General features: G+C 41.1%; 5 protein-coding genes across 8 annotated transcripts; 3 read left to right on the forward strand and 2 right to left on the reverse strand.

Annotated features, from left to right (window-relative positions):
- The first annotated feature begins 9844 nt into the window (after positions 1 to 9844).
- On the forward strand, positions 9845 to 12607 carry LOC139649860 (prothymosin alpha). Its single transcript, XM_071526362.1, has 5 exons — positions 9845 to 10023; positions 10599 to 10685; positions 11128 to 11191; positions 11442 to 11515; positions 11686 to 12607. The coding sequence occupies exons 1-5, from the start codon at positions 9973 to 9975 to the stop codon at positions 11755 to 11757; spliced, it is 348 nt and encodes a 115-aa protein (XP_071382463.1). The 5' UTR covers positions 9845 to 9972; the 3' UTR covers positions 11758 to 12607.
- A 2432-nt stretch (positions 12608 to 15039) lies between these two features.
- slc45a1 (solute carrier family 45 member 1) lies at positions 15040 to 18598 on the reverse strand. The gene is made up of 8 exons (XM_071526376.1): positions 18178 to 18598; positions 17938 to 18030; positions 17591 to 17815; positions 16464 to 17359; positions 16188 to 16341; positions 15837 to 16013; positions 15468 to 15673; positions 15040 to 15312 (listed from the first exon to the last, which is right to left on the reverse strand). The coding sequence occupies exons 1-8, from the start codon at positions 18596 to 18598 to the stop codon at positions 15040 to 15042; spliced, it is 2445 nt and encodes an 814-aa protein (XP_071382477.1).
- A 2450-nt stretch (positions 18599 to 21048) lies between these two features.
- On the forward strand, positions 21049 to 29611 carry prxl2b (peroxiredoxin like 2B). Of its 2 annotated transcripts, XM_071526369.1 has the most exons (8): positions 21049 to 21175; positions 21561 to 21765; positions 21955 to 22011; positions 22905 to 22956; positions 23159 to 23222; positions 23401 to 23476; positions 23908 to 24026; positions 29160 to 29611. In XM_071526369.1, exons 1-8 carry the CDS (start codon positions 21113 to 21115, stop codon positions 29184 to 29186), a joined length of 663 nt encoding a protein of 220 aa, XP_071382470.1. In that variant the 5' UTR covers positions 21049 to 21112; the 3' UTR covers positions 29187 to 29611. The 2 variants fall into 2 exon arrangements, with proteins under 2 accessions (XP_071382470.1, XP_071382471.1); XM_071526370.1 differs by lacking the exon at positions 21955 to 22011 and having other exon boundaries at positions 29160 to 29609.
- A 666-nt stretch (positions 29612 to 30277) lies between these two features.
- mmel1 (membrane metallo-endopeptidase-like 1) lies at positions 30278 to 44925 on the reverse strand. Its single transcript, XM_071526358.1, has 24 exons — positions 44845 to 44925; positions 42509 to 42761; positions 41632 to 41676; positions 41231 to 41290; positions 40944 to 41105; positions 40647 to 40727; positions 40396 to 40491; positions 39700 to 39818; positions 39490 to 39555; positions 39271 to 39405; positions 38909 to 38998; positions 38483 to 38619; positions 38258 to 38351; positions 38033 to 38161; positions 37721 to 37819; positions 37525 to 37608; positions 37308 to 37411; positions 36017 to 36075; positions 35637 to 35756; positions 35298 to 35431; positions 35073 to 35138; positions 34879 to 34974; positions 34103 to 34179; positions 30278 to 33202 (listed from the first exon to the last, which is right to left on the reverse strand). The coding sequence occupies exons 2-24, from the start codon at positions 42663 to 42665 to the stop codon at positions 33103 to 33105; spliced, it is 2310 nt and encodes a 769-aa protein (XP_071382459.1). The 5' UTR covers positions 42666 to 42761; positions 44845 to 44925; the 3' UTR covers positions 30278 to 33102.
- Positions 44926 to 54527: 9602 nt separating this feature from the next.
- miip (migration and invasion inhibitory protein) lies at positions 54528 to 60304 on the forward strand. 3 transcript variants are annotated; one of them, XM_071526372.1, is made up of 9 exons: positions 54528 to 54862; positions 55604 to 55806; positions 56634 to 56739; positions 56865 to 56976; positions 57080 to 57159; positions 57256 to 57382; positions 58389 to 58485; positions 58682 to 58819; positions 59027 to 60304. In XM_071526372.1, exons 1-9 carry the CDS (start codon positions 54631 to 54633, stop codon positions 59159 to 59161), a joined length of 1230 nt encoding a protein of 409 aa, XP_071382473.1. In that variant the 5' UTR covers positions 54528 to 54630; the 3' UTR covers positions 59162 to 60304. The 3 variants fall into 3 exon arrangements, with proteins under 3 accessions (XP_071382473.1, XP_071382474.1, XP_071382475.1); XM_071526373.1 differs by having other exon boundaries at positions 58682 to 58816; XM_071526374.1 differs by lacking the exon at positions 58682 to 58819.
- Positions 60305 to 61242: the final 938 nt, after the last annotated feature.

Raw genomic sequence — 61242 nt, forward strand, 5'->3', positions numbered from 1 at the left:
GTATTCCACAGGATTATTTTGCATCCTTTTGCAGAATTGTAGAGTATTAGGTTAGAAATTAGAAGTACTTATCAAAACAGTTACGTTTACCCCCAGCACACCTACACACCAAACCTGCGAACAAACACACACTTGAGTACACAGGCACAGTTAGCATGTTCACACACACTTATCTGTGCTCTACAAACTTGTCTGGGGCCTGTTCATCTGTTCTTTGTCATATTGTTATATCTTATCAACCGTAACAGCCCATGTCCTGTTATGCTTATTGTAGCGTTTTTATTTCTCCCCTTAACTCACTCTCTCTATAAGCTAATGCTTGTGTCCACAGTTTAACGCTGCATTACAGGCAACTCTAATGCACCATGTAGTTTATTGTATGTGTCCCGAAGGTCTTCTCAACTCAAAACTCAAAATGCCTTCTACTTCCCGTCCCCGGTGTTGGTCATCTTTGGAAACAAAGTGTGTTTCAGCAGCATTAAAACAGTTATAAAAAGGCCCGTCCTCTTAATCTCCAACAACACTGTTATCTCTCTACTGTCTGGACCCAGAAAAGATCTCTCTCTCTCTCTCTCTCTCTTTCTCTCTCTCTCTCTCTCTCTCTCTCTCTGTCTGTATCGCTCTGTCTTTCTCTCTGCCTCCCGTTTGTTTATTTGGGAATTTTGCCAGGTATTTCCCTAGTCTGCCTGCACCCAGCAGAACGCTCCCTCCCCTTGAAGACCCCCCACCCCCACCCCACCCACCAATGTATGTTGCTTAGCAACCACCCGGCCATGAGATCTGGAGCGTTTTTCAACCAATCAAATTACTGAATTTGATTTTCAAACAGTCTTGAGGAAGGATAAAGGATATCTCTTTTTCTTATCAATTTGCCTTCAAATATGAGTTCACCCATCTTTCAAATTTTGCATTTTAGTGCATATTTGCTTTCAGAGGTGAGCCTCTGATTATTCTCAATGCCATTTCACCCCCAGCAGGTACTATCAGTCCACCACTGGTCGGCAGCATGACCAGTTTCTCTGCTACCACACAGGCTGCAAGAATTTTTTACTGCTGTTGCTAAGCAATCCTGACTCTCATCTCTTACCTGTGGAACATTTGTAATTTTTACAGATGTCCCTGACACCATTTTGTCTTTATTTTCACCATTTTGAAATCCACCCTATGGCCTATTGAAAGCAAAAAATTATATTGGTTGAACTGTAGATCCAGAATACGAACCTCAAGAGAAAAACCTTAAGATATTACAATTAGATCAATGCTCTCACTCAGCGCTGCAGACACAAAGCCTGTACTTTCTGCTGGCTGCCTGTCTGAATGAGTGAGATACCAGACTTGTTTGAGGTCCAATGTTGGGTTAAACATTAGCCTTGAACGGCTAGTCTAAGTTTCAGTTGACTTCACCTCATCATGCAGCAGGCAGGAAATGTGCTCTTGAACGATTAGGCCGGTTGCTGTCGGTCTTCCATTTTACCAACAGTGGAGCGATCCATACTGTGTGTCTGTGGGCAGATATGTTGTGCCCCTTTTTGTTTCCTTTGTGTAGGAAGCTCTGAAAGGTTATTGCTTTAAACCGTTGACTGTTTTGATGGTCCATACTCAGACTATACCATTATTCCAGTGATCAAGCCCTGTCATTTACATTTCTTCTTTACCTCTGATTTGTATATCTTTATGCACTCTCCAGGTCCCTATGTGTCCCTCCCCCACCCTATCCCCCAGTGTGTGAGTCCCTCATCTCAGCTTTGGTTGCTGCGCAGATGGCTCTTTGTTGGTGCTTCACAATGGGACTAAGGTCAGTGTGCCTCATACCATCAACACACTCAAAGTTTTCCACTCCAGCTGTCTCAAAGCTTTATCTGTAGTTTATCTAAAATGTTTCCCCATCCAGCACCAGGCCCAGCCATGTGTACATGTTATATTGTAGTCTCATTGATGAGGAAGTCATAAAACCTCATGACATACAGTAGAGATAGCCTGAACCTCTTCGGCTATAAACGTGTGAAGGAAATCATCTTGTTTTCCAATCTGAGCCACATCTAGCCCTCCGTACTCTCCAAAGCTCTTGTCTAATTTCTTGAATCTTGAACGTTAGATGTTTCAGTTGTTTCAGTTTCAGTTAGGCATGGCGTGGTGTGGGTGATATATCTAAACCAAACCAGAAACCAGAATATCAGATCAGCCAGGGAAATGCAAATCTACCATCTGTTCTGTGATCCCATACCAGCCCTTGTTCATCATTCGTTATAAGAGCTAATGTCATTATCCTGAGCTTGCTCCTTACCACTTATTCATTGGTTAACAAGATACTCTATGCTCTATACTTTCAAAATAGTAAACAAAGGAAAGGTTGGTCAGCCTATTTAGAAAGATATAGAGCGTGGATCAAAAGCATGGATGATAAAAGGGAACACTTCTTAATCGCTGACCTGGCTGCCACCCATATGAAATAGTGATTAGGCTTTCTAATCTTCATCAAACATATTTAGTACAAAGTTCATTGCTACCATGACGGTATATGAAAGTTCTCTGTGATCAAGTCTGAAATTAAAAAAAGATGTTGTGTACATGTACATGTGTAACTGCAAAATGAACTACTTGGCATGAGAAGGCTGTGTAGCTGAGGGCCTTGAGGTCTTGCTGAGCTGAGAGTGTTCAGGCCAGTAGGCAGCAGGAAAGAGCAGGTAGAGTGAAAGGCGGGAAACTAGAAGGAGGAGGAGCAATTCTTAAGAAGCACCAGGAATTACTGGAAATTTCCACTTTCCTCTGGCAGGGCAGTGGTGGAGGTGGAGCTAGGAGGTGAAATAAATAAGGTGGTAGAGCTCAAGTCGAGCTGAACTCATGCAGTGCAGAAAGAGGAAAATCCCCTGTTACCCTTGTAACTACAATGTCACAATCTATTTCTATTCTCCCTCTGTGATTTTTCCTTTGGAAAAAAAAGGGTAGACTATAAATGGAGTAGAATATAAATACATTCAATTTGATATTAGTTCTCAGTTATTTTAACTCTATTTAATTGGAATCCCCTTCTCTGTTTTACGTGTATAATTACACAACACAACTGATGTAGAAATTGAAATTTACACCTACTCTCACTTGGTCAGTGCCAACTGTGTTTTCATTATCACCCCTGTGTTTGTTTTCTTTACTTACAAAGTCCAATTATATGCAGAGGAATTGGTAACACTATATGTTCTAATCACATAATTCCAGTATATTAACCTGTGTATTAATATAGTTTGATATAGTTTGTCATAATGAATGCATAGTGTACTTACAAGTGTGTAACAACATAATGTAAGTAAAATGTGCCACGATATCCTGCTGCTTCTTTACAGAAAATATATTATGTTGTGTCTTACCAAGTGCTAAGGTTTTAAGTTATAGGAAGCGAGGTGATACATTACATTATTTGACACCACAAAATCAACTGGACCAAGATTTTCTATCCCATTTTGTTGCCTGAATAATTCTAATATGTTCAAGCTGTGATGAATTTTGGGCGAGGAGGAAATCAGCAGGAAATCTTGGCACATTGCATAGCACACACTTACAGTCCTGTATGTCAGAGTATGGACCTGGATGGATGGATATGGATTCCTGTGTACTTACAATAATCAGGTTAATACACTGGAATAAATCAAAGTCATAAAGTCAAAAAGAGTGCAAGGCATGCAAAACATATGAAAGACATTATGAATTGCATTTTAGATAAAATACGATGAAATTTTAATGACCCTGTGGGGAGATAAGGATGTTGCAGCAGCAAAAGTAATAAAATGCAGCAGAAGAAAATACAACATACATAAGAATATAGCAGATGAAGGTATTTAAATATAAACCCAATTGACAATTTCAACACTAGAAAACGTTAAAGGATAAGGCTGGTGTTTTTTAATGTATTGCTTACCATCGCCAAATCCTATGAAAATAACAAAATCAGCAACGATTTTGTTTGGCCAACAAGTCTCGTCCATGTAGCCGGTGCCCAATGAAGCCATGTCCCAGCAGGGACATGCATTATAAAACACCAGCCTTATCCTTCAAGTAATGATGCATCAATGAACGTATGAAAAAAATATACTATTTCATGGTGTGCAAAATCACAGCAGTAGTTGATACTGAGGCAAATACATACTAAACTGGTGAATTATATGCAGTATAGGTGAAAAAAATAACAAAAAATAAACATATATGCAAAATACACAATATATAATGTATAGATATATGCAGCATTAACACAGTGATAAAACTGAATGATTATGCTCATGTTGCAAGAGTTGCAGTGCAGTTTAAATGATTTTATACCTTTTAAAATCATCTAAATGATTTTAGATGTTTTCAAGTTGAAAATGACTTGTTTACATTCTATTGTTTGTAAGTATTGGATCGAAAATTAACAATGAGAACTCAAATTAGCAAATCCTTTCCCTATTTAAAATGTATATGCACATTGTTATACTGAAAATGAATGAACAAATTAAGGATACATTTGTGGACATTTTGGACCATTTTCATTGCTAATTAGTTCTGACATGATTTACATGCTTGAACAACAATATCCCCCATGGCTACTCAAGGTGCCATCAAAGAGATCACATTCCAAGAGATTTGACTAAGCCATGCAGTTTGTTGTTGGTGAATGGAGGCACTTTGGAATCACATTCACAGTATTGTATGCATGTAGCTTGTATGGGTAATTTGTCCAATCTAGGGTTGTCCTCTCTTAGCTGGATCGTCAAGTTTCTGAGTCAGTGTGTAGTTAATGCTTCCTTGCCAAACAGCCCCAGCCTCAGCCAACCAGGAGGGAGCTGAGGCAGGACGGCTGCAATAGATACGGTAATAATGCACATGCGTTTTTTCATACTGCCTTTTTCGAGTACATTCTGTATATAGACTATTGGCATCTGGACATATTCTGTTCATATGTATGACCTTCTGTAGACTTGTTAATGTGAATACGATGCACATTTGCACATCACATCCATCTGTCCATCCATCCATCTTTTTTCGAGCCGCTTGTCCAGATGAGGGTTGCGGTATAAACAGGGCAAGCAGAGCAGCCCAGACGTTGTTTTCCCCAGCATCTTCCTCCAGCTCCTCCTGTTGGATCTCCAGGCGCTCCCAGGCCCGCTGGGAGGTGAAGTCCCTCCAGCGTGTCCTGGGTCTGCACCAGGTTTCCCTCCCAGGCGGTCGAGCCTTGTGCACCTCCAAAGGGAGGCGCCCGGGGGGTCCTTACCAGGTGCCTGAACCACCTCAACTGGCTCCTCTCAGTGTGGAGCAGCAGTGGCTCGAGTTGGAGGTTTTCCCAGGTTGCTGAGCTCCTCACCCTGTCACAAAGAGCGAGGTCAGACACCCTGCAGAGAAACCTCATTTTGGCCGCTCGTACCTGTAATCTTAACCTTTCGGTCACTACCCAAAACTCAGAATGAAGATCAAAAATCAAGAAGTTTGCTTTGTGGCTCAGCTCTCTCTTCACCAATATGGTCCAATACAAGGCCAAATTAACCGGTCTCATGATCCTTTTTACCCTCACTCCTGAATAAGACCCCAAGCCGTCTGACCACTGAGGAGCTTTCTAATGCATCATGCATACTGCTGTAAATTCAGATACCTGCTTTTTCATACTACTGTTTCTTATTTTATATACACTTATATAATAACTTACTGCTGGTTTTTAATGCTTAGTTTTATATTATATTTGTGTGACTATACTATTTTTCTTTTCCCCTGCTGAATCCTGTTACTTTTGCTGCTGCAACGACCTAATAGCCCCACAGGGATCAATAAAGTTTCCTCATCTTGTTTTAATGATGTCTTGTTTTAAAGTTGAATGTATTACTTCCTGCACAATTATAAAGACATCTCTGTCTTCACAACAGTACAGTACAAAAACACATTGTTGTTTGATGAACAGCAGCTGTGGTCAATTTGCATAACTGCATTAGTTTACAGGAAGGATAATACAGGAAAACCAATTTGTCATTTAAAAAAATGATTTGATTAGTCAGCAGAATGGTGTGGCTGTTGGTCATCTGGCGATTTCTTCAAGTGGGAACATCCCTGCAGTTTTGATTAGAAAATATAAGCTTCATGGAGCTATTATAGTTATATTATAGCAATATAGTTATATATTATAGCATTTTTGGTGTTTATGACATTAAATTGTTTTGATTACAGATAAATAATGTTGAGTACACTTTCTCTCTCACCATGCATTCTCCCCACTAGAAGTCAACTTTATGTTTTCCCTGTACTCTGCTGGATCTGCCTGAGAACCCGAGAAAGCCAGCCAGACCATGCAGGACACCGCTGTTCGAAACAAAAGAGCTCAGTTTGCCCCCACCAATTTCTCCAATTATGGGGACCCTTCCTCCGCCTAATCCTGACCTCTGCTCTTTGAAGGCCCCCGCCCCGCTGCTCTGACATTCCACAAGTCAGGTCAGTCCTTTGTCCTTCAATATTTAAGGTGCTGGTTTGACTTGACTGTCGTTATTGTCACATATTGACCTGAATTGTAAGCACTTAGCAGAGAACACTACATGAAGTTTGATGCTTACAGAAATTTTACCCAAGGCTATGGAAATGGTTGGAAAATATGTCAGTTACTCTCAAGCATGGATCATTCTGAGCACAAAGAGTCTATTCTCTCTTGTACAGTATTGCTTTCTGTGGTACCATAACCTTTATAACATAAAACAGTTTTCCAATTCCTAGTTGTGGAAAGTGTGGAAAATACTCCAATTAGTGGGGTATGAGAGTTTTACAAAATAACTACATAAATTGCATCTCTCTTTTTGACATTTCTCTTGCTTTGCCAAATTTGTGGCAACAGTTCAAATCACTTCTTTTACCTGCACTTCAATGAATACCATAGAGAGGTTTTTTTTTTCTTTGTAAAAGATCCGAGGCACATGGAAACATGTTGAGTTAGTAGGCAAACAAGAAAAAAAGACAGGAAATGATCTCACAAACACTCCCCCTCTCTGATTGCTCCCATTTTCCAGTTACAGAAAAAGAGTGAGTAATGCCGTCTGCTGGTTTTTAGTCTGCTTGACTGTTCCTCCCATGGATCTAGGTTATGCACACACTGAGGCCATTACACTGTGGACGTCTGCTTCCATGCTCTGCAGCCTCCACATGGTCTTCATTTCCCAAATGAAAGGGCAACGCTGTTACTTTATGCAATACCAAGATGAGTCCCTGCCTTCAAGTGTGCGGACATGATGGATGTCTTTCATTTGCTGCTTTATGTCTATTAACATCTATTGCATTCATTTTCAACCACAGTATTTAAAATGAATGTTGAGTAAGTGCGGCACTCTAACCTTGCATTCATTGTTTATCATGACTTGTTTTTGTCTTTTACAAAATGTATCAGAAGATTTGACATACAAAATTAATATCTCTCATAATCTGATAGCAGGTACCATGTCAGTTTGGAATGATAGACTAAACATATTTTTCTTCCTTTATGAAAAACATCAAGCCCAACAGCTGAACGTCTCTGACTACCACACTGACACACAACCCTTTGATCTCTGCATGTAATTACAGTCTTCATAATTATATTTCAGTTTAATGTGAGGTGAATGACTAAATGGAGCCTGGAGGCTTCATCAAATTCAGTGGCTTGAATACTGGTGTGGAAAGAGGAAGATAACTGAAGCAGTTAGGATTAAGTCCTTAGAGGCCCTAAAATTAGAGGCTGAACAAATACTCATGTCACTTATGCTGATATCCTGCTTTGTTATGGGTGTGTATGGCCAAGTTCACGATAAGAACATTTGTAAGACTATCTAGAAATGCTTGAAATCCAGGCTCGAGTCTTGCCATATTTTGTGCACATGTAAAGATGTATTGTTTGCTGGAGTTTAACAAGGATCTTACACTGTAACTTTGACAACTGTCTACTAAATGTTTTATGAAAAAGAGTGATGGCTCTGTGGAGGCCAAAAATGACAGGTATGCCAAACAAGGCTGTTCAAGTGGTTTTGTCCAAACTTGAAGAATTCAAGAGTGTAGGCCAAATCCTGCCCTAAGGGTGTCATGACACAATGCTAAAATCTCCAGTGTATGTTTTACCTGGGGAATAGGACATGAAAATATTCCGCCCTCTATCTAACTGAGAGTTAAGCACTGTCCAGGTGCTGCAGGCTCAAACACAAAGTTCAGGGTTCACAAAGCTGCGTGTATAGCCACTCCTTTTGGTTTAACAGTTGGAGTAGGCAGTGCAACATAAGAGCAGAGATGTCTCACCTTGAATAGCTCCCGAGGGAGAGGAAACACACTGTTTGGCTGTGATATCAAACACCACTTTATCAACCCAACCAACCAGTGCTCCCTAATTAACAGGGAGAGAAGTTTCATTTAATTTGTAAGCACTGCAGAACCTGAAATATGAATCAGCAGCAAAGCTAGAGTAGTATTTGAACAGTAAATAGTATCCATGCTGGTCTGGAAAATCATTTCCATCTGCAATCGAATCAGACACATCATGCTATGGTTAAACACAAAGGCAGTGTTTGCGTATGCTATGTTTGCATGCATTGATTTTTCATTGTGTGTATGTGTGTGAAAACATGCATGCATAAATGTTTAGCAAGGTTACTCATAGTTCCAAACTCAAACATATAATGGATTTACTTAAGCCATTTCAATTAGGGTTGTGTTTTCATGATATCCTTATTTCAGCCCCTCTTCAACTTTTTAGTTTCTCAGATAAAATTCAGTTTTTCATTTAATAAGGTAATGACAGAATGGCTGTAATTTAATGTATGCTGTAAGGGTTTTACGCACAGCCACACAGGCACGTGCACTCACACACACATACACACACCACGCCCCATTGCTGTCTTTGTTAGACTCACAAATCACAAAGCAACACATTAATTGCCTAGCCTATCCCCAGCCAGTGCATGGCACATGAATTATTCTGCTATGAAATATGTAGCCTGAAACAGAGCACTAATGACCAGTCCTTAGCATGTGCATGCATGCTATGCATTGATCTGCCAAAAGAAAGTACTTAATACTTGTCATTGCCTTAAAATCACTTCAGTTGGACATGATTAGAATTTATCAATTCATAAGCATGGGCCACAAATAAATATTTATTGGCCAGTTTAAACATAGTGACAGTAATATCTTAAGTAATTAAATAATATCTGTAAAATTGATTTTTAGTTCTCAAGGTTTGCAGGCCTATTTCCCTTTAGATTATATGTAGTTATATAATAGAATTCTAAATTGCTTAAGTAGTTAATGCGTGTCCTGAATGTATACATATAAGTTGCATTATAATTGCTTTCAGAAAGTGAAAGCTTAAGCACCTACACATTTGAACAGGAACACGTTTTGCTACAGAGGTTAAATATAGAAAGGAGGAGTGGCGGCATGGTTTTCATATCGTCACATTATTCCGTTTTACTTGTAACTTGATACCCCATCTCTTAAGAAAAAGAGCGCTCCTGAGACAAAAGATGCAGCGCGTGGGCGTGTGTTGATAAACTTTTCCAACCCATGAACTCAAGCAAAGCGTAGTTATTAATACAGTTGAGCAGATTAATACAACATCGACCACAAGCTACTTATATCCGTTGTTTTAAATTTAGATGACAATACCAAAGAGGAAACTGATATGTAGCAAAGGAAAACTGTTGGGTAGCGAAGTACAGCGCTTTAAAACAATTGACCAATGAAAGAGGACACAGCTGGTAGGCGGGACGACTTGTTAGGATTGACAACATATTCCTCCAATGGTACATTCTGGTTATTGGCATTGTCCAATCATGTTTGGCATTGACCCGCTGCGTCCAACGAGTGGATTTTCAATGAGCTCGAGAGAAAAGCAGAGACAGACAGTCATCATTTCTCTCTCAGCTTCTTACGACTAATCCACACGGAGGCAAAGAGCCAAATAAACTGAACCGAAGAGAAAACAAATATCTAATTTAATTCACAAAATTAACCATGGCTGATACAGCAGTTGATACGACCGCAACCGCAGAGGTTACAGCAAAGGTGCGTTTCATTCATTTTTTTTCCAGTTGAATAGTCGTGATTAACGTTAAGTCGATGCAACTTAGCAAACTTGTGAAATAATTTGTTAGCGGTAGCCTAGTTGTGACCGGGTAAAATGACAGTCGGTCATTCAGTGATTGCAACAAACGTTATCGTTACTTTGTGTAAGTTACCAGTAACGGGAAAAAATAGTATTATCAGAAACATCGCCTGCCACAACCATAAAACATCAGTGTGACTTATTGATAATATTCAGCATCGTCGACTGATTATTTTTTGCTGAAAAGGCAACTAAACTGATGGTTGTTAGCTTTAAAATGTCCGTTGAGCACACAAAGCGCTCGATATGATACAGCTGGTGGAGCGGTGCTGCTGTGGGCGGGAAGCCACAGTAACGTTACGCGCGGATTGAGATCAAAATGTTAAACATTGCCAATTTGAGAAGAGGATTTTTTTTTTTTTTACGTGGCTTTCATTCATTCAATAACAAACTTAAAAGTAGTAACGTAACGTGTGGTACTCTAGAATAACTGTCTTGAATGGACGTAATATTGAGGACATCTTTTTTTTTCCAGGAGCTGAAAGAGAAGAAAGAAGTCGAAGTGGAGAATAAGGATAAGGATAAGGAGAATGGCAGCGGGGACGCACCTGCCAATGGCACAGTGAGTTGAGGCGCACGCTCCTTGACGAGCCTCATGGCCTTTTGTCTTAGCACCCTCATCATGCAGGTGTCGCTAGACCCGCCCCCCGTTCAGCTGCTCTCCAGACTGTGCTATCCCACCGCGCTTTGTTTGGGTTGTGAAATGGCACAGATGTTGGCTAGCGAGCTTTTGGAGGTCTCGATTGGCTCTCTGACTTGGTTCCCAGAGCTTGGTAGCTAATCCTCCGGGGAGGTAATAAGAGCCCCGCACATGCTTCTTTTTAAGCATCCCCAAAGGAGAAGGCAACTACAAGCAATAACTCTGGGAGGATTATTCCAACAGTGTTTGGGATAGTCCAATTTGATTTCTTGGATTGGCCCTAATCCTATGATACTGTTCACATATTAAACACCAGTGTTGACATTGTGTCTCTGGACTGACATTTCCTCTCCTCTTCATTCAGAATGGTGCTGATCACAGTGACAAAGTGGAGGAGGCTGCAGATGAGGAACACAAGAACGGAGACGGTACGTTCATATTAATCAGTATTACTGTTTATCAGGAATAGACTTTTGGAACCACTATATATATTTATAGAAGGTTTCCAGATTTGCTCATTTCTGTTCTGCACTGATTGCAGTGATGCCTGCTGTTCTCAAAATTCTATGTTGAAGTTGATGCTGGGAAATGTCCATAAGTGATAATATGTTTTTTTTTTTAGAATACTCACAAAGTAAATGGCTGTATTTTCTGAAGTAATGTAAACTGTCATTACAGAGAAAGCAGAGGAGGCTCCCCCTGCTGAGGAGGTTGATGCACAGCCTGTGAAGCGTGCAGCTGAAGAAGAGGAGGTGGGTTTTCTCTTCAAGCTACACCGTCACTGAAACCCCACTTGATCCATATAATTTGTACATTTTAATCACTCTCATGGTTTTAAGTCTATTATGATTAAAATTAACATTTGGTGCACTGAACTTTGATCTTGACAAATTTAAGCTTTAATTTTCTTTTCCTTTTTTAGGAAAAAGTGGAGACAAAAAAGCAGAAGACGGAAGAAAACGGAGATTCAAAAGAAACAGAAGTGGAGGCTTAGAGCTCTGCCCTGCTACTTGTTTGCAGCACTGTCTAAACAGCTTGGTCAACATTGTGTTGTAGAGCTTGTGCTTTCTGTATCTTTGAGAGATTTTTTTGTTTGCTCCCATGTTATCACATTGCACTGGAGTCCTGGAACATAGTGGCCCCACCTCCTTTTTTATGAGATGTTATTTATTGGTCTATAAAATGAACTTTTTTTTGTACTTGTACAAATCGGGCCACACCATGAGATCAGTTAGGGTTTCTTTTTATTTTTTTTATTTTAGGTTTTATATATTAGTATGTTTTAAGCACATTCTCTACTATGTTACTGCTGACCAGCTGATTCATACATACAGGCAGCTGCTCCCCTCCACCAAGGCTCATGTTGACCTCTCAGATTCACTTAAAGGACCAAAGATAAGTTTTAAGCAGGGGCTAATGGACAGTTGTTAGCATTATTAGTTAAGGCATAGTTTTTGTGTTGAGCTGCTAGTAGTTAATCCTTTGCCTGGCTGCCCTGTTAACATAACAGATGGCACAAATGAATGAAGGGGTCTGTCTTGCGCCTCCATGATAAGATTGCTTGACCCTGTTTTATGGAGGCATGCTTTTGCAATGTTAATTAACCCCTCTTAAATCTTAAAGCTTTGGTCATTTGTTCTGTATGCATTCCACGCAAGTTTGTACCATTTATACTCTGTTTTTTTTTTTGTTTTTTTTTCTGGTGTCCAATGAGTTCATTATGTTATGGCTGGGTAGCCCAGTTTTGTGTCCAAGACTGCCTTTCTCAGAACCAGAATGACGTTCGGTTACTTCAGCCACTGCTTTGTATATTCTGATTAACAAATAAATTGTCTTTTTACTTACGTATTGCCTGTACTTTTGTGTGCACATTACCTGCTTATAGATTATCAGTGCTTCTCTTACAGCTGTGGCTGTATAAGTAGATGATGTCACTTGACCTAATTTTCCTTAACATGGAAAATGGTTGGCTTAGATGTTGGAAGGAACAGGAATGATTTTCCCAGTCACTTGGTAATGGAAAAGGATGCATGGAATCAAAGGGTTTTCTGTCTTGTGTCTCCGAGCTCCCCCATGTGGCCTGTTTTGAAGTTGCAGATTATGATAATTCAGGTCAACTGGGGTGAAATCTTAGTTGGGTGTATAACTAAAAATAGTGATTTAAAAAAAAAAAGTGGTGCAATAACCGACACAGGAGTCCAAAATGACAAAATGATCATTTTAGTTTCAACTCAACCCTGAAGTAAAGTAGCTGTTACAGTAACACTGTTAATATTGAGCAATAGGTGGCACCATAAAACACAGAAATACTAAAAATGTGTTTTCTCAAGCAAGCTGCAACAGCATGATCCATACAGTTCCCGTTTCCTAAGAAACATGAGCATGACATTTGTCCAGTCAGTTATGGAGGTTTTAGTGGTAGGCAATGATTGACATTCTGCTGAGGCACCACCAGTTCTAAATGACTGGGATGATAAAGTTGGGGTGCTCAAAGTGGAAACCAGTCAGTGAAACCATCAAAATGAAAGGCAGAAAACAGGTTATACTGATGGTTAACTTTGTAAAAGCTCTGAAATCAGGCTCTGTGCCAGTCGTGTTGAGGATGTTCAGGCAATGCAAAGCAAGCTTGTTTGACATGGCATAACAGATTGAAAAATAAATCATTTGCAGCTTTTCTTTTTATCAGGAACCAGATGAAGATGCAATTTAGGGTGGATGGAGGAATGGATGTTTAATGCTTCCTGTGAGGAAGTTGGATAGCTAACCCAAATGTGAGGGGATTGCACTACAGTGTGAGCCTCAATGGGTTGAGTGTAGTGACAGAAGCCTACAACCTACAGCATGCGCCCTAATGGTGAAGATAAGCACTTGCCGCTGGCAATGTGAACCCCAAAAGTCTTTACTGTCAGTGTTGTCCGACTTCATGGTTACCCATAGTTCACATGAATCTTCTGAGAATTCTTGCCAGTGAAACAACTGTTGTTTGTTTGTTTGTTGTTCTTCTGTTTTGTTCGGTTTCCGACTGAATGCTGAATCACACCCCAGTTTCAACTTCTCCTCTTCCTGATAATGACAAGAATCACTGTCATTACAACGGTATGGCCAGGAGCAGGGTGACAGCTCACAGTGCTGTCCATGGCTTAGTGAGGGCGCAGACATAATTTGCCACCAGTACACAGTTCTCTGTTTTTTTGAGTGTTTGCGTGTGTGAATGTGTGTGTGTGTGTGTGTGTGTGTGTGTGTGTGTCATCCTATTAGTCATGGCTTGATGTCGATAAAGTAATTAATTGGCGTTGTACTCTTACTGGGGACTTGAATAAGAGTCAACCAGCACAAAACTTTGTCAAGTGAGAGTATAGCACATAGGTAAACTAATGGTCATTGGGAGCCCTTTGAGACTGAAACAGTGATTAAGGGCTAAACAAATAAACTTGGATTGAATATTAAGTATGTGTTTGCAACATTACGCCATCAGAGTTCTTGAATGAAAGATTTTACGTGGTTGTGCGTGAGTGCTGTCGTGATGCTCAAGGCTTCAAACAAAGGTCAGTGGCAGCACATTCAGTTAGTCACAAAATCCTGCCTAAAGTGCGATGCTAATGCTAACTCAGAGAAACAGGCAGGTAGACATCCCCTTGGCCATGTGACCAAAACAAAACATTAACATGAGGCATTGAGAGACTATATTGCAGCTCATGCAGACGTTATGCAACTGATAAAAGGAAGAAAAAGAGGGAAAAGCTGTGGTTAGCCTGTATGTAGTGATCAAAATTCTATCGTAAACACCAACAAGCAAGGAAAGATGGTGAAAGGTTCAACTTGCAGCAAAGAAATCAGACACACAACAGCCTATAATATTCTTAGTTCACAAGCATACTCATAGAGGTCACCCATTCAACAATGTCACAATCACACACACACACACATACATACATACACACTCGCACAAATCCAAATCTCCCATACCGCAGTCAAAAAGTCACACGTTTGGAAAAGTTAGGAAAAAATGCATGGGCACACACACTGTATGAAACACACTGGTCATGTACACATATTAGAGCAGTGGCCAATGTCTGTCTGTCTGTCTGTCTGTCTGTCGCGCTCTGAGAAGAGCAGTGCTGAGTGAGGTGAAATAATATATGGAATTGTGTTGTACAGTGTGCGGCATGATGTACAGTAAGTTGTCCTATCAGTGCTGTGAAGGTCAAAAGAGACCGTAAGCGAGAGCGTGAGTGTGTCGTTTGAGTGTGTGAGGTAAAGTAAATTAAGAGGCTTTCTAAATGTGCACCAATAGTGGCTGGGTCTCGCTTTCGGGGGGCTCACCCTCAGGGGGGGGCAGCTGGTACACCACGCAGAGAGAGGAGTACAGACAGCCCACGAATGACATCAGGCTTGCAAAGTACATCACTCCCTGGGCCCCACCCACCAGTGAGGTCAGAGGTCCCATCGCCACGGAGACCAGGATCTGAGCCAGGAAATACTGGCAGCTGAGCAGAGAGATGTCAACTCCCATCCCTCGCCTGGTCCCTTCCTCAGATGAGCCACAAAACTAAAGGACATACACATGTAATTTAGTCATACGATCAATCTGGATAGTTCACCACAAATCACTACAGTGTTACAAAGTCCATCCCTGAAAATGCCATCAAGAAGTGAAAAATGATTCATGGTAAATTAATGCTATGTCTGCATGCAGCGACTGACCTGAGGGCTCTGGTAGTATTCACACAGCAGAGAGTAAGGCAGCGTGCATAGAGAGGAGAAGAGCACCCCGTAGGTGACACAGAGAGAAAGTACCACATAGAGGTTGGTGGAGAGTGTGGCCAGGCCCGTGCCCAAACCAAATGCCAGGTAGGCAAAAAAGTAGAGAGTGCGGAGAGAAAAACGCTCCTCCAGTTTCTCCAATATGGCTAGAAGCAGAAGAGAAACAGAAAGACCAAATGTGAAGCTGTACATACCATGACAGACACATTATTGGACAAATCCAACAGGGTAGAAAGTACTCTTTGCTGGCCAGAGCTGCACTGACACCCAAGAAACAATGTGATTATGAGTGTTGTGCCTGCAGCTTACCTGAGTAGAAAGCAGCACTGAATGCATAGATGCACATGCCCCAGCAGCCCATGCTGACCCCAGCGTTGTAGCGTTGGTAAGCCTCCGAGTCGTGGGGCGCTTTGGGGTCTCCTTCAAACACCACCTCCCCCATGAAGTCAGTGTAGAACAGCAGCATGCCCTCAAAGGACAGCCAGCCTAGAACACAGAAAGACCCCAAAAAAATAAATTACTTAATAACTGTTCAAACTAAATCAAATACAAGACAGCTTTTACTGTGGTGCAGGAATGGTGGCTGATTAGGCTTGGAACACTGTCATGACACATATTTGCAAATTCATTACTGTATACAAATGAAGTGAATTTTCTCACCCAAAAAATGATTAGTGCATAAGCTCCGCAGAGAGGGAGGCATCCTGTAGATGGCCACACACAGCAGCCTCATTGACATCTGGGATTCTGCCGTCTCCACATTCTCACTCAGATCACTCTCATAGCGCACGCCATTCAGCAAAATGTTTGCAACCTTCATTAGATAAAAGCAAAGAGGGACATTGTGTTGAAAAATGCAGCGGTGGCTACTGACTATTTAAACAGTTTGCACATGTAAGTAAAAGATGTTTTTTTTGTTTTTCAAACAGGGCTGACCTGCTGGCTGAAGGTCACTGTCCTTCTGCGTCCATTCTCCAGCCCAATAATCTGGGTTGCCATGGGTTCCTCCATTAGTGCAAGACTCTGGGGGCGCTTCAGGATGCCAGCAGAGGAGCGACGATGTGACCCTGCACCAGGGTGAGCCGCAGCTCCAGTCTGAGGTGCTCCTTGAGTTTGGGCCTCTCCTCCTGGCTGGGGCCCTTCTGCAGGCTGAGCCTCTCCGGCCGGTTGCAAACCGGCTTCGAGCTGGGCCTTTCCTGTAGGATGGGACCCTCCTTGTGTCGACTCCTCAGGAGGAGGAGAGTCCCCCGGAGGCAGAGGCCTGGCTGTGGAGTCAGGCTCCAGGGGTTGTGGTGTCTGCTGACCTGTGTAGCAGTCTATTAGCACACTGTCTATATAGGAGGTTCCCAAGGAGGAGGCAAACTCATTAATGCCGGTGAGAGAACTGTCCCTACTTATAAAGCTGCCATATTTAGGAGTGAGGGGGCTGAGGGGTGATATGGGGCTAGTGAGGCCAGCACAGAGGCGTGCATTGGCACTGCAAGAATGGGCCAAGGGGTCCGGATTGCGTAAGTGAGACTCTGAGAATTTGTAGCTGTAAAGACCTTCCTCCTCTTCCTCATCCAGTCCCAACATGGATCCTGGGGGAACAGGGGGAGAAGGAGGAAGAGGGAGGCTGGGGCTTTTCAGATTGTTCTTGCTGGAGTTTTTGTTGGGCTGGGTCTTTGGTAGAGGTCGTTCAGGGATACTGGTCAGAGTCATCATCGTGGCAACCACCAGGGTGACACTCGTGAACAGGTATATGACCCGCAGCTGACCTCCCATCGACCTTCCGAATTCTGTGTGGTCCCAGTTGATTCCACCCACGATGTAGCCGAATCCACCTCCCAGTCCTGCATGGCATGATTAACAAACATACGATAACATACATGAATCAGATCAGACTAATAAAATATTTTCTTTAACCTCTTTTATTGGCAGATGATATCTTGAAGCTTAAATTTCACCTTTGTCCTCTGCAAATTATGTTGGGGAAATATAGCTTAAAGCTGCCAGCTGCTATGCCACTACTGTAATGACAAAGTAAACTTAGTTTGTAACATGAGTATGTGGTGCTTTCTGACCTGCTAACAGCGCATGGATGTTCAGCCCCCGATCCTGGTCTTCTGGACTGCACACATCCATCATATAGGCATGGCTGGGGTTGTCGGCCGAGTCAGCACTGAAGTCCATCAGAACCACTCCACACACTGTCAGGACAATTCCCCACTTGTGATTTGATGCTGTGTCAGCCAGCGCGCCGCCAATGTCCCGCCCATTCAGCACCAGAGTTAGACCCATCAAAGCCCCTGTGAGGAAAAAGCAGAAGAAGCAAAGTGTATAACTTCAGCACTAAAGTGTCAGTTCTCAACAGACCTCCAGCTAAAGTGAAGTGGAAGAATCAAACGGGTATATCATTAACATTTCGTACCTATGGCCAGAGCAAAAATGAAGGGTCTCCTTCGCCCAAACCGGGATGTACAACGATCACTCCAAGCTCCAAGGAGAGGCTGAACAAGGAATCCTTGAAGCCAAAAAGAGGAGACAGAGTTATAGGCCAAAGAATGAGTGCTGCTTAGGTATAGGTATTCAAAATCACATGTATCAGGTGTCATTGTGCAACTTTGGATATTTTACACCAGTTTGTCATTTCCCCTCGCTTTTCACTTACCCAGTATGGGGCTGATGAACCACACCAGGCTGTAGAATTGGTCAGGCAGACCCATTTGGAGAAGAACGGGGGTCACATATGCTGTTTCCATGGCATAGCTAAATTCAATACCAAACAGGATGCAGCCATTGAAGAGCAACTCAGGGAAGGTCCGTCTTGGAGGAAGCTCACTGAGGTCCAGCTGGTCCAGGGGGCAGGGCGTGTTCGGTGGTGGAGGCGGAGAAGGTCTGATCAGCTTCCGGCGCTTCGGGTGTCTTTGGAAATTGTTGGCGCGATGGCTGAGGTGCCGAGTGGTGGATGTTGGGAAGCTGGCAGTTTTGGGGAGCGAGCTCCTCCAGATACCTTCCTGAGCCACAGCTGACCTCCCCCCCGGACTGGCCAAGAGGGGGTCACTGGGGGTGCCCATGCCTGGAGATGACATCACTCTCAACCCAGCTTACTCTGCAACACACAAAAGAGTGATGACAGCATAAAGTAAAACCTCAATTATTATTAAAATGTGTCTCTGGTGAATAGGCATGGGGGCTATGTTGAATTTTAGAGGGCATTCAAGATCATCACACCATAGCATAACAATCACGTGAATAACTTGGTGCTAATGGTTATGTAGGTAACCAATGCTACCAGGAGGACACTGCAGTCATCACCAGACAGTAATGATGGCACTCCTCGTGGGCACGACGCACTGCAACCAATGCGCATGTTGGTAGTGATGTGCGCAAAGCCCATGTGCTCGGCGTGGCTGAATACAGCAGTGTGGTATGCCGCATCGCTCTCATGAAGCCTGTTTCCATTTTAATTTTTCATGGGGGAAGATCAAATCGGACACAATGGAGCCGCTGGGGCATGACATATTGGCTTTCAAAACAATTACAATGATGGAAATTTAAAATTATCGCACAGATTGAAACTGAAACATGTATTTGTAACAATAGACCCTATGTAGCCAAATAGCCGATCGATTGCTATTTTTTTCTTCTTCTTTTTTTTTTTTTTTTTTAGACCATTTGGATAATGATCCTCGATATTTTCCTCGACTTGACATTTGGTTCTCAAGGTGAAGATCATACAAACGACTTAACTCGTGTGTTAGAAGATGAGGCAGGCGTGCAAATTGAAACGTGAAAGATGATAATTACCTTATCGGGGTGGCTCGTCATTTATTGCGGCATACTGTGTAGGTAAACAGATCAACCATTATTTATGCTTTATAAAAATGTAGGATGAATTACAGGATTCATGTTTTTTTTCCCTTTGATGCAGTCATCCCCCCGCTCTTTCCTCCGTCCCTTCTCCTTCCCCCTCTTCTTTTCTCCCCCTCCGCGTCTTCCTCCCCGGTCTCGCCGTGACGTCACGCCCCTCCCTGCAACATCAGCACCACGGACGGGTCCCATCTACAGATAACAGACAACTATTACATAAACTTGGCTGCTAAATTCAAAATAATTATGGTGCCATGCTTTTTTTTTCTCGCACGATCTCGGTCCGTTCCTCTGATGAAAAAGAACTATAGTAATCCTGGAATACATTTTTAGAAGAATAATATACAAATACCACAGCAAAAACAGAAATCCCTGTAGGAATAAAATGATTGTGATAGTATTGAGATGAGAAAAAATGCCATCAAGTATGATAAGGTCACTTTTATAGCTACCAGACACACTAGTCTAAGTCTAAGTCACTATAAGAAGATTGTGGGAATATTATGGTGATTTTCATTAGGGCCATCTCTTGATACAAGCCAGTCATATCTAACATGACTTGCAGTAATAATCTGACCTGGGCTTTCCAGCTTGATAACGGAGAGGTGGAAACCAAACCTAAGATGCCACTGTATCGAATTCATTGTCATCGAACCTCCTAATATAGGATTGTATCTGGTTATGGAGAACGCATTGGCATATGGCCAACATCACACAGGTCAGTGGTTCACAGAGTGGGGCTCGGGGACACCCAGGGGGTCTTAAGGGGATTCCAGGGGGTCCCTTAGCAAAACGAGGAATAGACTAATTTCACTATAATTAAAATAATCCCAATTAGAGAATGTATGAATGACTATTCTGATTATGGGTTTCATTCTCACCACTATGTCTACACAGTAGAAAATACAATAGTCTACTGAATCAACAAGAATTTTCCTATAAGGGTCTCCCAGACAAAATATTATAGGGGGTCTTGTTGGGGGTCCGTGGCCTAATGTGCATCTATTTGGGGGAGACACACAAGGGACACACCGGAAGACACAGCTCCACTGCGTCATCACGTAGAGATCGTTATTGAACGGAAATGCCAAGCCGACTTGGCTGGGGCTGTGGTTGCCTCTGTGCCTGAGGACCACTTATCAGAAGCACCAGATTTCCTGTGTGAAACAGTTGCCAAATGTAGAACTCAAAAAGTAGGAAACTATAGGCTTTGTTCTTTCGCTGTCTCAATGATTAATAGAATATTGGCACCTACAACACAAGCCCGGGTGACACATGCAACAAATATCATCACCTTTGAGCTCACCTGCTGCATCTTATGCAACCGGCATTTAAAAAAATGTATATTTTCACGAGTCCTGCACAGTTAAATCACTACATTAAGTCCATATCAAGACTGGTGAGGCAATGTTTCATGCCGAGTGTAGCCTACTCACTGGGATTTTCGAAAAAACAAACAAACAAACAAAAAAAAAGCATTAAATAAAAATGCATAGGGGACAAAGCACGTGCTTGCCTTGAGTAAGACCCGCCTCCGTTCAATACACTTTACACTATGATTGGTGGATTTGGAGACGCATCAGAAATGTGATTGGACTTCAGTGTGGAGTGGGCGTATCAGGATGCAGCTGTTTTGCAACTGTGGGGCGGGGCCGTGTGTACTCGGAACTTATTGCTTTAAATGTAAATTCATATCATTCCAGATCGCAATCCGTGTAGTGCAGTCGGAGAAAATGGCAAACATCGACCTTGCTAAAGTTGGAAAGAACCTGTTGAAGAGCGCTGACACTGGAGAGGTATGGAGTTGGCCAAGTAGCCAGCAGGAAACCTATGAATTTCCCTCCCCTCTCGTCTGTCTGATACTTTCTGCTGACCGTGTTGATTGGTTTGCGTTTAAAAAATACCGTCATTTGACATAAACGTCGCACTGCTAGCTTCACTTTGCCTTCCCCTGACAGACATGCTGAGATCTGAAAGCTCATTATCTCACAGCGGTGACGGTGGTGGAGTAAAATAGGGCCTCTTGGGTGCCATAATGATGATCATACTGTAGATCTGAAGGGAATACTTGTGAATAGAAGCATAGTGTGAGGTAGACCATATGATGATGTATAATTTCACAACAGGTAGGCCTATATCTGTTTCTGCCTCTGTTTGACAGCTGCCCTGTCTGTGTTTCAGAGTGTAGAGCTCCAGTCTCTGTGGCAGGAGAAGCCAGCGGTCCTGTTCTTCCTGCGCAGGTTTGGCTGCCAGGTGTGTCGGTGGATGGCATCAGAAATCAGCAAACTAGAGCCGGACCTGAGAGCCAATGGTGTGGCGTTGGTCGGCATTGGACCAGAAGAGACGGGGCTGGAGGAGTTCAGGGAAGGAGGGTTTTTTAAAGGATGTAAGCAGCACTTCATCACTCCTGACCGGGGACTTTTTAAAAAAAAAGTTTAGTTGGAGTAAAATTATAGTGCACTCTAACATGAAAAATATGTGCAGCCTTTATATTTTTGTGGAAAAGGCATTCTAACACACAGGGGGCTTGATTTACCCCTGGCAATCTTCACCTGTCTCCACCCTGTTTACTTAGGCTGTGTTCACACTGCAGGCCTGATTGTGCAATTGATGACAGTTTTTTTTTGCTCAGGTCAGATTTTTTTGTTTGACTGTTCACATTCATTGTTGAAAGTGAACCATATCCAATATCATATCTGAACGGACCTCTATCCTAAATTGACCCACATGTACAAATGAACAACAAAAGACGTTTATCGGCCAAAGTACGGTTAAGTTCATTGTAAGAATCTTTTCGAGTCTTTCGCCTCCTTGAACTTGATTTTGAGCCTCTTGATTTTTCGTTGACACTGCAGCCAAGCTCTGTTGTCGCCCCACTCGGCCATTTCTATTGCAATTGTTTGAACAGTGGTCAATTACGATATGTCCCCTATATTTTTGTTTCAATGTAGGCATCTCCCCAAATTCTAACTAAATTTGTAACCTTGTTGTCTTTCCACTGGCTGCTTGAATCGTCCTCCATGTTTTACCAGTCAAATGGATGTTCATGTGGTTTTACATCACGCAGTTATCTGTCCCATCATGACAGATAACTGTGTGACGTAAAACCACATGAATGGAACGGATCTGTCAGGTCAGACTACAGTCATATGGCCACACATCAGCTATGTATCAGATTTAGGACCACATATGAATGTGGTCCAATTTAGAAATGAAAACATCAGAATCCATGAGTTTTTTTTCTGTTCACACTGCACTATAAACATGAGAAAAATCTGAATTAAGACACTTTCAGCTGCAGTGTGAACATAGTTTCTACTCTGCGGTAACAATCTCTGTCTGTCTGGTCATAATTTTGAAATAACTGCATTGTCACCCTTGCACAACTTAACTTATGTAACATACAGAGTGAGCGTGCCACAAGGTGCCAGACATGCTTATGGCGCCCATCAATCTATACAGCCCATCCTTATGTAGGATTATAAATACATAACCAGTATTCATGGATTTTGCCTTCCCTTGCAGCCCTTTATGTTGACAAAAAAAAGAAAAGCTACAAGGATTTGGGCTTCAAAAGGTGAGTATGACACACCTGTGTTCCCTGCATGTAATAGATAGGCTATTGGTTTGGCAAAGTTTGCCTTGACCTGGAAATAAATTGGTTTCATTCGTCAAAGAAAGTCAGTTGTGAACTTAATTCTGTACTAGGTTTGACCAGTTGTTTCCTTTGCGAAACATTAACTGCTGTCTAATTCAGGGACAATATATTTCCCACTCAGATACACTGCCTTAAGTGTGGTTCCTGCTGCATTGGGGAAGAAAGTACGAGATATAATTTCAAAGGTAGGTGTCTTTCATAACGACACTGTTAAATAATGTTTCAGTATCAAGGTCAGTATTTTTGGAGTGTTCACATTCAGACATGACCAGTGATCTGGGTGCCAGGGGTAAAGTTGCTGAGAAACATGAGAGATTTTAAAGACTGACTTCTGACCGACTGTTATTGTCTGCTGTTGTTCAGGCCAATGCTGAAGGCATCCAGGGAAACTTCACAGGAGATCTGCTGCAGAGTGGAGGCACGCTCATTGTGGCCAAAGGTAGGCCCAGACTTAGTGGAAAGAAAAGGTTAAACTTATCTGATATGCACCAGAGGGAAATATCAGTAGGGTGCATTGGTAGGATCTGTCTTGTTAATGAGTAATACTCTATTACCCATTAATAATACTCTAACTAACCATTTGCACTCTAATGTGCAAATGTGCAGAATGGCATTGATAAAGGTTACGTTTACTCAGCCATTTGACTGCTGGTAAATAAATGCTTAAAAATGTGATTTTTTTTTTTGTCATCTGTGAAGTGGGATTTAATGCCTTCATCTATTTTTGAGATGCATTTTTGTAGTCTCTCCTCTAGAGGGCAGTGCTGTATCACATCATGTCAAACTGGACAGAAAAACGGATCTCAGTGTGGAACATATACAGTAGTTACTTGATGATAATGCCTGCTTAACATTTTGTGCACTGTGAAGGTGGAGAGAAGGTCCTGCTGCACTTTGTCCAGGATTCACCGGGAGACCACTTACCTTTGGAGGACATTGCCAAGGCTCTGGGTGTCTCAGCCAATGCACAAGCAGGACAGAGGCCAGTGGTAAGACGTGCTATGAACACAAAGAACCTCACAGGACTTGAGATATAAGAGATACTTGGGGAAACGCATTAACCTACTGTCAAAGCTATTATCCAATTTGGCTCAAATGTAGCCACCTAAGGTAATTATTTCAACTTTCCACTATTAATTTCTTCACTGCCCCTCTTCAACTTCTAATTTGTATTTTGGTGACCGTGAATTAAGTCGCCTTACGAGTTATACTTAAGTTTTAAATGGAATAAAAGCAAATAGTATCATTGTGTATATTAAAGCAACAGAGATCTGGATTGTTCTATGAGCCAAGTTGTTTCAACAGTCCTCATACGTCAGTAGCAACACTTACGCACATGTGTTAGCACAGAGTAGCCCCGTTATGCACAATTTCACACATTATACACGATATTCATTGGTGGTCCACTTTTTTCCATTTTAGACCTAGTAGAGAAAGGGGTCTGCTACACACAAAGAAGCTTATAAAAGGTGCTGGAGGCCAAGACTGCAACAGCTTGTTAAATAACAGCCAAATGGACTGCTCATTCTCTTTTATATCCTGATGAAGGCAAAAGCTGCTATCAAAGTTTTGCAGTGATAAAGTGTGCAGAAGCTGCCTTCCTTTGACTAACAGACATAGGCCCTAAAACCTTTTAAACTTCAATGATGATCTCTGTTGCTGCCATAATTGTATATGCAAATGGCATACAAAACAGAAAACAGAGAAAGTATAAAACTGCTCTCTGTTTTGGAATTTGGGAGAGCATAGATAAGCTCTCACGTAGTTTAACTTGCAAAAACCAGTGTAGGCAACATTTCTCCAGGATTCATCAAATACTTTAATTCCTCTCATTAATGTAGCTCCAGCAGTGCTCTACAAAATTAAATCTTGGTATGTCATGGAGGGATTATGAGGTGTAACATGTCATGGATCACTAATTAAATCAATGAAAAGTCAGTCTTTGTACATAACACTTGTACATAACAGCCAATATTTCAAATCATTATGTTGGGATCTGAGATCGAATGTGTTGGTGCAAATATTAAATTGGAATGTGAAATAGAGAAGTAGAATTTGAAATGGGGAAAAAAAGTAGGTCTTAGAGTCCCTGTACCATACCATAATGGCTCTTTTGGAAGCAAACTGTTGAAAGCTCATCAACATAATATCATAGGTCCCGAGTGCTAGGGGTTTAAGTGGTGATCCTGTGTTCGTCAGAGCTTTCAACAAGCCTGTGGTACCCAGCATGTGGTCCTAAAACCTAAAGCCCCATGGCACTGCGATGCGCCTCCCACAGAACCCACCATGTCAGAACAATCGCAGCATGTAGTTTTCCCCATGACACGTCTGAAGACAAACAGATGTCGTCTCTGCAGCTGAGGAACACAATAGACCTTGTTTTCTCCAAAGAGTCCAAATGTGGCAGAAACAACTACAGGTCAAATCTAGCAAATGGCAATGACAGTTTCCACTGAAAGGGGCATTGAAACCGTTTGCTGCCACAGTAAACAGGAACTTTGGTGACGGGCTAAGGTCATTCGTTGATCAGGGTAAATCCAGGCTGTTGGAGTAATTCAGCTTTGCATTCAGAAGTAAGGACATGCTATAGTTCAAATAGCTCATAGACAGCACTCCCTCACTCAGAAGCCGTTATCTGTGTCTGGAGGTTGAAATCCCTCAAGCAGGATTCCCTTAGGGATCCCCTCAGACTCAACTCCAGCACAATGCCCCTGACCAGTGGCCCCAGAGGCAAGAGATATTGTTCTCATTGTCCTCTGCAGACAAGGCTGGACATTAGTTGGTGGTCCCTACAGACAGACCACATTGGTTCCTCTATTCTGAAAGAAGAATACCACTCAATTAAAAGGTTTTGTGTATGCTATTATATAGGCTATAGGCTAGGACACTTCACTGAGTATTTGCAAGTAAAAACAACTCTTTCCCAAAGCCAGAATCCAGACAATTGAGCCTCTTTTCTGTGAAGTTCACCCTTCAGCTGCTCTAATGACAATGAATGGGAGACTGAGGTTCTGATTGAAGTGAATGGCTGTCTGACCATTTCCATCCAAACTGAGTTGTATCATTGTAGTGCTAACAGTTCTGAATCAGATTATGGACATCTTTTCTACTGTAGGAGCCCTTAACGTCTTCCACTTTGTTCTTTATGGAGCTGTGCATGATGGGACATCATAAACTAATTCTCCTTTTTGCCACAACGTTGCCACCAAGGTGCTGTGGCATCAACTTCACTCCTCTATACGTGGGCACAATCAAACTTCATCACAGTGTGGAAAAAGTTTTTTATTTGGTCAGTATCTAATGAAAAATGTAACTATGAATCTTCACACCTTATCTGAGTAACTCCTGTAGTCCTCTTATATGCAAATTAATTTTCAAATTTCCATGACATCATTGCTGTGATGTATGGCTCATTCTTTGTGATCGTGAGATGACACATACTCATTTTAAAATAAAACACATTTTTGTATAAGCAGTGCTTCTATGCATGTAAGTAATATAAGCTATGTTTACTAGCGGTTCAGTTACTAACTAGCAAGCCAAGTAGTCTAACATTCACACAAACTGCTAATTAATTAGGTATATACATCATCACAATGAATGCACCATGGGAATGTGCAGAATCTGTACTTGTTCTGGCTATGGAGACAATAGTGAATGTCTGCTATGCACCTAGACTGTCCTAGGGCATTATATATTTCAATGCTGAAATATAGTGATATCCCCCTTAAACTGCCTGAGGAAGTATTACTATGTCTGCTTTTGAATTAGAGCATTGCATTCCGTTAAATGGTATTTGACCTCTTTTTTTAAATCTGTCAATTGTGTGCCTCGGGCATGGGACCCGGTTGTGTAGTTACAGGATTTGCTGTATTTTCAGAAACATAGCCTGTTTGAATGCAAGGATTTTAGCCTGTGCTAAGCTGCCCTACTTGGCTTTAAATATTTCCATGGTAGCATTCCATTTGCCAGCAGAAGAAATAATGTTTGCTCTCATTAAGAGGCCACAGGCAGTATTGTAATTCTGAATTGGCTTGTGAGATGGATTTTAGAGAGAAGAGATGGAGACTAGCTTACCTTTGGCCCTCTTCTTATCAATTGCTCTGTGCCATGCAACAACCATTAGAATACAAATCCAAAAAAAAGGAAATGAAAACAATGTGTTTAAAATAAAACACTGATGCTGTTCTGAGGCACACTTGGCTTTAAAACATCCCAACTATTGCACAGCTCTGTGCAGTTACTGAAACAGGATGTGCTTGTCCTGCATCTGTCTGGGATTGCTGCCCTTTTTCAAAGCTGATATTGTGACACGAGGATTAACAATTTCCTCCTTAATGCATTTAGAATCAAAGAAGCTTTAAAAAGACAGGTGTACGTCTATAGTCTGTAACAGGGTTCTTCAATTCCGGTCCTCGTGGGCTGGTGTCCTGCAGACTTTTGGTCAGGCAGGAACAAAAACCTGTTGGACACCGGCCCATGAAGACCGGAACTGAAGAATCCTGGTCTATAATATCATAAGCCTGCAGAAAGCAGGAGAGCAGAGCGGGACACCCAGGGTGATCATACCAATGCAAAGACGTTTTATCTCATGTGTAGTGACTGAACATGCTTTTTTTGCTTTTCCTACAATTGTATATGATTTCTTTGAATCTAAGAAACACACATTTCTAAGTACCTAATACAATAATAATTAGAATTTTGTGCCCCTCTCCAACCTAAAGGTCTAGAGGCTGTTTTGGCCACAAGGGACTTTTGTTCCCTGAGTGAGTTCCCGACCATGCAGACAGCTAGTAATGTTTAAGTAAGCAGTGAATTGCAGCCTGGCAGGCCTGTTGTTGTTTTCAGCATCGTCACATTTGGAAATTTAGCAGTGGTAGTGTAGAATATCACTGAAGTATGTTTACATCCATAATTACTACAGTGAAGAGTGGGGCGGGCCTGCTGTTGGCAGCCTTGGAGGAGGCGGCTGCCTTCCAGTCGTCACTCGAGGAACAAAAGTCCCTTGTGCCTATTTTTGGGGGTGTTTCTAGCAGCCAGAAAGCGCCATTGCTCTGATTGGCTGGCAGCACTCGAGGGTCTGCCCCCTCCCCCTGCCCCAAACATAAGATGATTGGTTGAGTCCTGTGAAGTCAGCTTCCTGCATAAAGACCCGACGATGTGCTGACTGACCCATTTCAGAGGCAACATTTTTCTTAATACAATTTTGACTAATACGAGTTTAACTATTTTACTGCAAACAAGGAACATCCAAGAGTGAAGATCCATGAAAAATGGTAGATAATCAATTTCTAAAGGCACGGCCCCCCCCAACCTCCAAAGGGACATTAAGCAATCTATGACAAATATCCCTCCCATCCCCTTGAGGTGCAGTGGCCTGTAGTTGACACAATGAAGTCACATTTTCACTTTCACAATAGAGATGATTAAGCTATCTAATTAGAGCAGAGCTCCAACAGAAACATCTAGTGAAGAAGTAATATATCACTGTAGCGCCATCCTCCATCATTGTGCAGTTAAAAATGCGTGGGACAAGATTGGGAGTGTGTTGATATGCCACCAGACAGGGAGTTTCTGTTCCAAAAACAGAGAGTACAGGCTGGAAAGTGTTATTGAGTTATTGGTATTGATCAACAACCCTATCAACCCTCCGCTGATATATTATGGTCATTTCAGAATCTTACTTCTTTGCCCTTTTAACTCTAACGGTGATAGACTCTTCACCCCATGCCCTCCACTACCCCGGTCATTCAATCTACTACTTTTTCCACTGTTTTATTTAATGTGATAATATAGAGTATGTTTCAGTTTTTGTAATTGTATATTGTATTGTATGTCTTGCTTCAAGCCAACTTTCCCCAATCTTGAAATTGAACCTCTACTTGAACCTTTCGCACACTGTAATCTGTATTAAGGTGTTGACATTAATGAAGTTGTCACTGTTTTATCCATTACTTTATTCCACCGCACTGGATTTGTGGGTGAGTAGCTTGACTGCCAGTAACTAGACTTATACTGGAAGTGCAAAAGAACAAAAGTCCCTTGTTCTTCAAAATACCCTGTAAATACATGTGAGTCAAGCTCATTCTTTGCAGTTTTAACCTTTGCACCATCTCCTGCAGTGCAACGATGACGTTTGTACTCTATGATGACTTCACCATCCATGGTCCCTGAACAACACAGACACTTGGGGAAGTGGAAATGGACAAGAAGAAGTGGAACTCTAAAATACACAGAATGTGTTCAGTCAGTCAAGATGCAAGTTATAAAGCCACATTTAACTTCAGTGTGATTATGAACATAAAACAAGCACTATTCTTGATTACTTGGAATTTCTTTGTGATTTATATATTTTATACTATATATGTATATCAAGCTTTCAGTTACAAAAAGGAACATTCCTTTGTTATTTCCCAGAATCTTAACTGTAATAAATGTTGGGAATTCTGAACTTCAATTACCTTAGTTCATCCCATATTGACCGGTGTGTTTGTCTTGTGTTTTAAATTGACTTGTATATCTATTTACGTTTTGTACAGTCAGTTTATAGAGTAAATTAATTCCTTTGGTATGTACAGAATTCTAATAAAAGTTTAAAATCAATAAATGGCTTCAGTCAGTCGGCATTCTCACAACAGACATGAGCACGGCTGCAAAATGGGTGAGGTAACTAACCATTTGACACGAGAAGCAGTTACCCTGCCCATACAGATTCATTTGATTTGATTACTAACATTTACAATACTTGATTAAAAACTCTGATGGCTCTGTCATAGGATCATACCAGCATTATGATGGTTTCCTTTTTCTCATCTCCAACAACTAACAACCGCTTTACATCTATCCATTTCCATCCATCCATTTCTTGGTCTGAGACTTTAAATTGAAATTCATTTTTAGCATCGGTGGCCCCAGTGGGAATCGAACCCCTAACCCACAGTGTTAGTGCTATATGCTCTGCCCATTGAGCTGAAGAGAAAAAAAACAAAACAAGCAAAGGCAAAACGTTTTGTGAAGAATAATTTAGAACATCTTTTAATCCTCTGTATTGAATGAGAAAAGAATCCTACATATTTTTGTATCTCCACAAATTACATATTAAATATGCAATATTATTTGGCATTTTATCACACAACAGTACAGATTCTGAAAATGTGTAATCGTATAAGGTTTTTTATAATTACATAAGATTACAAGGAAACATTTAAAGGAGAGATTTGAGACCATACAAGTAGGGACAGTCACTTTAATGGCAATAATTACAGATTTGAGTCACAAAAATAGCAGTTAGTCTAGATAATTACATAGCAGCATGAACATTCATGGAACATCTTTTACTTTTGTATTTTTGCAACGCAACAATGGTATTTTATAAATATTCATGTAGATAAATAAATTCCTCTGGTTCGGTGGGTATTTGGCTGCTGTGACAATGGCAGAAACAGATGTTCATATATAGCAAAAGATACAAATACTTGTATTTGCACTTGCTACTAATTCAAAATGACACAATTTCACAGCTGAAATGTAAAGCTAGAACTACGGTAAGAAATGTACACCTCATTTCTTACCTGTTTTGAATCCCTTATATCTAAGTACTGCAGTATAGAACATGTATCAATTATCTACAACACCACATTGTCTATTACGTACCTATTGTACTGTGTTCAAAAAGTAATTCTGAACAGTTTCCTCCTTTTGAGGAAAACTAGACAAAATGTACAAAAGGCCAAGCTGTTGCTCTTCAGATATTGTATCCCAACGGTAGCCCAATGTTGCATCTTAGCTTATGCTTAAGTCTCCTGCATTTAAACATCTTGTTTTAGATGGCAACACACTATCACTTCTTCCATCCCTTGTGAAACAGTCTCTAGTTACAAATGTATCTTATTCCCCTGCTCAATGCAACAGTATTTGCCAATATGTGAAGTTAACAAAGAAAGAGTGTAAAGCTTCAATATGCACATTCAATTCAGCAGTCTCTGATGAGACCTAACAGTCATGTTCAGTTTACCAAGGCATCCTGAATGTGACAAATGATGAGCAAACATTCAACACTAGTTTGTTTATTTTTCTGCTGCATTTCAAAGCTCTCCTCAGTGGCTTCCTGCAGCCTGACTGATCATTTAGTCAGGTCAGCTCCTCCATCCTCTCTTATAAGTTCTGCTCTTTCGTTCTGCTGTCATTATTTGTTAATAAATGTAGAAAATAACAGTCCTGGCCCCGGCCATCTCTTTAATGACAAGCCCATTCCTCAGTGTCTACCTGCACACTCTTGGTTTCAGTTCCAGCGGTCACCACGCTCCAGCACACTGCATTTCTTCCTTTCATCTACACGACACTGAACAATGAGAGATCACAAGGCATGCCACTTCATCTGTGGCCTGTCCGAGTATGTGCCTGTGTCTTTTCTTCTTAATTGGCTGTGCCCAGAGGCTAAAAGTCTCATAATTATGTTTGAACTCCAAGATGTAGTAAGCTTTGTTGCCTCTCAGGAGATCAAGCGGTAAAAAAAAAAAAAGACCTCCTCCACACATACATGACCTTTTTATGTACAATGTCAACTTACAGATATTATATGATTAGGCATACCTAATTTTTAATAAATGTGTATATGTGCAGCCTGTCCAACAAATGGCACCTGTTAGGTTTTTTGATATCCATATATCAGCCCATAAAAGAAATTAACTACGAACATGTAGGAGCCCAGATCCCCGCAGAGTCGTGTATAAGGGTTGGAATGTGTGGAGGCAGGGAGGAGAGAGGGAGCAGGCTTAGTTCTCAAAGCAGAGCTGTTCAGGACCCATATAGGTGTGTAAAGTGTCTATTTCAGACTGGTTTCTTTCCCTAATGCAAGGTCAAGATTGTCTAGCCTAGCAGATGGGATCCCAGCTTTAGTCACGACTACACATTCCCTAAATATATAACATAAGAAACACCTCTCTGTCCCCTTATGCACATGACAACACCATAAGCAATGACTACTAATGCAATATAGTGAAATACATATGATTTGTCTTGATCACATCATCCTCTATCTCCATCATATGTTGGCTTTTACTCACTAGCTTCTAATAAAAAGTAGCAAGCCACCAAGTTTTTCTGTATCTGAAATATGTTTTCTCACAGGATGTGAATTAGACCAAACTTAAAGACATACGTATATATTTCTGCAGTGAGTACTGAGCGTCCATGAATGGCAGAACATGGTGAATAAACTTTAAAAAATGAGCTACGTGATCTTCCAAAAAATACTAATAGCTTTGTAAATTTCAAATATGTATCCACTCTAACTGTAAAAATAGTATAAGCCGCCACTTTCTCAGAATGTTAATTTAAGGTTAAAGCTGCAAAGATTTAACAGTCTTAAAGTCTTCAGGTAATTTGTTTCATTTAACAGTGAATGACCAAAGCCTCGGAGTGTGACTAATTCTATTGTCTCTCCTTCAGCAAAGCTAAGAGCTTTCATTTATTTCATACTCGCGCTTCAGTTGGAATAAGATTGTTCACTATTGTTTCTTTTCAAGTGGCACAATGTCTTGAAAACAATACATCAGAGAAAAGATAACAAGGCAACTCAGTGCCAAATGTTAATGGGTAATCACGAAGATCTGCACAAGAGATTTTTAAGGATTAATTCAAGAAAGGCTGGTAAAGCATTTAAAGCCAGCTTTGGCTTTAACCTTTTCATAAGGTCTTAGTTTTCTATGCAGCCTTTTCACTAACGTACCCACATCACCCACAGCGGTACACAGCAAAACCACTTGTAAGCAAGAACAAGTGACCAATTCATCCATGGACAACACTTTAAACTTGAGAAGCTATAGATACTCAAGCAAGTTTCTTTTTCATATCATATGCGCTTCAAGTTCTGAAACTAGGGTGTCGTCCCGGAGGTCATCCATTCCATATACATCTATATGTAAATTTCTGTCATCTTCTGCCATGTAAATAAATCTGAATTAGTCTTAAACAGGATGTCTCTGTGGGTTTAAGATGTTAACCTTCTGAGTTGAGTTGCCCAGGTCAAGAAATAAATATCTCAAGAGTAACATTTTCTATTTTCTACCAGACCCGACATTTCAACTCAGGGTTCATTGGACTACCTTTTTTGCACTGGAATGCTTCCGAAAATGCTTCAAAATTCTGGAGAGAGCCGAGTACCCTAAAGAAAAGAAATAAGCAAATTAACAGCAAATAATAACAATAATAAGCAAATTAACAGGGCTGATAAAAGCTGAAATATATTATGAATGTTAGAGGTGCACCAATTGTATGGGTATCAGTCCTAGTGCATGGCCCAAGCACTGGTATCGGCAAATGAAGCCGTCCCGATACTTTAACAAGCTGCGCTTTGGCACAAGAAATTACTTTTCAGGCGAGAGGAAATATGTCTGCAGTGTGGTGATTCTTTGATCTCGGTGAAGCAGAGTGCCAGCTGTGCCAAGCAGAGGTGTCTGGCAGCGTTGAGAGTGAAGAGGCAAAGCAGCTCCCTCAAGACAGGTAAAATAATACCGGAAGGAGGCGATTCTGCCTTCCAAATTAAAGTATAAAATTTGGGACTGTCAGTTTTGGAAAAGAGAATAAGTTATTTTTTGGGAAAGGAAATTGTTCACTCTTGAATCCCCCTCAAATACACTTAAGTTCTTTGTATCACTCAGAAAATTGCCACACATGTTCAGCAATATGGGTTTCATTCTGAAATTTTGACCAGAAGGCGTTGTTGTTCTGGCTTGACACTGGCAGGCGAACCAACATGAAAATGCTGAACCATCATCATTTGTGAAAAAGAACATTCTGCTCATTTTCTATTTTATTATTAGATTTAATTGAGGGTTGCACAATTTCCAGTGCATATTTTGATCAAATAAATCACTTGTTCCTGTAATTCTTTTGTAATAGGCCAATACAAGGTGGCAGGATTGAATGTTAATTGAGTGCTACTTGGATCAGTACTCATATCAGTCAAACTACTTAATAAAGTAGTTGTAACTGTACTCGGTTCTGAAAAATTGGAATCGGTGCATCTCTAATGTTAACAACAGATCAAACTGAAGGTCCTAACCTGTATTCTAAGGGACTGTGTGAGTCAGTCTTGATGGACTGGCTGGCATACTCAGGCCGATAGGCACCGCACCATACCTAGGAAAAGAAATGGATTAGTTTGGGCTTTGAGAGGAATCTATTTTTAAAAGCAGTCATTAGGAATTACGAAAAAGCTCATATGGACTGTTAACATTAGTAATAAAATAAAAAAATAATAAATATTACACCTCCAAATACATACTTGGCACTGTGCTCTAAAGCTCCTCACGCATTTGCTATAGCATTTCAAACTTACACATTTCTGGTAATTCAACAGCCTTTATATATGATGTAGACGCAATGCAAACCTTTAAATGGCAATTACATACTGTAGCATGTAGTACAAGTTATTTTATGGGTTATTGTACGAGTTATTTTACTGATTGAAGTTCATAATCCCAGTAGGGAGTGAGTGTGGCTTTGATACAGATTTGTTTTTTGTTGATGACTGTTAAACACCCTGTTGTGCTTACGCTTTATTTTCTCTGGCACCACAACGGTCTTTACTTTGGCAGCTCCTCTAAACCCCTAGGTATATAGTTGGACATAGATATGGCCTGGGACTGCTTTAACTTCTCACCCCCTGACCCTCTCCCTTTCTCTCTTTGTCCCATTGTTTACTTCATCAAGCATTCAGTGAAAAAAAACAACTCCCTCCTGAGCTTTTTGTTCTTGGTAACTCCAGATGGAGAAATATATTAAATCCACCCTGTTTCTACTTCAGCAACTACATTTCCCCTAATTTTTGTTACTCACTTGGGCAAAGTTAAGAAAGAAAAGTTGTTTGTGATCCATGTCTAGACCAGGTAAGCGGGGCTCTTCACCCTCCCTCTCTACCCACTTCAGATAAGCCTGTAAGCACATGCACACAAATATGTAAAAAACATTTCAGATGTATAGAAGGTTTATTGACAGCTTTTTTAGAATAAATCATAAGAGTAGCATCCAACCTTATAAGCTTGGCGAACCCCTCCGTTGTCAGCAATATTCTCCCCCAGAGTGCTGATTCCACTGACCTGAAGTAACACGGATAAAACCAAGAACACACAAACATGAAAATACTCATTCGGATGGTCACTTAATACACGGTTTCCATAGTCATGCATTACAGCCAAGACTAACATCTAATTTCACACATGCCATTTATCTATGCATTCCAAACAGAGTATGCTTACATTTTGTCCACCTGCTAGCTTCCAGTTGTAGTTGCCGTACTGTTGCACCATGCACTGTGACTGGTCTTTAAAGTGCTCAGCAGAGTAATTACTCCACCAGTTTAGCATATTACCATCCTTGTCAAAATTACGCCCTGCAACCAAACACAATGCAACAAGTAAAGCACACATCACAAAAGTGATGCAGTATCTTGCATCTACATCAGAAAAGTGGTAACCTTTTATGATAAATTATTGGTCACAGTAAAATGACAATAATTATTATAAAATGCCAAAGAATAATTATGATAAACTGTAATTTGTTTTCCCTATCCCCATGATGAATCACCAGTGCCTCACCATTGTCATCAAATCCATGTGTGATCTCATGTCCAATAACCATGCCTATTCCACCAAAGTTGAGGGCCTGGAGCTGATGCTTACTAAAGAAAGGAGGCTGCAGGATCCCTGCAGGAAAGACTGGACAGACAAAACAAGCAGGATCAGTCAGATCACATGACCATGAACACCAGGTTAACAGCTGATGAGAGTCTAGCATTCAGTGGTATCAGAATGACACCACAGAGTCTGAAAATAGTTTAATTCTTTACACCAGAGAGTGTTACTACCACTCTCAATGAGGTTGCATTATGGCAGAGGAGACTTACACATATCTACCCATATGAAAGGGGAAACCATCAGTCTCTGGTCTGATTTATTCTCGTAAAGAAAGCTCTTACCTATCTGGTTTCTGTTAGGTGAGTAGAATGCATTCACAACAGCTGCACCAATGATCCATCTTAGAAAAGATTGAGAAATGTGTTAGAACATATACAACTAAACTACATAGCCATTATTGATAGTTCTGCCAATCAGCAAAACTCTAGCCTTCTATTTAGTACAGATGTTTGCATTTTAAACTGTGCTCATACTGGTGTTTCTGCTTCTTCTGCTGCTGGCTGTAAACATTTCTTATCCTTTTTTGTTGATAAGGTTGAGGGTATTAGATCCAAGATTACTCCCTCTCCAGCTCATGTTGAAATACTGTGCCCTCACTTGGACTTCCGACTACTGGTTGTGTCCCTGTCTCTTCTGTAGAGACCCAACTTTGATTCAGCTGTCTATGATAATCAGAGGGTCATTTCTAAGTTGCCTTTTATCTCCAAGATTATGGAGAGAGTAGTTTTAAAGCAACTCTTAGTGACTGTGGAAAGAAATAACATTTTTGAAGAATTTCAGTTTTAATCCTGCATCATAGCACTGAAACCATCCTTCTCAAGGTTATTAATGATCTTCTGATGAACGAAGATGCAGGTGAATGTTCTGTACTAGTGCTGCTTGACCTAACACCGCGTTCGACACAGCTGATCAGTCCTGTCTGTCAGTGACACAAAGAGGATCATAAATACTTCCTCTCATCTTGATTACTGTAAGACTTATTTACTTGCCTTAACCAAACAACTGTGGTCCAGCTCCAGACTGTGCAAAATACTGCAGCAAAGCTTTTGAGCAGGACTAGAAGAAGCCACATTACTACATTACATCCATTCTGGCCTTCTTACATTGGTTGCCTATCAGTTTTAGAATTGATTTTAAGATTTTATGAACATCTTTTAAGGCTCTTTCACATGTTTTACACTGAAATTTATTTTATTATTATTAGTAGTAGTAGCTTCATCTTTATTTGTCCACACTATTGCTGTTTTTTTTTATTATTATTGCTTAGTTGTTAAGCAACTGCTATATAAATGTAGTTTATTATTATCATTATTATTATTTTTATTACCATTATTATTAGTAGTATTAGTAGTAGTAGTATTAGTAGGAGTAGTAGTAGAGTATCATTATTAATATGAAAATTTAGACCTCATTTACAAGAGGTGTTCATGCTATGAGTCTGGACTGCATGCAGTGAATAGAACTGTGTCACGCACTTGAACTGAAAGCAGACAGTGCTTTGCGTGATTACAAGAACTTGTGTATTCATGAGGTGGCATATAGCCTGCAGTGTTGGATGTAGCACCAGCTTACAAGTCAGGGTCAACTGGTTCTCTGAGTTTCTTCAAACTCTTGTGGGCCTCAGCCTTGAGGTTCTCAAGGATGTTCTCAAAGTAGTTCTCCTCACTAAAATTTAGCTGAAAGGAGAAACAGACAAAACCTGATTACAGATAATCGCAACATTAATATATGCATCGTTCAGTCTATTACTGCAGAGTCAGGACTGGAGAGAGACTCAGTTCTTACTTACATGGGCGTACTCCTGGTCAAGCTTCTGATTACTTTCCTCCAGAATATGGTCTGGATAGCCAATATGCTCCTTGATTGCCATGGCCTGGAAGAGACGCAGAACAATTAGTATCATTGTGTATAGCGCCTATAGAAGATAAGCCCTTATTTATTTTGTCACAATGGAAAGTATAGTTTTGCTTGGCTGTGTACTGTACCTTCTCTCTTGCCTTCTCCTTCGATGGAGCATCCATCCAACTTAGCTCCTCCAGTGTTTCCACATATGCTTCCTGGATCTTACTGATGAGGTCACTGACCTGCCAACATATACGTACAAAACAGTCAGAGTGTAATCATGACCCCACACATAAAGAAACTTTCATATTGACTCCACTGAGCAGTCTGTGGAGGTCTGACGTCTCATGCGGCGGCTTGATCTAAACTTCTGTTGTGGCAGTAATTGACTTCCATACCCTGAGGGAGATTTATTTCTGTTTTGTGCGGATCTGGACTCCGACTAAAGGACTCACCATTCGTTTACTTTCTCCAGCAAAGGTCTCACGCACATACAGAGCCCCAACTGCGTTCTCCATGCTGCTCTGGACGTAACGGACACAGTCTCGCCACGAAGCCTCTTCCACTGTGGTTCCATATAGTGCCTGATCACACACAAACACACACACACACACAGTAATATTGTGTTTGAGCTAGCTCACTTTAATGTGTGTTGTTCCACTATGTCATCCCCGTCGCACCTTTCTGTAATGAGCTCTGGCATCTTTGAAACGGCGGCTCAAGCTATTAACTCTGTCAATGATGAGCTGCCAGGTGAGGTAGTTCTGCATAGTTCTGAAAGAATAAATTGAAATTAGAATGGATTGTATTTGTGCTGCACTGTAATTCTTCTGTAATAATTTAACCTTTATGCACTCCTCTTTGCACACTGCGTTTACAGTATCAGATAATCATCACAGGCTGACCTGACACTGTGTTTGGAGAGAACGTCATTCATCTTTTCAAGGTAGGGAGAGCTGTAGACCACCACCTCCTCCTCTAGCAGCACCTGAATGGACACGCTGGACAGCACACCTTGTACAAATCGTGTCCAGTTAAAACCCTGGAGAACAAAAGGCAGGAGACATTTTTTTTTTACATGCATTTAGGTTTGCTGAGCATGTATACATTTCAGCAACGCCGTGCTTCACACTCATACAGTTACACACATTCACACCTGGGAGCTACCAAGTATAACCAGCCTTCTACAGTTAGCTAGTGAGCAGCATCACTGGAGCAGTTGGGGGTAAAACTACCTCAACAGTAATTGTATACAAAGAGGAAACCTGCTTGTACTTTGATCAAGTAACATACAAAGAATTAAGCTTCATACAATCATACATCATTCTTACATTAAAACTGAATGTGTCCTGTAGCTCACGAAGTGTCATCTTGTTATAGAGAATGGTGACATCTTGGCGCTCCTCTGCTGGGGATGTGGCCTGTCCAGCAAGAGCAAAGAAAAGCATTCTATAAACTGATGCTTTGCTACGTTCACATTTTGCACTCATTTTATCAGCAAAGTCCTATTCGTCATGCTCTTGACAGGCACAAAGACCTAGAGCTTGGATTATTTCCTGAGTCTACACTAAACTTAGCCTGGTTCTCAAATTTATTGGAAGTAGAGACGAGGTACTCATCTTTCATCTTGTCATTGTTAATTCTCCTCAGCCCCTCTCCCACAATTCCATTTCCTGTTGTGGCCGGCACTCACATTGGCGATGTCTGTCTCCAGCTCCAGCACTTGCATCATTTCCTCCCACACACGGTCATCCTCCTGAGTCAAGTTCCTGTCCTCTCGGGCTATCTTCGCAATAGAAACCATGAAATGTAGGTAGGCCTCTCGCACCTATGGTACAATCATAAAATATAAATTCTGTTTCCGTGACAAAATCGATCTTGTGTCTCGGTAACGGAAATTTGAAGGCATCACCCGTTTGTAGTTTCCATCGTTGAAGTAATAGTCTCTTGATGGCATTCCAAGTCCTGGCTGGTCAATCTGTTGATAACCAGAATATAGCAGAATAGCAATGTGTGTATCAAAATGTTTTTTGCATTTTAATCATCCTTTTATAATGTTTATATTTTGTCTGTATTTGAATAATTAAGCTGTTATTTGTGCTCAGGCAGAAGACACCCTTACATAAATGATATGGCGGCGGGAGTCCCGGTCGTCCGTCCACACGTACATGTCCAGCAGAACCTTCTTGTGGAAACGAGCGGTAAGTGTTGCCAGTGTGTCCTCAAGGCTCCATGCTTCTTCTGCAATAACAGACAGACATTATCCCCTCATTTAGACACAGTGGTCTAAGTTTATGGAGCCATCCAATCTACCAGGCTACAAAAACAGACTGCCTCTCTCAGTGAAATAAACACAGCGCTGCTACACATTTAACGGGATGCTCATAAATCTGTTTGTGCAGATGCAGCTATGCATGGTTAATTCTGTTTGAGCTGCCGTCCTTGATTACATTTAATTAAAGTGGCAGCAGTCAGGAGCTTGGGGAAGAGCAGAGTAGTCTATTTAAAGAATCAGTCACAGTCCTGATTGAGGACCTGCTCCTCTACCCACTCACCACGCTCCCCATCACAACACCTGATTGCTCCACTGAAGAGCCACGACAGCCTTCTGGGTCATGCCAACAAAGGTAAGACCACTTCACATTTCACTATGCACAAATATAGTTTAAATGTTTTTTGTGTAACTGAGTAGGAACATGAGTGAGTGACTATCGAGCAACGCCGTGCTTGTGTGCATAATTTGTATGTTTATGTGTTTGTACAGCACTTATGCTGTGTGTATTGATCACAGAGTGGCTCAGAGGTCTTTCAACGCTACCTGTAGTGGTGTTCCAGTCATCTGAGGCAATGGGCCAGTCTCCAATACTGTCAATGAGCTTCAGGAGGGGCTGGGAGTCACGCTGCTCGATGAGGCCTGCAGGTAAGACACCACAACTCATCAAATACAACAGCATTGCAATCCCTCTAACATGTGACCAGTGAGACATTAAAGCTGTGTGTTCCCCTGCCTCCTTTCAGATCTAAGATACCCATTGTTAAGACCAAGTGTTTGAGTAAGGAGAGCCTTACTCTCATTCATGCAGGAGCTGTACAGGGTTTTGGCCTTCCTGATGGCATCCCTGTCCTGTTTATTCTCCATCTCAAGAACACCTGCAAAAAACAAAAAGCACTCAAGACTTTTCTTCTTTGAATGAAACTCATACCTAGTGCCATGAGACTGGCAACTGATACGTGATACAAGTAGTTCCATAAACTCTCAGCTCACTTGCGAAACGCCATTGAACTTCACATAATACAGCTCGCTGACCACTAAAGATTAAATCTCTGACCCTGATACTGTATGAGTGTGGAAACATGCCAACTGACCTTTGAGGACAATCTCCAGCTTGTCCCTCAGAATGTCAAAGACACTGTGACGGGAGCTGGTCTCTGGGATGACATGGCGCTCCAGCCAGCCCCCGCAGGCATACTGGTAGAAATTGTCACAAGGCTTCACAGACGCATCCATGTTCTGCAAGAGCCGGGCAGCTTTGGGTGCCACAAGCATGAGAGGGAAGACGACGGCAGAAATGATAATGCAGTTAGAGACTTCTGCTGTTGAATAAAATAGAGCGCAGGAGTAAATTTGTTTACAAAATAAAACAAGGCACCACCTGCAGTAACACACTCCGCAGCTGTGCACACATCGTTGAGGTTGGAGTGATACTGCTGCCCTGAAAAAATCAACAGTTAACAGTTATTAGAGGACATGTCGACTGTTTCACAATTAACATCCCTACTGAGACAGAAATTGGGCTTGTTGTTGTGTAAAGTGTTTTAGATGTATTTGGTGTAGCAATTTTTGACTAGCCTAGATCTAGTCTCTGTGTCTGACAGGCAGTAGCTTTGTCAGCAGCGACTCTGTTCTTTCACGTTTGTATGACATTGCTGATTAGGCAGTAAAGGGAATTAAAGGGGCTATCGGAGATGGCCCCCACCAGCTCTAACATGACACAACCCACCATCCCACAATATCTTGTGTACAATTTACAAGCTCACAGGGACCAAGACTCACCCTCACTTGTTGAGCTCCTTAACACACTCGACCTATTAGATTGCTCTGAATTGGTTGGGACACAGATTTCAGACAGCATTAGATTAGAAGACAGTTTAACTTTGTTCAAATGCTCTTGACACCAAGAGAAACTATAATCAAGTCATGCCAAGTGTTGGGTATTTTTGGTATCCACCAAAAATGTAGTTATTTTACTCCTTCTTGTGGAGTGACTTGGGCTGGCCTGGGAAGAATTATTGTTTGTTTAACAAGTAGTTGCCCAAGTTATGCCAATCCTACCATGCTTTAAGGCTAGGCCTGTCTGAATTATATTGCTTAAGAAAACAAGGTTTAATCCTCATTGGGTAAGTAAACACAATGTAGGCTTTAAACTAGCTCTGAAAAATCAACATCTGAACAATGAGATTTGTGTAATGCGAAAGTTATGAGATTAAAAGCTTTCTGCCATGTTTTTTCCTAACAAAGTTTTTTTCTTAAGGTTTTTTTCTTCTTTTTTTAAGGGTGGTGGTCCCGGTAGGTTAGGTTATGTAGAATAGGTAGGCTGTTATGTCTTGCTAAAATCTGCTTCTGTGTGTCCTGCTCTTCTGATGTTGTCCTCATTCTGTTCTATGTTTGATTATTGGTCAGTTATCTAGTTAGGATCATTGTCTGTAAAGTCCTTTGAGACATGTTTGTGATAAATGGCAATATAAATAAACAAACTTGAACTTGAACTTGAATAAAACTTATCATGATAATTTCTGGTGGTATTTCTGGGGTCAAGATCATTTCAAGTGACAATGGCAAATGTCATGCCAGCTTAGCAACAGAAAGATTAGGGAGACACTCATCACTGCAGCTGCCATCTGGATCTTACAGTAAGCCTGACGGAGCCTACCTCTCACAGCCGATGTGTAGAGGACTATCAGCCCGGCCAAGGCACAGCTGACCAACAACAACATAACAGACAGACCGATCTCCGCAACGGTCCAGCGACGCTTCCCCGGTTTAGTTGATTTCTCCATGATATCCATTTGGCTTTCGGATTTGCCCATTCTCCTGTCTGCCGGCTCTCTGGAGAAGGTACCGTGGAGTGGGATGGTCCAGGCGCAGCTGCCGGCTACCAGTGTGTGTGGGCTGAGCAGTGCGATCTGCAATGAGGGAGCGCATTATCTGCACCGCTAACACCTACAACTTCTTCACAGTCAAGAGTTGTTAACAGCGTTGGGTTGGTTACAAAGTTATTCATAACTCACTACGCGTTACTCGCTTCAAAAGTAATGTTTTTGGTTTACGTGTTACTCCCTGGGAGCAGTAATTCGTTACAATCGTTACATTACTTTTCCATTGAATCCACGAAATTTGGCGGAGATTGGGTCGTCTCGTTCCTTTAAAAAAATCGCGATAATTCAAGCAAACTAGACTGATGTGTAGTGGGAACTATCATCCAGAAAAATAGCCTACTTTTTTCTGCAATTTCTCAAGTCCAATCTGATATTTAGAAGGGCTTACAACAAAAGTAACAACTTTTTTTGATTGGCAACTGTATTTATTACTGAAATTGAAATAGTAGTGCAAACACTGTAACGCCTCACTGAGTAACGCATGGTTAAACTGATTATTTTACTATTGCTTCGTAATAATCCCATGGTTCTCCAGGGTTTGGCCAATGTGCTTTAGCCTTCCTGCAATCAATACATATGTTCAATGAGTCCAAATTGGTGATTACTTCTAGCTTTATATGCATTGAGCCCCATCTGTTGATATTACAGTCTAGAACAGAAAATCTTTATTAACTGAGTCCTTTATTGAGTGTAATATTTATTGCGGAAATAATTAGCAGAGAGTAAATTAATCATGAAGCTGACTTCCAATGACCATTATCAGGTTGAAATATTTGTGCAAGGATTGGACATTTTAACACCCCCCCCCCCCCCTCCACACACACACACACACACACACACATACACATACACATACACATACACACACACACACACACACCATGCCTATAGCCACAAGCCTACCTCAAGAGAGCTAATTTCTATTCATAATAACTATGTACGTGTGAACACAATATTGCAAATGAGCATTTGTGCAGGGAACAAAACGACAATCACCCATGGCTTTCAGCAGCACCGCTTTGCATCTATTCAGTCCCCAGCACCTGTTCCTCCATAACCAGCCTATTGCCCTATCATTAGGCCTGACAGAGGACGGGCTGTAAATCAGAGGTTCATGCTGCTGTGGCCCATTAGCTGTTCCTGATGAATACTCATGGGCACATATCTGGCGCTGCAATGATGGAGTGCAGGCAGGGGCTTGTTAGAGCTTCACTGCCATCTTCAGCACGAGACTGTCAGAGCAGAAACTGTCTCCCCGGCATGAATCTTTGTCTAAGGGGGTCCCCTTTATGGGAAATTGTGCAATATTGTGCAGTGTGATGTTTCAAATCGAGATTCACTGTTGAATACCACAAGGAAAGTACTGTTTGCATATTTAGATCTTCCCCCTCTCTGTCTCTGACAGCGTACACACAGAATGTGGCTTTAAATGCAATTATATGCATTTTCTTTATTTTCTTTATTTAACTTTTATTTAACCACTAAGTCCCACTGAGATTAAAAACCTCCTTTTCATGGGAAACCTGGTCAACATGGCAACAGCACAAAAAGTTACAACATGTAGTAAACGTAATATGGAGCAAAGTTTAAGATACCAGTAATGATGGAATCTAATGGGTTCGGTGTGTCACAACTAAAACCTTCTGATACAAAGTGGAACTAGTCTATTGTAAATGGTTTTAGGTTGCTTGTATTGTTTTTTCCAGGTTAGATTACATGTGATTGTATTTGGTGATGGTAGTGTACTTCTCTAAACTCAGTGTTTCAGACACAAACAAGGATTAATGCACACAGGTCAAGCTAGGTCAGCAGTGTGGTTATCCTCTATATTCCCATGTTATTCACTTAGCTACTGACTATACTGTCCTCAAGTATATGGTAATGACATCAGCATTTTTCACATATACAAATAGTCAAACAGCTCAAACTGTTAGAACATGTCCTTTTAAAGTGCATGCAAATCTGTCTTGGGACAGCTGAAAATCTTACATGAATGGTAACTAAAGGCTGCAGTTTCAGGTGGCTAACTTTTCAATCTTGTGAACCACCTTCACTTTGGTTACCAGTACTGGATGGTGTATATAGTAATCACCTAAGAGGCAGAGCTTACCTTTCTATGTGAATGGTAGAAGTCCCTGAGCCGTCCCCCCACAGCGCGCTAATATCTCGAACACCCCTACTGAGCTTCCACTCAGAGCTGGTGTGTGGAGAAATGAGTCTGTGCCGCGGGATGAAGGAGACGTTATCCAGTTCACTGTGCTGTTCAGGGAATGAGGGAGGCAGCAGAGAGAGAGGGAGAGAGAGAGAGAGAGAGAGAGAGAGAGAGAGAGAGAGAGGGAGAGAGAGGGAGGAGAAAGGAGGGAGATGGAGGGGGGGTTAGTATCAGGCTGCTAACTGGATTGTTTTTGATCACAAGATAGTGATTTGAAAAATATTGTTGAGTGCGTGTGTGTGTGTGTGTGTGTGTGTGTGTGTGTGTGTTGGAGGATGGGGGGGGGGGGGGTCAAGAGGGTATAGGATGTGTTGCAGTAAGTATCAATTCCTTTTTTCCAGCTGCTGAGTGAAGAGTGCAGCTTTGAAAAATCTGGGAGGAGAACAGCTTGCAGAGAAGCTAGATAAAACAAATAAAACGCATGTGCTTAAAGGACTCTGCAGGAGGATTTTACTACATACAGTAGCAGTGTTTCTCAATCGCTCAGATCTCTACTAGCTGGCTGTCTTTTTGTCCAAACGACCAGGAAGGCATGGACTTAGTGTCCTGAGAAACTGCTTGTATCAAAACAAACACACTTGCCACTGCTGCCTCTCTCATGCCTCTCTCCTCTTGTGTCAGGAAAGACACTTGTTCAGGGAGGACTAGGATGCCCATGGTGCGGCTGGTGGAGATATGAACCCTGGCCTGGTGTCAGATTGAAATGGCGTGGCGCCCAGGCTCATTATCAGCCTGATTAACCACACTAATTAGCTGATATTACAGAGAGAGTGGGAGCCAGTGTGGTTGGCAAACGTGCTCCTACAGCCACCCAGTTGTCCATGATGCTCAGGTGCTGTTGCTGCCTCAGTCATGATGAGAGATAATCTTCAAAAGGGTAAACACATTTAGTGGAGAGCAATCTTAATCAAATCCAAAAACAGAACATGTATTTGTATGTATTTGAGCCTCACTAATATATCAAAGACATCTTTTTTTAGACCCATGCATTGTCCACATGCACTATCATTCCAAATTAGTCGAGAGGAATCTCATAGAAATGTTCATATTTGTATTAAGAGAACCTTGCAGCCACTCAACTACAACATGATGAAGTGCAAGACTGGGGGGAGTTAAGGACTGCAATTGAGTTAATAATTCATTCATAGTTTTCATTTACTGGAGGGGATGTTTTCACTATAATAATGAAAATGAAAGTTTTTTGGGTTTTTTTGCAAAAGTGCCATTAACTTATTTTCATGCTTCATGCTGATCGTGCTTATGTACAGTGTCACAGGCAATCAGAAGTTCCTTACTTCTCCTTAAGGTTTATGAGGAGAGTAAAGAGTCAGAGTTGGCATAACCTGGTGGGTGGGTGAAAACTGAGCTCAGTAAAACCAAAAGATGAGAAAGCTTCAGAATGCATGTTTCATTAGATCTATTTGAATACCGAGGCCAAAAGATACATTTGACAATTTTGGCCATCTTGGTAGTGGGCCAAGATCCATTTTCCCTCAAAGGTAATCCTAGAGTTAACAAGAAGTAAAAAAATAAATTGAGATACTCCAGTGAAGCCATTTTGATGAGTTCCAGAGACATCTGACATCAACGTACAGGGATAAGAGACTGTGAGCACCAAGGGTCCAGAGGTAAAATCTTCAAATTTTGAGCTCATTACATGCAGCCTCCTTCATGACTTATTTCATTCGTTCAGCTTCTAAGGTAAGATATTAGGTAAGAAAGCCCCAGGAAATTCCTGCATGTCCAGCACTGGCTTGAATGAATGGCTAAGGTCTGAACTTTATCCTTCAGGGAAAATACTGAGATATGTTACTCACAGAAATCAGAAAAGGCCAAGAGAGGATTTGTAATCAGGCATGAAATTGTTAGGTCATCTTTCCAGCCCTCTGAACTGTGACGTTATCCCACAGGGAAGGTGGGAGGTGTATTGAAAAGAGAGAGTCATACATCTGTCCATGTCCTCTGTACATTAGTCTGGTTGTAAAATGGCCCATAAAATGCCTCTAAAAAGGTGGAATTTATGCTACTGATTCTTTCAAAAGAAAACTATTCTATCTACTGCACCTTTTCTTACTAATGCTTCTTTGTACTTGTGTAAGATATAATATATGAAAGTTAGTGATTTTTAGCTACTGGTATATTATGGTTGAACACTGTTTTGAATCAGAATTATACTTTCTTGGCAAGGTTTTTCTCACATATCCTGCTTGTATAAGCACAGTCAGCTGCATCTGTGTTGTCTACCTTGTGTTGCTGTACCACTTGTTCCACTTTGTCATGATCATTACCTGACTCAGAGCAAGCTGTTTACTAACATCATTTGTCATTTTTTTTATTATCTCAGCAGTTTTTTTGTCAGTTTTTGCTTGAGCTGAGCGGACACTGTATCCACAGCTTAGCAAAAACATGTCTAATTATGTTTCCGTATGGAAGCTCAAATTCAATTATTGGAGATTTATTTGCTGTACTAAATGTAAGGCAGTGTATGTTGGCACTAACACAGGTCATAAATAAATACTTGACTGTCTCAGTGATTAATGGATCTGAAAAACAAGCTTGAAAGCTTTTTAATTAGGCTATTGTAGATGAATGCTATGTATTTGATGGAGAAGGTTGCACAACTTTGCTAAAAGCCTGTGCCAGAAAATCTGATATGTGCGTGGAAACGCTCTGAGTAAAGAGGGGAGAGGTGAAAGAGTTGCTGCGGTTGCAGTATGATGGCTTATGAAAAATTTGTCTCAAATCTAAAAAAGAAAGAATTTAAATTACATGTTGTGTAATTTGGACCGAACATTAATTTTCTATTCTCTATTATTATTATTATTATAGTAGGCCTAGATAATAAACAGCATGTTCTTATTTGTTATTCGTTTAATTCAATTTAAATTTCTCATTTCTACTGGTTTTGGTTTTGCTTGAAACCAGTCTTTCAAAAGCTTGCAGCTTCACATTAGTAGTAATCAAAGCTTCAGATTTTCTGCTCCCTGTTAATTATGTCCGCTGTGAAATATTGTTGGATTAGGCCGGCACTCAAAATGTGCTTAGCCAACCCAGCACATTTGAGCCTGTAATTGCATAGCTTCGATTTGAAACCTATTTAACACTATTTTGTGATGAGGTGATACTATCTTGCATTTGTCCCTATTTACAAATCAGAAGATAATGTGTTCTTGGTTATATAAGGACAAGCTGCTGAGTGGTAAAGACTGGATGAAATAGTGGCATTGATTCTCATGTGACACAGGTGGCTGTTTAGGCAGTCCGTCTGTTGAGTATGACAGCATTAGATGTCCCTACAGACTGTCTGTCAGCTTGGTGGCACTCAGTAGATTGATTGCCTGACACCAAGGCTGTGATTAACTGGTATGTTCCTCCTCTGTTGATTTACTGCATGTGGTTAAAAGGCCTCATAGAAGCACAAAAGCCACAGCAGTGAAATAAAAGCCCCAGTACGAGCTCCCACTGCTGACTAACGCAAAAGGTAAAAAAAAAACTTAAAGCAAACCTTATGATCTTTGTCCTCCTCTCATAAATCAGAGTCCATTAGATCACTGTTTCCATGTATGAAATGTTAAAATATGGTTAACCAGAGCATGATTGTTGGGTCACTGCGTACATATTCACTGGCGTCTCCACTCTTCGCTCTCACTCAAGCAAAACTTGAGCATGGTTGAACGTAATTGCTTTGGGGATAAATTCTTTGAAAAAAAAACCCAGGGCATTTGTAAAGACAGACTAATCTACTTATAGAGGGCCTGCTATACAGAAAAGTTAAGTGTGTATTAATGCCTCCGTCTCTCTTTCTGTATGCATGTGTGTGCGTGTGTGTGTGCATGCGCGCGTGTGTACGTGCGCGTGTGTGTATGTGTGTGCATCTACATTCCTAAATTCTCCCCCATAAATTTGGTGCAGCTGCACCTGTATAAAAAGTACATCGTTCAATTGAACATACCATATTATTGCACACTCATTTCTGCTGTTACTAAAGCTATTCATATGCTTCAGGACAGCTCGGTTTCTATTAGTGAATATCAGCTGTAGTGTCCCAGAGACACAAACAAGAACAAAGAGTTTCTCCCTCAAATTTTTTTTGTCACTCAGATGGAAGACTCTGTAGAGAAATAATTGGAAAAGATGGAAAAAAAAGTGGCTGTGAGTGTGCCCAGCATAATTTCCTGGGGATCATTGTAAATTTTCTGGTTTGGAACTGATAGTGGTACTAAAAAAAATGTTGTATAGTAACTCTCTGGAAATAAAAGTTCAGACAAACACTGTTCTGTATGAACCGACAAAGTCAGTCTCCCAGTCATCCTCTGTGGGGCAGCTCCAGGCTAAACATCCATATGGCATCACTAATTAGAGTTTTGGTTGTCTGCTTTATAGCTCCAGGCTTTACACCAGTACAACATCACAATTTACAGTTTTGGTTGTCTGGCGTTTAAGTTTGGGTGGGAGTTCCTCATGCTGACAGATACAGCTTGGACTGCACTAAATCACATCAATACCATAGCTGAATCCTTAACTTCCTAGTGGTATTCCCATTTGACTCGATCTGACTGAATCGGTCTCTTTGTGCTCCTCAGACATCTGGCCGCTCCATCTGTCTTCTTATCTCATTGTTGTTGTCCATGTTACTGTCCACTTTACTGTTTCGTCCTGGCACCTATTGCACGCTCAGCCGTCCTGGTGAGGGATCCCTCTGAACTCGGCCCACCCAAGGCTTCTTTCCTAATAAGGTTTTCTTGGGAGTTTTTCCTTGCATACATTAAGGGTCTAAGGTTGGTGTTGTTTAGGCTAGATAGGTCAGGTGGGCCTATCATGTCTTTCCAACATGCTATTTTGTGTCTTGTGCGTTGTTTTGCTTCGTTGTGTTTCATTTTGTTGCATACTGTATTACATCATTTTGTTAGATCTAGGTAGGCTCGTTCTTTGTTAAGTCATTTGAGACATGCTTGTGATGAAGGGCTATATAAATGAATGAACTTGACTTGACTTAGCTGTTGAACAGCAGAGTGACAACAAACCTGCTGGCCGCGGTTTTTCACTCCCAGAGTGCGATCGCTCCATCTGTCCGTCAGGTTGCAGCAGCTAGGACAGCGCTTTGGCCATGCCAGGTCTAATCCTCCTTATCTTAATGGCATCCACTGCTATCGCTGGAGCAGAGGGGACAATCGACCCTTTCCGTCTCTTTATCAGTAAAACCACCTCCCTCCCCAATATCGCCCTACCACCCACTCTGTCAGACGCCCCCCTCTCCATCTGATCCCTCCACTGATCTTTCACTCTCCATTTTTTCTCATTTCATGGCTGTGCTTTGTCAGAATCTTACCTAATCAGCATTTATTTAAAAAACTTGAGCTACAGTAACCGCTGATACTGACTTAGCCAATAAAAGGACAAATGGCCTGTGTTTTCAAGAGGACATCACACACACATGCATGCGCACCCCACACAGAGCACACAGGGAGGATGTGTACCTTGGCTTTGGTTTATTTTCCTTTGCCGTCCCATATTCCCACTGTGACGATGGCTACTCTGCAACAGGGGAGTCGAGAAAGACTTTTTAGATCAGATAAAAAGCAGAGATAGATGGCAAGCAACAGGCCATGTGGTAATACCAAATTTCCCTTTCACAGGCCCTCACACAATATTTCTCTGTAAAACCACAAAGTCTGGATTCCCTGGACAGTTGCTCAACATGAGATAGTGAATGAATTACATTTTAACAGGAGAGCTTGTCAAAGTCATGTCAAACTTTATTTGTATACCTACATATATACAAGGAAACTCAATGGGCTTTACTTTAAAAAGAGCAGTTACTGATTACAGAGGGATGTAGACTGCTCTTCTTTAGCAGTGATTTGTAAATATTCCTAAATACGGTTTTATGACTTTCCGGTTTGACATCTTGTTGCGTGATACTTCCCTATTCCCTTCTCTTCTCTCTCCTCCATTTGGGGGATTGGTGATACCTGAGTTGTTTAAGGTAAATGCATCACCTGCTTTCTCTGATAAAAAAAAACTGTACTGTGTCAGTTTCAGTATGCAGAAATTTATCTGACAAGTTGTGCTATGGCTACTGATAATCCTGGCTCTATTTTTAGATAATGACACTCTATGCTGTAAGTATGTTTTAAACAGCAGGGGTTAGATCATTTCGTGTCCTGTCCTGTGCAGTGTCTTGTTTTGTGTAATTTACTGTCATGTCCTGTGTAATTAGGGTGTTGTACCATTAGGTGGTTACTGTGTCCTGTCCGTTCCATCCATTTCTGTGTCTTGTCCTGTATAATGTTTGCCCTTTACCATATTATCTTGTCATACCACTTCTTTGTATGCATTTAGCACACTTTTATTGGAAGTGCACCATTATTTACTTGGACACACAGCATTTAAAAAAAACATTCCAAGGTTGTAAATGAAGCCTCCTCTGTAGCCTACAATTAACTTTTGAAAATTACACGCGGTCTTGACAGAACAATGAACCAACTGATGGCCTGCATTCCAATGTCTTTTGATCTCTTTTGATCTCATCAGAACATTTAGCAGAACCTATTCATAGAATAATCAATGAATCCAGTATCAGGCATTTGGAAAACATCACTGACTGGGATATATACTGGAAAGTCGATTTATAATTAATCTTTCACAACAGAATAAGGTGTGAAATTAATGCAAATGTATGCCTTATGTATAAAGAAACCTGGTCTATTGACATCTGGTTTAAACCTACATTAAGGACATACTGTCAAATCCAAGAATATTCATATTACAGGACCTTATTTTGTTTTAAAATTAGAACTAGAAGTCATAGATCTCTGTGCACAGTTAGGGTCAGGTACATTGCCATTAGCTATTGAAACAGGTAGGTTTAGTAATACTTCTGAAGATGAAAGAACATGTCTACTTTGTGATTTGGGAGAAACTGAGAAGGAGATTCATTTTATGTTTTACTGTCTGGCATATGATGATCTAAGAAATGTGTCATAAATATGTCAAAATAACTTCTGTTTCTATGAATTTCTTTTGGCTAGATGATTATGAAAAACTATGTTTTAGAAAGGTTAGTTTACTTATTGCTCGTTTCATTCGTAAAGCATGGGGTGGGGGAGGAGGCAGAATATTTTACTTGTATGATATATTTTTCTTTTCTATGATGTTGTAACTACTTGCAAATGTCATGTAAGTAAACACAATTTAGCAATCTATTTAATATGTATACAAGACAAAGCATCTTGTGCGGGCTACTTAAATTATTATTAATCATTGTGGGTTGTGCCGCCTGGGTCCTGTCATATGCCACAAGTGTGTTGCCTGTTGCCAAATATAAAGATGTTCATCAACGTACTGCTACAGTTTTCTCAGGCCATTCCCCAAAACTACTCTCAGTGCTATGGGACCCAATGATTTTACCACTCTCAGCTAAATACACCTTTCCTCATGATGATGACATAGAAAATAAACCTTTACTTTTTAATGCAGGGTCAATTTTCCACTAAACTGCTAATAATGACACCTTAGTAAATCTGGAGTAATTCCCGTTTTTGTTGTTGTTTTTGTTGTTGCAGAGTCCGTTATCTGTGCCTAATGAACGATGAAGCATTCCGGCAGCAGGCAGTAATTGCTTGGAGCTCAACAGTGGGAGAGTAATTACAGAGACAGAGAGGAGTATATGACTTCATGACTGGCACCGTTTAATGATAATGGGGTGCAACTCCACACTACTGTGGTCAACTAATCACACCAGGCTGGCTTGGACACCTCTCGATGCAAACGAGCCGTGACTGGAATACCGAACACCGGCTCGCCCACACAGTTCCGCACCATTCGCTCCGCAGGGGATCGTGCATATCATTATGGCTCTGACCCGCTGCCACCTGCAAGACTGATTAGTGTCACCACGGATGGACAGGTTTAATGTAAATAAATTAATGTCATCAAGCCACACAGCAGAGGATGAACACATAGGCCTACAAATATCTCCACTTTTAGAAGCACTGGTTGTCCTTTAAGAATCATACAATGGGGGGAAAAAACAACATGTTAATTTTGCTAAAACCAACAATCACAACAACATTCAGTCATCAGTTGGAACCACACTGAAGAAAGTAATTTGGACCATGTTTAAGTATACTTAAATCTGAAACATCTGCTGGTAATATACTTAATCACTGAGTGTGTAAACCACAATGGCCCAGCCACCACTAGGCAGACTGAGACTGAGTCTGAGAAGAAATTCTTGGGAGCTCCTAGTTGGCTGAGGCTGGGGGCCAGTCGGCTAGCAAGCAATGTACAATCTGATGGCTGTCAGCACAAAAGAGCGCCTAAGATGCTCAGTTTTGCTCCTTAGTGGGGGTGAGGCAGAGGCTAAAGATGCTCTGTAGCTGCCACCTGGCCACCACAGAGCGGGTGGGAGGTGTTGCTTAGGATGGAGTTCAGTTTAGTCTTCATCCTTCCCTCTACTACTGCCTCCGGCATGACAAGGCTCAGTCCAACAACACAGTCAGCCTTTCTCACAAAGTTGTTTATCTTTCCTGCCTGCTTCCCCCACCTTTGTGCAGATTGAATGAGCATGGAGAGTCATCTGTGGCACACATTTAAAGACCTGAGCCTCCTCAAGAAGAACAATACTCTGACCTGGGGCGCAGTAGTGGGGGGGAATAGGGTCTGGACTAACATGCCTTTTGTGATCCTCAAGTGTATATCTATAAATATTTGAAACTTTTATTTCACAACTGCTCTGGTTTAGAAACAGGGTTTGGTTGAACTCTTCAAAACTGAAAACAAACACAACTTTCTCAAAAATGTGATACAGCGGTTATCTGGCACAAACTGGACAATGCAGGAATATTATTTTGGCTCAGTTTTCCCTGTGCAGACTGAAGGAAAACTGTCCTCCCTGGACAGACTTTGAACAGGGGACTACTGGTTAAAGTATGGTGATGATAGTTGGAATAATGGTGGTGTGGGGATGAGAGGAAAGTGGGGGGGGGGGGGGGGGGGGGGGGGGTCCTGCACACGGGACCCATAATTCCTAGCCACGCCCCTGACTCTGCTCTCTCTTGTATAGTGTTGTTGTCACTTTGTTGTTGTTGTGCAGCTCCAGGCCCTTGCAGGAGTGCACCATCTCCACTTACCCCAGTCTGGATCTTCACAGACTGGCCTCTTATGTCTGAAATCTACTGACCGCTCTTTCTTACTGATCTTGAGCTGCAGGTAGTTCTCTAGCAGATGATTCACAATAATATTTCTTGACTAGAGAAATAAAATATGTGAATTTATGGGTAAAATAGGGATTTTGTTCATAGCAGCATTTGTCACCAATTTTACATGACTTTACAACAGTTCTTCTCATCATCTTCAAAATAGTTCATTAATAAGAGGTACTTGGACCATTGTAAACTCTGTCCAAAGTCTCAAATAAAGTAAATAGCACCCTCTATTGTTCACTATCGTGCCCTGAAGCTAAACTCCACAATGTGTGTCTGTCGCTTTAAAAAGCCTCAGACGGTGACACGGCATTATGGGTAACTGGTTTGTAACCAATCAAATCAATGTTGTCAACGCGTTGTTATGGAAGTGGTAAAGCCAGATAACTTTGAATAACAAAGAACACTGAAACTTTCGCAATTTATTTTACAATTACTAAACACACGTTTTAATGGGGTGTAAATAAACAAATGTACGATGTCCGACGCCGATCGACTGAGTGTTTTGCGAGAGCGTAACAAGGATTTATTGATGCAGTTGAGGCAGCAAAGAGACCGATTGCAGCATCTAAACTGCGCCCAAAGCCACGAGAGGGAGAGTGAAGATGAGGCAGAGGAGATAGGAAAACCAGCAGAGGTTTTGACCCTGACTGATGGAGACCGCGGCCCTGCAAGAGCGGCCCTCGCCAAACCTACTGTGTCCTATGCGGGTAATGAAACGTTTGAAATTAAAGCCAAAACGAAGTCAAGGGGTGGATGTGAGGGGTGAGACCAGTCAGGCGGCCCTCTTATTTACTGTAACGTTACGTTATTCCTGGCGGTTGGAGATAATATCAGGACTCTTGTCCCTACCTGCCTATCAGAAGAAGCCTTTTGCTGCCATTCATTTTGTACAGTATGACAGCTTCCACAGACCTGAATTTTGTCCGAGCTAGATAATCCATCACAATAAATATGAAGTATTGGTTTGGTTTTTGTCAAAGTTACTGTTTTGTCCTTATTTCACCGAGTTGAATGTTTTCATATCACTGCGCGAATACATTATGCTCTGCTTGAGACCTGAGACCCACAGGAAGAAATTTAACTCTCCGCCAGAAAATAATCCCTCAAAAACATGTCGCTTTACCAGCTTTATTGTCATAACCATGTCTTGTCATTTGGGGTGTCTTTGTAAGCAGGCGCAGCAGTTAATTTCAAGAAAGGTTTGACACCCTAAAACTTGTATTGTAGCTTGTATGTAAAATCTACGAAGAATATACGAACAAGTAAATGTTTAAAAAAGAAAATCTGCTTACATGCGACATGTATTGCAAAATTATTTGGGGTTCATTTAAATTAGACAGAAGTCAATGGGCAATAACTCTTAATGGCACTGCTATTCTCCTTTTAATTTGGAATGATAATGTTGTGCTTTGTCCTGATGGAAAAATCTCTTCCTCTATCCCCATCAGATACATGTAGGAGACAGACAGGCATGCAGTGCACTGTTTCCACACCGTCTTTGACCTCCAAACACAGACAAGGAACTGCTGACCACACTGTGCCATCAGAAGTTTTCAAATTCAGCCTCAGACGCCCTGCAGTCCATATCAGACCACAGGACACCAGAGGACCCGGCACCAAGTCCAGTCTTCTGGATCGGGGCCAAAAACAGGTGAGCAAAGGAAACATAGGAAGATCTGCTCACCTGTTATTTGCCCCTTTATTATACTACGCTAATCCTGCTCTGCAAATTTCCCATAAAGTAAGCAGTGTTATCCAAACTAGTCAGCTTAAAGAAATAGCCTAGTTCATCCCAAAAATGAAATTTCAGTTAATACCTACTCACCCCCATGTCAAGGGAAACTCCATTAGCCCCTGTTGTTCACTCTCAGCTTCCTACCAAACTATTGAACAGCTTGTGCAGCATAATCCAAGTGTTTTGAAGCCAGAAGATTGCACTGTGTGTCTCGCACCTCACAGCGCTCTGGAGGCTCTGCTTGCTACTGTAGGATGCATGGGACCAGAGCATTGTCAGTGAGGAATATAGGAGATACTAAGTTAAATATTGGGCTTTTGGACCCACTGTGCAATTGTTTGGATACCAAACACTTGGATTATGCTGTATGGGCTGTTTGGCGAATTTTGATGGACATTTTAATTTTTTTTGGAGCTGGAAAAAGAAGATAGCCCTTTAACTCCAGTAGTTTGGGAGAAGGATAAGATGGAACAATGGGGGCAAACTCGCTGTGTATTTGGTTTCTGTATGAAATTTGAGAGTTTTGACTGGCATGGGGGCGTGAGCAGATAATGACTGAAGTTTCATTTTGAGATGAACTCTTCCTTTAAAATATCAGATTTGCAGGGGCTTTGTATATTTTGATAGTGTTTAAAACATAAAGACACTACTTAGCCACAGAAAATGTGACCTTTGTAGCTCAGCTGAATCACATTGGAAAATACTGATCACTAATGCTCTGCATCATTTTTCTGCATTTGTAGAGGGAGGTGGGAAGTAGAGTCACGTTTCAGTCTGATGAATGGGAGGAGATGTCTGCCTCAGATAGGCATCATCTGCAGCCCTTACTTGGATATGACTGGATAGCAGGTACTCATTATTTGTCTGTCTAGTATACCCCCCCTCCCCTCTCTCTCTCATGCTCATATTTATACACATATCCAACAAAACAAGTACTAGCAGGTGTTCTGAGATGTCTATTCCTTCCCTCTTAGGAGTGCTGGATGTGGAGAGCTCCTTGGCGGAGCGCTCTGAGGACTTCTTCAATGACCTGCGCACATTTCGATCAGTCAATAAAGACGAATGTGTCTACAGCCAGCAAGCAGGGTGAGTGGTTCTCACCTGATTGCACTTGAGACTGATTACATGTGTCAAGCTTACCTGTGATTGATGACACCTTAATTAAATGACTATTAATTGGCTCTCAAAGATTTCCTGAGGAGAACCATTCAGTCCCAGCACTGCTAGCAAACAAGGAAGGCCCAGAGGCTAACATGGACACTCATCAATGTAAGAAGGCTAATTTAACTGAACAGCTTATTCTCATTATTTATTTATTTCAAGCCAAGTAATTCTCTCTGTCTGCTCTGCTCTGCTCTTGTCCAGGTACGTTCTCTTACAGGATTAACAGCAGACTGTTCCCAGTCCCACTTCACTCTCAGGAGTGTTGTCCTGTGTGCAGAAAGCCCAAATCCACTCACCCCCACACTACTGCTGAACCAGCTTTTATCAGGTGATGATGATGTTCAGGCGTGTGCTGATTTGCTCCTTAAAACAAACTTAACTGCATTTTAATTGCATTTTCCGGACACTTAAGAACACCCAGTATATATTTGGTATCAATTGAAAGACAAACTTCTTTAATTTGACATGATGCACATCCTACGACAGTGTCTTGGATGTGACAGTGGTTTGCCTAGTTAATAAACCTTTTTTCTCCCTATTCATGCAGTACTGTCTAAATGCTTTTTCTGGGTTCACTGATCCTCCCACAACCGATTTATAAAAAAAAAAAAAAAAAAAGCAGCCAACTATAGGAAACCAACATGATCCGAAGAGGACTAAGGTAGTGGCTCTTAAAGTGGGGTCTGGGGACCCCCAGGGGTCCTTGAGGGGGTTCCATGGGGTCCCCAGCAAAATGAGGAATAGATTAATTTAATTCTAATGTAATTTACTAGAAATTGTCCTAATTAGAAAATGTATAAAAATGACTATTCTAATCAGCTTTGCTTTCACCACTATTATCTCCCCACATGATAATATTCACTACTAAATCAACAACATGTGTCAACAAAATGTGTCTGTTTGTTGGTCTGTGGCATGACAATGTTTGTGAAGCATGGTTTGGGGCTTTAAAATCTATGAAGAGGCTTTCACCAAATTTCCTTTCAAACTATCATAATCAACGGTCCTCACTGTTCTAAACATTATTCAAGAACATTGTAAGACTCCTTTAAGGAATTGCAACATGAATTTTAAGTATTTTGTAATTCCAGCAAGTCAAGCAATTTTTATTTTTGTCAAGCTAAAATGCATAAAAATAATCTGCAGTTGCAATTCCTCTCTTCGTGTCTCACTTTGTGTACTTGGCAGTCACTCTTCCACTGGTGTGTATGTGTGTGTCCCCCTGATGATGTTGAAATGTGATCTTTTCAAGTCTTTCTAAGTTACACACCAATCATCAAGCAGTTGTGGCATGTATATTCCCACGTGAATTTTCTTCCTCTTTAATTTCTAAGGGTCAGCATTCCTCGTTCCACTCTCTTGCCATGTTACAAGTACAAAGCCCATCGGCGATGCAGTTTTGACCCCTCTGATAGTTTGGGGTTACCATCGGTGAGTGTGACTAAAGTGCTTGAATGAGAAACAGCCACTGCATGATGATTTTTGATTTTCAACTCTGACATTAAAATTAATTTTCCAACTGTGACCTTTTGCTTATTGTGTTAACCCCTGTATAGTTAAATTCACTTAGTTTCATTAGTATACCTTGTGCTGGATCTCATAGCAAGCCTTGTTTGATGTTCTCCAGCACTGTCTCTCAGGCTGGTCGAACACCGGTCAGAGCAGCCAGCCTCAGCCCAGCAGCCTCGACCTACGCAGCAGTGTGAATAATATGAAGACCTGCGCTGAGCTGCCGTTGGCACAGTCGCACAACAAGGAGCAGGTGGTGAGACATTGCAGGCTTCCTATTAAATCCCAAACTCAAAACATTACTGGGAACTAATAACAGTACTGTAGTATAATGCTGGTCTCAGAAAAGGAAGAAAATGTGATTAGGTATGCAGTGTAAAAACAATGAGAAACAGTGTTGAGTCTTATGGGGAAATACATGGCACCATTCTCAGTGGTAATTACATTATGTTTTTTTTTTCAGGAGCTCACTGTGTCCAGAGTGTCCGGCCACCAGCGCCCCGACCAGATCTTTAATGTGTCTCGCTTAGCTCGCCACCATTTCCAGCACTTTTCTCCCAAAGGCAAACTAGGTATTACATCTTACCCTGTGCACTGACAAGACACTGGAAATATATTTTTGATTGATCATTGTAATTCCGAAGAGAACCATTTGATAATGCCACCAAAATGATCTCCTGTTTTTATATTCATGTTTTAAGCATCAGTTAGTATTGCTTGATTTTTGTGAATATTTTATTTCAATAATGTTGTGGTTTTGATTCTCTAAATTTGTACTGTTTAAATTTGATTTTGAATTTCATTTTCCATGTTTGCCATGTGAAATCACTCAATGTTAGGTAATGTGAATAGCACATCACCTTTTGTAACCGACTAATGCTATATGCATTCATATGAAATATGAGATTATTTGTTAAAAAAAATGTAGGATGAAAGGTGGCACGTGAAGTAGCTGACTTGGTTTTGTAGTTTTTTAGACCTAATGTGACTAAAGATCTGCAAGTTCAGTAAGATGGGAATAATGTACAAGATGGAGCATCTTATGCCCATTTAACCTCATGTTGATAGAAATTTCCTTTAATTGTACTGCGTAAATTGTCATCTGAATTGAAAACGCACTGGTGTACACTTTGCATGTGAATGTCAGTCGCGTCATAATGTTATGCCACAATGGAAAGGCTCACTCACAGAATAAGGGGAAATGGTTAACAGAAGAGGGGGCAGATGAAGTATAGACTGTTTTAGAATGACATTATGAGGGTTAATCTGCATATACTTTTTTAAGTGAGATGTAATGAAAATGGTAGAAAATTTTTGAGCACATTTTTCTTGTTTTTAGAAAATGATTTTGAGTAATCTCTCTTGCTCAGGCACTAGTTCACATTTCCCTTTCCAGTTGTTTGTTTTGGCTCCCAGTTTGACACTTCTGTTTTTAACTTCCGTTGAAGCTTGTCTACTGTGGGACTGAGAACTGAGAATGTAAGGGTAGAGGGCAATATACAGTAGTTGCAATTCACAGGAAGCCACAACCACATGAGCTATTTAATGTCAAATACTGAAGCTGTCCCACCTATCACACCTAAACAGAAGCACGCCACGAACTGTAGAGTTTTTTCCAATTCCTCTGTGCACACTGTCTTGTAGGCTAAATGATTTGAATAAGCTGGGTAGCATTGCATACGTACAGTACAACACATCAGGGTGTGTTGAATAGAATCAACTAAAAAAGTCCAGACTAGAACTCAAGTAAAAAGAAAAGAAATGTAATTCTATTGTGAAATCTTCTCTTGTCACTTGATTAAAGTGCAGCAGAGAAACAATGGTATGAATTGTTGAGTTCCTATTTGATGCAGTGCTGACTCTACGTACTTAAAAGTTTCACAGCACAAACAGCTCAGTCAAAGGAAAGTATCAACAATGTATTGTTTTCTGGCAGGCTTCCTACTGATAGCCATCTTAGAGCCTGGCTGCCTTTTTATAAGAGATTTGCTTTGTGCAAGTCATATGAGGTTTTGTGGTACTATGTTGGATTTTACCACACAAAGGGTGTTAAAGGAAAACACTGGTAATCATTTCCCCTCTACATGGTCTCTGGTTTTGAGACACCAAAGTGGATGTTCTGCCCATTGCACGTTTCATTAGATAACCTAGAATGGAAAGCTGCAGTGATGCCATTTAGCTACAAACTCCAACATCCCGCTGACAGTAATCTTTGTCAATATTAAGCCCTAATCCATCACTGGAGATTTAGTGGTGATCAATTTCTGAGGGGAGGCTTCCTTCAGCTCTTCAGGTAACCTAACAGTCAGAGAGATACCAGACAAATGGCATTTATCAAATAGTCCAGGAGGAATACTGCAACTTGTAAAGGTGGGATTAGGGGAGATGAACCAAAAAGTGGACAACACAGGTATTTTCTTTCAAGAGTGAATACTGAATACTATGCATGCTGCCTTAAAACTCTTTTTATTCGTCTGTATCAGTCACACTCCAGCAAAACGCTGAAGGTATGAAAATGTCATAAAACACCCTCAGAATTACATTTTTTTTTTTTTTTTTAATAATTCTACAACAAAGTGTAGTACAGTAGATAAAGCATGCAAAGATTACAATGGACAATGTGGGCTTATCAACAGAGCCGTGACACTGCGTTACTTGAGCAACAGAAAAATGTTGAGG

This window comes from Centroberyx affinis, unplaced genomic scaffold (assembly GCF_046629955.1).
Source record: "Centroberyx affinis isolate AG114_WGS23_722 - 3 ecotype Tasmania unplaced genomic scaffold, CSIRO-AGI_Caff_v1 ptg001408l_1, whole genome shotgun sequence".
In the NCBI taxonomy this organism is placed as follows: domain Eukaryota; kingdom Metazoa; phylum Chordata; class Actinopteri; order Beryciformes; family Berycidae; genus Centroberyx; species Centroberyx affinis.

Coding starts and splice junctions, on each gene's coding strand:
- miip (XM_071526372.1), top strand. CDS start 54,631: ATGTCCGACGCCGATCGACTGAGTGTTTTGCGAGAGCGTAACAAGGAT. Junction 57,383..58,388: donor GCTGAACCAGCTTTTATCAG/GTGATGATGATG, acceptor TTAATTTCTAAG/GGTCAGCATTCCTCGTTCCA. Junction 58,486..58,681: donor ATAGTTTGGGGTTACCATCG/GTGAGTGTGACT, acceptor GATGTTCTCCAG/CACTGTCTCTCAGGCTGGTC.
- mmel1 (XM_071526358.1), bottom strand. CDS start 42,665: ATGGGCAAATCCGAAAGCCAAATGGATATCATGGAGAAATCAACTAAA. Junction 41,291..41,631: donor AAGGAGCTCAACAAGTGAGG/GTGAGTCTTGGT, acceptor TGATTTTTTCAG/GGCAGCAGTATCACTCCAAC. Junction 33,203..34,102: donor CACAGTCCCTTAGAATACAG/GTTAGGACCTTC, acceptor TCTTTTCTTTAG/GGTACTCGGCTCTCTCCAGA.
- slc45a1 (XM_071526376.1), bottom strand. CDS start 18,598: ATGTCATCTCCAGGCATGGGCACCCCCAGTGACCCCCTCTTGGCCAGT. Junction 16,014..16,187: donor ATGCACTAATCATTTTTTGG/GTGAGAAAATTC, acceptor TCTGTGTTCTAG/GCTGGCTGTCCTTTGAGGGC. Junction 15,313..15,467: donor AATACTACCAGAGCCCTCAG/GTCAGTCGCTGC, acceptor TATGTCCTTTAG/TTTTGTGGCTCATCTGAGGA.
- prxl2b (XM_071526369.1), top strand. CDS start 21,113: ATGGCAAACATCGACCTTGCTAAAGTTGGAAAGAACCTGTTGAAGAGC. Junction 21,766..21,954: donor AGGAGGGTTTTTTAAAGGAT/GTAAGCAGCACT, acceptor CTGTTTACTTAG/GCTGTGTTCACACTGCAGGC. Junction 24,027..29,159: donor AAGCAGGACAGAGGCCAGTG/GTAAGACGTGCT, acceptor CATCTCCTGCAG/TGCAACGATGACGTTTGTAC.
- LOC139649860 (XM_071526362.1), top strand. CDS start 9,973: ATGGCTGATACAGCAGTTGATACGACCGCAACCGCAGAGGTTACAGCA. Junction 10,686..11,127: donor ACGCACCTGCCAATGGCACA/GTGAGTTGAGGC, acceptor CTCTTCATTCAG/AATGGTGCTGATCACAGTGA. Junction 11,516..11,685: donor GTGCAGCTGAAGAAGAGGAG/GTGGGTTTTCTC, acceptor TTCCTTTTTTAG/GAAAAAGTGGAGACAAAAAA.